The following is a 55,227-nucleotide window of genomic DNA, read 5'->3' on the forward strand; positions in this document are numbered from 1 at the left end:
TTCTCAGCCATTTCCCTATCATCCTTCACTACTCCTTTTACCCCTTGGTCATCCAAGGGCCCCACTGCCTACCTGGCTGGTTTCCTGCTTCTAATGTATTTGAAGAAAGTTTTATTGTTGGTCTTTATGTTTTTTGCTATATGCTCCTCATATTCCCTTTTTGCCTGCGTGATCACAGACTTGCATTTTATTTGCTACAGCCTGTGTTCCCTTTTATCAATCTCACTGAGACTAGCTTTCCACCACTTAAAGGAATCCTTCTTACCTTTTACAGCTTCCATTACTTTGTTCGCTAACCATGCAGACTTTTTTCTATACATATTTGTACCTTTCCTAACCTGTGGTATATATTTTTTCTGAGCTTCTAGGATTGTAGTTTTAAATAGTCTCCAAGCTTCCCCAATGGTTTTGACCCTTTCTACTTTTCCTTTGTTTCCTCCTCACATGTCCCCTCATATCAGAGAAGTTACCCCTTTTAAAGATAAAAGTGGTTGTCAGTCTTTTTGGGCAACTCCCTATTTATACAAATGTTATACTCAGTAATGTTATAGTCACTGTTCCCAAGTGGTGCAATCACTTTTACATCTCTCACCAGGTCTTGGGCGTTACTTAGGACCAAATCCAAGATCACCTCTCCCCTGGTAGGTTCTGTGACCATCTGCTCCATAGCACAGTCATTGAGAGTGTCTAGAAACTCAATCTCTTTTTCCCAACTTGAACACATATTGACCCAATCAATGTGTGGGTAGTTAAAATCACCTGTTACGACACAGTTATTTCATCTAGCCACTATCCTTAATTCATTCATCATTTTATAATCCTCCTCTATCTTTTGATCTGGTTGTCGATAACAAACTCCCAGTGTTAAGTTTCCTTTTGGGCCCACTATTTCAACCCATAGCATTTCCAGAAGCAAATCCAATTCACTTAACCTCTCAATGGACTGTATACCCTCTGACATACAGAGCCACTCCACCTCCAACACTTCCCCCCATCCTTCCGATATAATTTATAACCAGGAATCACCGTATCCCACTGATTTTCCTCATCCCACCAAGTTTCTGAAATACCCACAATGTCTATTCCCCTCCGCAACACCAAGCATTCCAATTCCCCGATTGTACCTTGGACACTTCTAGCATTTGTGTATAAACACCTATAGTATCCCATGCATGTTAAGCCCACAACCTTCCTCTTGCTGCCTTGAGACCTTGCCAGGCAGTCCATATCGTTAGCCACAGTCTCAGTGGACAATTCTAATCCATTTCCTTGTAGAAAAGTAACAGCTACGCCTTTATCTCTTTGATATGAGCCATCCCAAACCAGAGACTTTTCATATCCTGTTGGCTTTCCCGCAATATTCAATTTAAAAACTGCTCTGCCACCTTTCCGATTTTAAGCGCCAGCAGCCTGGTTCCTTCTCGGGACAAGTGGAGACTATCTCTTTTATACAGCTCCCTCTTGTTCCAAAAAGCATCCCAGTGCCTAACAAACTTGAACCCTTCCCCCTTACACCATCGTCTCATCCACGCATTGAGACTCCTGATCTGTGCCTGTCTCTCTGACCCTGTGCATGGAACAGGTAGCACTTCTGAGAAGGCTACCTTGGAGGTCCTGGCCTTGAATTTCCTGTCTAGCAGCCTAAACCTTTCCTCCAGGACCTCACGACTGCATTTCCCGACATCATTGGTGCCAACATGTACCACGGCCACTGGCTCCTCCCCAGCACTATCTACCAGCCTATCTTGAACACGTGTAACATCCGCTACCTTCGCACCAGGCAGGCAAGTCACCATACGCTCAGTATGCAGGTTCACCACCCAACTGTCTACCTGCCTAACGATTGAATCACCAACTACTAAGAGCCCCCCTCCCTCTCCTTATCCACAGCATGGTGCCCTGTTTCCCCTTGACCCTCACGCTCCCTGACAGCGGCAGGGCTGCCATATTCAGAGTGGGACATATCTAACAAGTCCCCAAGAATCTTCTCCATATGCCTAACTGTCTCTGCTTCTCCAGGTCAGCCACCTTGGCCTCAAGGGAGCAAACTTGTTCCCTGAGAACCAGAAGCTCCTTGCACCGGGCACACACCGAAGACTTCTGTCCAATGGGCAGATAGTCATACATGTGACACTCCATACAAAACACTTCTGGCAGGAGACTAGGGCCCTGGCTTTCTGGCTCTTCCTGGGCTACTTACAGAGTCCCTAGCCTAAGAGCCACAGGCCAAGGCCCGTGCCTCTGGCAAGGTGCTGTCTTAAATAGAAGCTTCCCCCAGCAGAGGGTATGGCCAGCAGCTATTCAGATTCACCCAGGCACTCAATTACAGTCAAACAATGGCCCTTTCACACCCTATCTCAAGCAGCCAGGACTCTGCAACAACTCACAACTCACCCACACACTCCCACAGTCCCCTCACACAGTTCCCTTTCAGCTAAATCACCTCAGCTTGGAGTAACTCTTCTTAGAATTGCACTGTTAATGTGTGGAAATTGGCACCTGGAAGCTTTTCATAGCACAGAGGTAAATAACATCCCTATTAAACTTCTTTTAAAGGGGTAGGCTATTTTTTTCTCCAGGTTGTTGGAAACCCTGTATCTAATCCAATTATGTCTGTAATACATCCAGTATTCTATTTCAAGACTACCAGCTGAAGCTTTTCCATCATGCCCTGAAAAAAACCCTGTTTTCTGTGTCCCCCACTCCTACCTCCAACCTGTTTAAGTGTTCTGAAGAACTCAAAAGACTGTACTGGGGGACTGGATGGGGGAGATACCCAGTAGAACAGTGTCCTATGGCACAGCAACATCAGTTTCAGCTGCACAACTGGATTTGATATCACTGCTTCATGGGATGCTGTAGCATTCTCCAAAAACTTTACCACAGCTTCAAGAAAATGTTATAGCGTGATCTCACTTGTGATTATGCAGCTGAAATTGACATTGTGGTCATTGCCAGACACTGCCACTGAGTGTTGGTGGGGGACAGGGATGTTTCAGCAGGGGTTTATCCACTGAAACCAGGCAAATGGGCACCCCTATGTGCACCATTTGGCGACACTTTTTGTTGGTTCTAACAAAATGTATTAGGCAGCTTTTGGGGGGGGGGGATCTTTAGATCAATAGTTACCTACATTGTTTGACCTGGGAAGTATTGAATGTAGTTGTTAAAGAAAGTGATGCTTCAACTTAAAAAAATATGATCTTCAAATGGGTCTTTGCTTATCGGTTCCTTCCCCCCCCCAACTGATTGTTTTCTATTCTTGTTCAGCACCTAAAGCTCCACCTTCCTTTAATGTATGGAAGGGGGATATAAAATAATCCCCTACCCCCGGTACATAGAACTTTATTTCCTTCTTTCAGAGTATAATACCTACCTCATTACTGTCATCGAATTAGGGTTCTGTTTCAAATTCCCATCAATACACATTGCTTCTTGTGTCTTTACTGAGGCCTATTTCAGTCTACTGCAGCCTACACCAGCTGTGGAAGCAATCTAATAAATTCTTCTCTAACACTGAAGTGCATTTTCCTTATCATTCTCTCTGCTTCACTATGCAATATGCAGACAGCAAAATAAACACGCTGTTCAGTTATGTAATTTAAGCACTTCAAAGGATAGAGGGAGAGAAAATTATTTGTTAAAGCAAAAAATTATCTGTTAAAGCCTTTCCTCATGGCCCTGTAAAATGGGGACCTCTTTGTATGTAATGTTGGCAAAGGATGCAGTCCCTGAGAATTTCATCTTAACTGGAGAAACAAGGGGATTCACAGAAGCACTGGGCCTCTCATTGCCTTTCAGATGGCAATATTTTCTCCTACCTGCCTGAAATTTGGAGGGAAGATCCCTCATGGGAATGGTAGAAAAACAAATGAAAAGGACTATCAATGGATATGCAGACCATAGTATGTGAACTAATGATATTTAAGAATCCAAACAAAATGCCCTAATGAGTAAAATTAGCTGAACTCAAATTATCTGATCACATCCTCAGTATCTTTGATCAAGACATAAATGAACTGCAGTATACTATACAAAATGATGCTCCTTTCAAGTAAGTTGGAGAAAGGAAGAAAATGACCTATATGTTTATTTGATTCTGTGAAAGATGTAGCTTTTATGCAAGTACATTTATCCCCTAGACACACTAATTGAAAACAGATCTAAAATTTATTTTCTCCATTTATCTGGGGCAGTACTTATACTAAATTATTTTCAAGATTAATTATGTTTAGATTTTCTTCTGTGTTTATTTTAAACTTCCCAACAAAAGCACAGTGGTGAATACATAACATACTGCAATATGTTCTCATAGATATTAAATTTTAGATAAAAGATTATGGAACATTTGATGCATTGAAAACAGAAGCATTTTAAGGTTTGGGTTTCAGTGCTTCAAACGTCTGTGCTTCTTTTGAAACACAGCAAACAACAGAAATGTTCAGGGCTGCATTTTTATGAAGAGATTAGAGCTGTAGAATAACGGAACAGCTCAGAAGGATGCTTTATAAAGGAAAAGATTATAGTCTGTTGTGGTGTTTACTGTATGTACCACCTTCCTTTTACTGCATTATGTTCTACCTTTGTCATGCCTAGACAGTTTCCCCCCCTTTCCACGGTTGGTGTTGCTATTGTGATTTGCACTCATCTTCCAGTTTTGTTTATTGAAGGTCCTTGCTACTGATTGAACTGGTTTTAAATTTTGTGATTGTTCTTGACTCTCTGTGAGAAAGGTGAGCTAGAACAACACAAGTCAGCACCACCCAGGGCTTTTGATGGTGGTGCCCTTGTGGTGCTTTACCTCAAGTGAGAAAGCAGTGTGGCATATACTAAGATACCTAGTGTAAGGGGTGGATGGGACAGGCCTGAGGAGAAAGGGAGGCCCAAATCAGTGGTCTTATGTTACTCAGCACACCTCCTCCTTAGTTCAAATGAAGAGGTTAGGAGGGAGAGATGCTTACTGCTGAGGTCATAAATCTGGCTCCCCCCTCTTGTCATGTGACTGTGATGTCACCTGGTTGCAGTGTAGTGTGTCTCATGTTGCTGTCTATTTTACAGAATTTATTCCCCCACCTTTCTGCCCTCATAAGGGACACCAAGGTGGCTAAAGTCAGTTCCAGGTCTGCAAGAATGCGCCCTTCATATTTATTTATTTATTTATTATATTTATACCCCACCCATCCTACGAACAGGCTCAGGGTGGCTCCTGATTACCCAGGTTTGATCATGGTACTATAATTTATATGGCTCGCCGCCATGTGTAAATTGTATTGTTGTTGTAAATTTGTAATTTTATTGTTCTTGCTATAGACTGTTTTAGATGGATTGTATCAATTTTAATGGTTTTAATGGTTGTAAGCCGCCCTGAGCCGCTTCGGCGGGAGGGCAGGATAAAAATCTAATAAATAAATAAATATGCTGCTCTTGCAACCAGTGGGAGAAAAACAGTGTAAAAAAATCATGATGGGTGAGAGAGTGACATCACTTCCAGGGAAATCTGGAAATGACATCAGTCTGCTTTTTTACTAGAGTTTTCAGCAAGACCTAGAGAGATGTGATGTCATTTCCATGTTTCCCGTGGAAGTGATTCATGCCATTGCTGATGGTGCCCCCCGTCCCCACCCAGATTCCCACTAGTTGTCAGACCATGCTTTGCAACCCTAATCTCCATTGATATGGAGACTCAGCAGTGCAAGTCAAAGAAACACAGGACTAACTTGCCCAATGAAGTGTGGGTTTGCACCATATACAGGTATTTCCTGTTGTGCTTTTATAAATGAGCTGCATGGATCAAGTTTAATAATTTCATTTAGCCAATGGAACACTGGATTAAAACAGTGATCAAGCTAAATAAAGATGGCCAAACCTCTAGGAATTCAGCTCTTTGTGGGAACATTTTGCATCCACATTAATTCAAAGAATCCATTTGTTTGCAAAAACCAAAGCAATTTTATGTAAGTGAAAACATTTCCTATATAGATGTCACTTGGACATAGGCTGTTGAATCCGTCCCACATATAGTTGAATCTGTCCCACATATAGACAAGAGCATCTTTTTCCTGTACTGGGAAACCCTATACAGTTGTGACTTCCTGCTGTATATAGATATGACCAAAAACACTCCTGTTCATTTGTCATTGACGACAGGCTACTTTTATCTTGCGGCAAGAAGTCCTCAGAGTGAACATTAGAAATACTTGTTACTTTAATCCTAGTATACAAGGATTAAAAGTGCAAATAGGAATGAATGAAACAAATGCAGATCCACAGGTTTGCATTCCAATACATTTTTAGGCCACCAATGCTTTTGAAAACTTGCGCAGACTACAGAACTAAATACTAGCCAGACACAGTGTTGCATTAGTTCCACCAAAGCCAAAAGAATTAGTGAGACCAATTAGGCGTGTTGCACTTTTCCATTCTTGAGGTACAAGTGGGACATAGTTGAGGTCAAATGGTGGCTCTGTCTGATCCAGATTTAGAGTAGGTGGTAAAACTTTATGGTTACAAACCAAAGCTGTAAATGCTGCCTCAATCGCCCCTGCGGCACCTAACAGGTGCCCTGTTGCTCCCTTTGTGGAAGAAACTGCAAGAGAGTATGCATGCTCCTTAAAGAGTCTCTTAATAGCTTGATTCTCTGCAGCATCTCCTAGTGGAGTGGAGGTGGCGTGAGCATTGATATATGCTACATCTTCAGGGCAAATTCCAGAATCCTTTAATGCTGCAGCCATACATCTAAGAGGAAAGAAGAAAAAGAAAGAGATCAAGGCTATATCCTGCACACCTTCACTGGGGGGGAGGGGGGATTGCATTCCATTGAACTCAGAAGGGCTTACTTCTGTGTAAACATGTTTAGTGGGAAGGGTTCATATAGTGGCTTGGATCCCTTGGTCTCTGTTGATGAAAGGATTTTCCAACAGTGGAGTGGGACTCACTTGCCTCCTACTATATCCCCAAACGCCTATCATTTATTTATTTATATAATTTACAAGAAGGGGACCCGCGATACTCATGGGGGGGGAGCGCCACGCGGAGGAGGAGGAAGAAGCAGTCGCAGGTAAGCCTCCCCCCCTTCCCCGGGCACCTGTGGAACAGGAGACTCCCAGGAACAGCATGAAGGGGGACTTCAGAGGTTTTCAGTTGGAGGAGGAAAATGGCAAAAAACATCTCCTTTTGTCAGCTGAACTTTTCTACAGGATCCAATGCCCAGTGAAAGAACAGGGCTAAGCATTAAAATTGGAATACCCGCATAACATATTAATTTTGAACAGTTCACACAACTTCACTAGACACAGTGTGAATAAGAACATAGTCCTTAGGCTTCGTCTTTAAGGCAGGAAGAAATGCATCTGACTTGAAGGCTGATCATGCTAATAAAAACAGCCTATGGAATCTATTGCTGTGCTAAGACTGAAGCGGAAAATTCAGTCCTAATGAGCAGAAGATATTAATTACTTGAAGGTTCCACTTCGTTAGTACTTAAAACTGAACAAATCCCTCCTCAAACACTTCTTTTACCATATCTAATGAACGGTGCAATCCTAAAATTTTCCTAGGAGTAAGTGCCACTGAATAGAGCTCAGTAGGATTCTGAGTAGAACCTTCTTAGGATTGCTCTCTGATATAATTAGAAACTCTCCTCCTGAAGCTTGATAACCTACATTGCCATTAAAATTGGGAGAGGTGAATAATTTCCCACAGAATTATTAATCACTTCCGTAACGTTCTAAAGGGTGCCTCATAATTGTCATCTGACAGATCCCACAACAGCCCTCAAGTGAGGTAAGAATGAGAAACAGTGATTTACTCATCGCTAACCAGAGAGCTGAGTGACAATTTGAAGTTTGTTCTTCCACATTTAAACCCGAAACTGCATCAGCTGCACTACATTGGTCCCCATACTAGCATGTCTCAAAATCCAAAATAATCTGATTTTCAAAGTTGCTTGGGACTTTAAAAACAATTATGAATCTAAAACATTAGAAAAGTATGATTTATAGGTGTATTAGCAATTGAGAAAAATCACTTCATAATTGTTCCTAGTTTTTACCTGAAGGCACCATCCCCGTCTGGATCAGGTGCTGTTATGTGACAAGCATCACCTGAGAGTCCATAGCCCAAAATTTCTGCATACACTTTGGCTCCCCTTTGTACAGCATGCTCATATTCTTCCAAAACCAAAACTGCGGCACCTTCTCCCATGACAAAGCCGTCTCTCTGTGAATGAAATGGCCGGCAGGACAGTTTGGGGCTCGAGTTAAAGCTTGTACTCAGAGCCCGAGCTCTAGCAAACCCAGCCAGAGACAATGGGTTAATGCAAGCCTCTGTTCCTCCAGCCAGCATCACATCGGCATCCCCATAGGCTACAAATCGAAAGGCGTCTCCAACAGCATGGGCCCCCGTAGTACAAGCAGTCGATACGGCATGGTTGGGACCTTTCAAGTGGTATTTAATACTAACATGACCTGCAGCCATATTGATTAAGATCTTTGGGACAAAGAATGGGCTGACTTTGTTGTACCCCTTTGTCTTGAACATCAAGGCTGTATTGGAAATCTCTTCCAGGGGAACCATTCCCATTCCTATTGCCACACCAGTACTTAAATGGTCCAGTTCAGACTGTGGGTACCAGCCAGAGTCTTTTAATGCTAGATCGGCAGCACCTATGGCCATGACGGTGGCAGCGGACATGGCTTTGCTCTCCGCTTTTGACACGAAGTTTTCTGCGAGGAACTGACCTTCACCAACTCCGTCTGGAACACAAGCAGCCACTTTACATGGAACACTGGAATATTCCTCTCCCTCAAGAGCAACAATCCCACAATTCCCTTGGAGAAGGTTGTTCCACACAAACTGAGTTCCAACACCGAGAGGAGATACCAGTCCTATACCTGTGATAACCACTCTCCTTCGGGCTTGAGAGACCACACTAGTACTCATGTGCTTAATGATTCTTAAATGGTGATGTGCTTGGGAACTTCGAACATTGAGGCGTCCCATTCTAAATAAATCTCTCAAGCACTGGAGACGCATGATTGCACTGCAGATCCTGCAACAGATAAAATAAAAATTTATATTATTATGAACTGTCACAGTCAGATAGTTGACTAGTATATGGTGTTCTGCAATTTGAGATCTAACCAAGTTCTTGGGAATTGCAGATGTATCTTTGCAGGATTCGTGCTGTTCCAAGCAACACTCTCTTTGGAGCTGAGCTGGTGTTATTTGCCCAGAATGTCCAGGTGTTTTTTGAGACTTCTAGGCACTGCTCCAAGGGTTCCAATGTCAACTGGCACGATGGTAAACTTCTTCTCCCAGAGGTGCCCTAACTCTATTTGTAGGTCTTGGTATTTCGAATTCTATTTGTAACTCTTGATATTTCATCTATGGACCTGGCATGATAGAAATACCCTTGAAAGTGCCTAAATAGTCGGAGGGGGGGGAATCAGTGTTTGGCACCAATATTATTTTTTTAAACACATGAGTAACCAGGTAGCTGGGAGTTTTCCCTACTCTTGAGAATAGGGTTGCCAAATCCGAAGTTCTTACCGGCGGGGGATCGTCCGGCTGTTCCTGGAGCTGCTGGGGGATGCGTGCGCGCGCGCCGCCAGGACGTCACCGGAAGTGACGTCACACGCTGGGCAGGGCCACGCCGTTTGAGGGGAAAACAAAGAGTTTTCCCCTCAAATGGCGTGGCTCCGCCCCCAGCGTGCGACGTCACTTCCGGGTGACGCGCACGCGGGGGTGGGGTTTCCCCCGGGCCCCGATTCCGGCGCGCCGGGAATCGGGGCTCCGAAACGGGGGATTCCCTGCCCCCCGGCTGCATTTGGCAGCCCTACTTGAGAAGGCTATTCAAAATCTCTAAAAAAGGAGGGAGGGGTAAGGAAAAAACTGGTAATAATAAAAATAATAAAGAGCCTATTTGCCCAAGCTTCATACTAATCCACAAGGCATACTGCCAAACAAGGGGTTTGTGGCTTATTTCTGTACTGTATCCATGTGTCTTGTGCTCTGCCAACTATGGTATCTTCTACAAAGGCTATGAAGTGAAGAATTATATTAGAAGTAACATACCTCTGGCCTACCAGCCATTTTAGTTCAGAGCCTTTGTAAGTCTCAGGGTCCCTATATTTTAGTTTGCTTTGTTTCTTCATGCTCCATCTCCATAGGCCTTATCATCTATAGAAGTGTGCAGGACTGGTTTTTCCTCCAAAGAGTTCAGGAGAGACAGCATGGTGGTGGAAGCCTTTTTTCTTCTTCAAAACTTGGGCTGGATCAGCAATGTGACAACAAGCTGCACAATGTCGTGTGCTGTCATTCTTGAAAACTGCCATAGTAATGGTGTGTCCTCTTTGGGCCAAATTCAAGCTATTACTGGAATAAGCAGGCATTGTGGACACCAGATTCTTAAAAGTTCCTGATTTCTACTATAAAATTGCATGCAAGTGTTTCTTGTAATGAAAATTGACACGGATTTCAAAGTAAGGATCATATTTGCTCTTGCTTCATGTATTAGGCTTCCCAAGTCCCCCCGGGGGGCGAGAGGCCCATTCCCCGCCGCCGGATCGGGCCCTGGGGGGAGCTCCTCCCTGACGTGCGCGTCACCCAGACGTGACGCGACCACGCCGGGGGCGGGGCCACGGCCGTCCAAGGGAAAACTCTATGGTTTTCCCTTGTATGGCCATGGCCCCGCCCCCAGCGTGCCTGGCGTCGTCACGTCACTTCTGGGTGACGTGCATGTGGTGCGCGCGCACAAAGCGCACGTGCGCAACTGACACCGGCTGGGAGCCCCCCGTTCCCAGCGAAAATCAACTTGGCAACCCTATCATGCATACCCGTTTTGCAGATACTCCACTGGCTGCCCATTTGTTACCTGGCTCAATTTATGGAATTGGCTATCACATACAAAGCCCTTTACAACTTTGTTCTCTCTTATCTTCAGGACCACCTCTCCCCCTATGCTCTGCCACACCAGCTTCAGTCATCTGAGCAGGACCTTCTGCAGGTGCCAACCTGCAAATGGGCAAACTCAACTACTGCCCGTCCATGTGCTTTCTCCGTTGTGGCTCCTCCCACCTTATGGGATGGCCTGCCCACAGAGGTCAGGGAGGCTCCCGCTCTCCTGGTAGGGCTGCCAGGTCCCCTGGGAGGGCGGAGGTTCCCCCGCTAAAAGGGTCCCCAATCTGCCGGTCCGGAAAAGGCCAGCGGGGGGAACCCCGCCCCCAAAGTGCCCGGTTTGGTACCATAGAGTTTCCAGGCTGATTGCAGGAGCGTTAGCCAGCTATGTGCCCAACATGATGACTTCACTTCCGGGAGACATCATCGCGGTGTGCATGTGTGAAGCATGTCTGTGAATGTCCCGGGCAGGGACCAACTCTATCCCACTATTAGCGGTAGGTGACTTGGCAACCCTATGTACAAAGCGGTTTACAAACCTACTTGGATAAATGATTAGGGACTGTGGCCTATAGCTTATCGTAAGTAGGATCCTACTACGTAATTTTTGCATCACTTAATCAGCCATGTTAATAGTTACATTAGGCTTTGGTTTTGTCTTTTAGATTTCTGGTTGGCTCATGACTTCTGCAGTCCTAGTGCATTATTGAATGTCCCATGCCTTGTGAGAAAGGCAGACTATCAGTAAATAAATACCTAAGAGCTAGGTCATGTCCAGTGGAATGTTTTGCCTTTCCCCTCCTTCTCTACAGCAGACCTCCCAGACATATCATTTTGAGAAGTTTTGGCAGCAGATTGTCATGTGGTATTAGGGGCTGCTGTTGGAGAAACAGAACTCCAAAGACCCCTTGAGTGGTAGGGACCCAGCCCATTTCTTCCATATTTAGGCAGTAAGGCACACAACATAAGAAGACCCACCCTCCAGAAGAAAATCAGAGGAGCCCTGACCAGGAAAGCCCAGGCAAGCCCGATCTCGTCAGATCTCGGAAGCTAGACAAGGTTGACTCTGGCAAGTACTTGGATGGGAGACCTCCTTGAAATACCAGCAGTTGTGAGGACAGGCAGGCCTTACTCAGTCACCTTTCTGAATATCCTCCAGGCCCTCAGTAGGGGTCAGTCACCAGAGGTCGCCATGACTGCCAGGTGCATGCAGAGTCACACACGTGCGCACACCTGCACATATGAAAAGAAAATCAGGAGTGCAAGGCTCAGATCTGTGTGTGTGAGAGAGAGGGAGGGAGGGGGAGAGAGAGTTAATCTAGCTATAATTAAAGTTAAAATATTTTCCAAGTAATTTTCAGCTATATAGACGACCGTATAAGAAATCAATATCCTGCATAAAAATGTATCCTGCAGCTGTAACTGTCAGAATGCCAGCGTTTTTGCTTTGGAATTAGATCTAGTGACATTTAGGCCCTGAATCAGGAAAGTTGTAACCATGTTCATTGAAAGCACAGAGAACTGTTAAGATGCAATACACTTTGTTCCCTTGGTTTCCACGGGACATACAGCTCGATCCTATTCACATTTTCTCAGATTTAACTCCTTTTAGCAGCGTTTGTCATAAATCGATTAGAGCTTTTGAACACATTCAGGAGTTTTTATTTTGAAGAGTATTTTCATGACACATCCCTGCAAATTTGCTGGGGCGTCTAAATGTTTCAAAAATGTAATATGTGCTTTCTAGGTAGTAGGAAAGTATTTCGCATAAAATCCTTTCTGGAAATGTGCGAGCTCCCAGCCAATTTCCCCCTCATTCTACTATGAGGAACTACACTGTAAAATAAGGAAATATAATATGTGTACATGATAAATATTGGGCTTTTTTTTGGGGGGGGGGTCTTTCTAATATTATTCTAATGTCCGCCTGCAGACCAGGGTGACGAGGACCCAGTCAAAAGCTGCTTTAATGCTTTAGATTTAATGTTCAGAGCTTCTCGTGACAGCAGGACGTCATTGTCGCTACTGCGCATGCCCATAGACTGACAAAAATGGAGCACGCTTGTCACTAATTCGTCGCCACCACGCCTTTCCGGAGCACAGAAGGCCGCTTCTAAAAGGAAAGGGGGGAGGAACCCTTCTCGCTCACCCTACTTTGCTGGAGTCACTTCCTGATACAAATTTCCCCAGAATTGAACGCGGGCGGGCGCACGGTAAAGTAGAAGTTTCTTGCTCACCGGCAAGGACACCCCGGGCGAGAGAACGCCGCTAATGAAGGATGGCGGCCGCAATGGGACCGCCCTCTCTGATGCATTCGCGAGCCGTGCGCGAGCTCTGCCAGAATTCCAGAGAAACGTTTTTAGAGGCCTCCCGCTTGCTGCTTACCTATGCGGACAATATCATCAGGTGAGAGAGGCAGACGGGCCAGCTAGCGATAGTTGTAGGGAGGCTGTGCACAGCTTGCATCTACTTGGTGGTAGAGGCGGGTCGGGATGCGCGATCGACTGGGCGTAAAAAGCTTCTAGATCACAGTTTTGACGGTTGCTAAAAGTGTTGCGGGCGGGCAGGTATTGGTTTTATGGGAGAAATGTTGAATATCTTCGTTGCTGTTAAAGAACAGTGTTTGGCGACTGCCTGGCTTGTAGTACTAGATACATTTTTTGCTGGGTTTAAGCACGGGAGACGCTTCCAAAGCTCCAGCACTGTGTGCACTGTTTATTGTGGCGGCCTCCCTTTCGATCGTTGCTTCTCAATGTTACCTGGAGAAGCAGCCTCTCTAAGCTGCTGAATTAAATTGCGAAACACGTGCGTCTCTTAGGGTGTGATTTTCAGTTGAGCATGTGCAGAGTGCCGTTTCCTCTTCGCTAAGTACCGTATTTGCTGGAACAAGGGGAACAAGAGAAAGGTTTTAGCCAGGAAGTGTGGGTCTTGTAGTGGGGTTGGAGCTACAATATTAACTACTAGAAAGGCTGGTGTGTCCGCAATTGAACAGAACAGGGCTGGAATTTATATTTTGTAGATAAAATTGTTGGGAGAAAACAGCTTTAGTGATTTGGGCAGACTTTCCTGCCGGGACGGCAGCGACTAGAGGGTGGGAAAGAGGAAATCGGGGGAGGGGGGTGGAATACAGGGGAAAATGGGATCCTGGCCCTGCAAGTCCTTGTGCATCCTTCTCTTCATTTGTTTAAAATTCTGTGAGATAATGTGCCAGCTACTTGAATCCCCCCCCCCCAAAAAAATTCGGCTATGAGCAGGGCTTTTTTTGTAGAAAAAGCCCAGCAGGAACTCATTAGCATGATAGGCCACACCCAACTTCAGAAACTCATTAGCATATTAGGCCCCACCCCCATGCCTTCCCTTGGCTTGCCCGGGTGCCCCGTGGCAAGCCAGCCCTTGGACAGGACGGGAGAGGCATTTAAATGTATCCCCGATCCTTGCAGGGGTCCCCCTGGCCCGCCTGCCTTGGAGTTGCCGGGGGGTGGGGTGGAGTCACTCTCCAGGCCTTCCCTCTGTAGCCATGCACACAGAGGTTTTGGCTGTAGTGGGCATGGCCAACTCTGATGCCAGCCGGAACTCCGTTCCTGTGCGTTCCTGCACAAAATTTTTTTCTTCAGTGTTTAGGCAAATAAGGACATGCATGAGTACAATGATAAATACTGGGCTTTATTGTCATTCTGATATTATTCCAAAGGCTGTCTGCAGACTAGGATGACAAGTGGAATTGGTGAGAAACTGGTTGAGATTTAGTGTTTACAGACTCTGATAGCCTGGTCATCATTGTTGCTGTTGTGCATGACCAGAGATGGCCAAAAAAATGGAGCATGCTTGTCACAAATGTCTCACGGCCACCTCTTTCTGAGCATAAATGTTTCTTAAAGGAAGTGAGAAGAATCTTGCTTATTTGCCCCAGTTCTGTGGAGTCACTTCCTGATGCAGGTTTATCCAGAACTGCAGTGCGCCAGCATGTCTTCAAGTATTAGTCTCCTGCCACCAGCAAGAACATCCTAGGCCAAGGATGGATTAGAAAGGCAAAGCTCAAGACCACCAGGGAAGAAGGTCATGTCCCCTCCATGGCTACCAAAGGTGAAAGGGCTGGCCAGTCGCAAGACTGCTCTGAGGTCAATACAGGCAAGGAGATGCTTGCCTCACACTCAGCTGGTACATACAAGGACACTGCACTGGACTGGTCCAGGCGAGGTGAGTATTGCATGGGGCTGGCCTGGGGGAAGTAGCCCTTGTGCAGGGGGCAGCCCCCCAGGCGGTCAGACCACTAGGAGTTTCCAAATGGCCTTAATGGCCAGTCAGCCCCTGCCCTAGGTGGACAAAGTCCAGTAAAGAAGGATGATGGCCACCAGGGGCAGACTGGTTATTAAGAACACTGGGGGAAATCCTGGTGGGCTGATGGCCTGGGGGTCGCCCACTTGCACAGGGGCCACCTGACCTGGGCCAGCTCTGTGCAAGCCTTGCCTCATCCACCCTTCTTTCAAGGAACCTGGGACCGCAATATGGTTCTCCCTTCTTCATTTTATTCTCACCATAACCTGGTGAAGTAAGTTAGGCTGAGAAAAAGAGAGGCTGCCCCCCATATCACCCAGAAAGTTTCATAGTAAAGAGGGGCTTTAAACCTGGGTCTTCCAGATCCTAGATCAATGCTCTAACTGCTAGAGGATACAGACATCTTATTTAGTCCAATATCTAACCAGGGGTAAGTGGCTGGTAGCTCCTTCTTGATGGAGTTAGTTGTGAGACTATTAATTGAGAAATCTTCAATGGACCCAGGTGATTGAAACAGCAGGTAACCTTGGGGAAAAGATGATTGAGCAAGAGGTGGTGGTTCAACTTCATACACTATAGGACAGTGGTGGCGAACCTATGGCACAGGTGCCATAGGTGGCACTCAGAGCCCTCTCTGTGGGCACGCGTGCCATCGCCCCAGCCAGGCCCAGCCCATCATTAAAGTGTTGAATTCTCTGCCAAATAATTTTAAGTAAATGAAAGCATTTGGGATCGCTTTCCTTATGTTGTTTGGATCATCTTAAGTTAATGTATGAGTTGTTTTTTCTAAAGTAAATTCAGGTTAAATTGCCATGTTGGCACTTTGCAATAAATAAATAAGTGGGTTTTGGGTTGCAGTTTGGGCACTTGGTCTCTAAAAGGTTCGCCATCACTGCTATAGGATGACACTCATTCTCTTGACCCATTTCAGTCCTGTTTTCAGTCTGGGTTTGACCCTAAAAATGTGTAGCTGCCCCTGATGGGTTGTAGAGGGGGAATGTAACTGAATTAATTTTCCTGGACCACTCAGTGGCTTTCACTACACCACTGATTATGGGCCACCTATCTGAGTTAGGGGAGGTAGTAAGCCCTGGTCAACTGACAGAGACCAAAAAAAGCTTAATGCAGATAAGATGGAGGCAGTGGTAGTTGGAAAGGCTCATTTATCAGAAGGGAAGAGTCCACCCATTTTGGATGGAGTAAGGTCATGCTTTGCAGATCATGCCAAGAGATTAGGGTTACACTTGGTACAGCTTTGTTGGAGAAACAGGTTGGTGCTGTTATTAAAAGTACCCCCCCCAAAAGTACATCCAGTATGTGTAGTGAGGAGGGAGGAGGATGTTTGCAGCAGTCCATATTTGAGGCAAGGAGTGTCTCTCCCTTGCTTACTTGGGGCGCATTGTCCTTGCATCCCCAGTTGGAGGAGTGAAGGATCCAGTTTCATGTTTCTGTTTTGAGGTATCTGGAAAGCACAGTGTAACCAATATGCTATGCTTCTTTCTCTGCAGACAATCTTGCCCTGATATATATGGCTGGCTTTAGCAGCAGGGCCAATGGAGTATTCCCAATGCCCCACATTTTACAAATGTGCTGTGCTCTAGTAGCCATACAGTTAGATGAATGGTCTGCATTGTGCGAGATGTAGGTTCTGTGTTTGCATCTTTCTCCAGTTCCAGATGGATGTAAACACCAAAAGCTGTGTCAGGCTAAATTAATAGGGGCAGGTTTAATACCATTACTGAAATGTGGGAGCTGCAGTCCTGGTTTGTAACTGATGTAACACCTTGATACAAGTTATTTTCTTAGGCAAGCTTGTTTGGTTTTTTTTCCCCCTTTTAATCCCATTAGCCACCCAGATGAAGAAAAATATCGATCTATTCGGATTGGAAACCAAGCATTTTCCACTAGATTGTTGCCTGTCAGAGGAGCTGTTGAATGTTTGTTTGAAATGGGGTTTGAGGAGGTAGGTACATTCAAATAGAATGTAGTTCTGAGCAACAATGTTCAATACAGCATGTGTTTTCCATTTATTTCATTGTCATCATAGAACTTGATTTCTGTGTTTTTTTCATTCTTACTGAAAGTTGTATTTTGCTTTCTAAGGGAAAGCATAATATCATTTGAATCCACAGAGAGAAATTTTATAAGAAATGTTACCAGTTCTTTAGAAAATTTGTGCATCAGCTTTCTAGTTAGTTCTGTTATTATACAATAAGATGCCTGGAAAATCACCACATACAGGAAGTTTAATCACCACTCGTATCTCCAGTGCTACCAGACATAATCTACACACTTAAGAGGTCTATAGCCTAACACAATTCCATTCAGAATGAAATTGGTGTCAAGAACTATACATTTCTGTAATTGTGTTCAAAATCAAGATTCTTTGTTCAAAGTGCCATTGGTTTGTACACTTCATGTAGCAACACAGTTACCTATGTAACTGTATAAATTAATCATCTGGCCTAACCTCTTACTCAAAAGAAATCCCTGCTCACAAGTTACAGTGAACACATGGACAATGCATTTGTAGTGTACACTTGATTTTTATTTTTACATGTGTTGATTAATTCTCAGGTTACATTCAATGTGTGTACAGCTGACCATGTGAATGAAACCACACATTTATCCAGGTACTGATCTCTGAATTCATTTGTAAAGTGAACAATTGTTGGATATTTTTTAGAAACAGACAAGTGTTTGTAAAATGCAAGAAGTATGTGTAAGAGGTACATGCAAGATGTACATGTGTCTACTGTAACATGTGCAAAGCTAAAGATATCCACCTTTCATCAGTGCCCTCTTCCTGGGATCATCCTAAACAAGGCAGCTCACAGAATACTATGATCATACTATGGGTGCAAAGGAAAGCGATCCAGATGATTCAAGCCAGTGTGCCAAACCACTTACTTCAGGGGAAGGCAAATGTACTTTATTTATTTATGAAACCATTTCTGTCCTCCTTTTCCCTCCATTTAGAATTTTCAAGGTGGCTAATAGACAATCATTAAACAATAAAGGAGTAAAAAAGACAAGTAAAAAGTGTAACATATCCTTAATCACACAGCCCAGTCATAAAAAACAGCAATGAATGAACAGCACAAATTCAGTGGTGTGCAGACCTTAAAGAACGTTGAAACAATAAAGTTTTATCTGGCAGGGAGCCAGAGATAAACAGAGATGGTTTGCCATTGTCTTCCTCTGCAGAGCAACCCTGGCCTTCCCTGGTGATCTCCCATTCCTGGCTGACCCTACTTGACTTCCAAGGTCTAATGAGCTTGGGTTAATCAGGCTCCTGTGACCCTCTGGTTACCTATCAGAAACTGCAACATGAGAAGTAAGTAGGGTTGGCCCAAGGGATTTTGGTGCCCTAAGTGAACTATTACTTTGGCATCCCTCCTCCCACATTTAATATGCAGAGATATAAGGAGGACAGTATTTGATAATTCTGTAACATATTACTATTTTTAAAAAGAGAAAAAGAAATTAACTTATAATTTGGGGCTCCTTAAAGCCTGGCACCCTAGGCTTTAGGATTTGCCTAAATCGGGTTTCCCAATGTTTTTGAACCTGTGTGCACCTTTGGAATTCTGACACGGTGTGGTGGACGCAGCCACAAAATGGCTGCCACAAAAAAGGCTACCACATGTAAAGATCCTTGTGCTGTGGTGGATGCTACTGCCACAGTGATGTTTTTAAAAATCTGCACAGCCGATCAAATCTTCAGTGGCCTATCAGAATCCTTGCTGGGCAACAGCCCCACCCACTTTCTAAAAACACATGGCAGGCAACAGAAAAAAGTGTCAGTAGGTATCACATTGGGGTCCCCTGGCCTATATCGTCATAGGGCAGGCGGCTGGACAAGAACCACTGTGGTGCAATACATAGAGCATTGTCTTTGAGCTGAGAGAGACTCAGCCATAAGATTTCTAGGTAACCTTTGGATAGTCACTGATTTTCTGCCAAACCAGAGGGGTGGGGGTTGTGAGGGTAAAATGGCTAGTCCAAAGGTCCACAAAGAAGTAGCAGAGTAATTCCTATAGAAATGATAGAAACCTTGTTTAAAGAAGACACAAATAATTCTATGCTAGAGGATAATACAGGTGGCATTAGAGGCTGAATATTTAAATCTTATTAATTCCAAATACTTGACTTTTCTAACTGTAATTTCAGGGAGAAACACACCTTGTTTTTCCAATGGAAGCTTCGATTGATAAGCTGCGCAAAATTCGAGACCTAATTGCTGGGGAAAGAACTAGTCGATTAAATGGATCAAATCAAATTGAAAGGTCAGGATCCTCTGAGGGGGTGACAAACGTGGCGTCTGATGCCCCTCAACCATCAAGAAATGCTGATGCTAATCTAGCCCCCACCGACAAGACACTACAGTCATCAGCTGCTGAGTCTGCTGTCATGGTAACCATTGTAGAACTGTATTATGCTGAACAAGAAATTGCATTCAGAAATGAGAGATGAAATTTAAGAACTAAAGTGGTGGTGGAGTAGAGATTATTCTTCAAGTAGTTACTCTTGGGGATATATCTATTTCTATCTATATCTATATATCTACTAGCAGTAAAGCCCGTTGTGAAAGCAATACAACGAGATCTAGAAAGGCTCTGGGGGAGTGCTCTGGCTTTGGGCAAACAGTGTCAATTTGCTGTGGTGACCTCAGCAGGGTATAATGACAGAGTCCACTGTTTTCTCCAGAGGAACTGATCTCTGCTACCTGAAGAGCAGTTGTAATAGTGAGTGATCTGTAGCCCTCACCTGGAGATTGGCAGCAATTGTTACCCAGGACAAAATGGCTGGTTTGGAGGGTGGAGTTGGCAACCCCATCTCCTTCCCAGCTAACCATCAACCTACCATTATCTGCCCCTTTGACTTCAGTTGACCTCTGCCCTCCCTTCTGCAGAGCAGTTGTAATTCTGAGTGCTCTCCAGCCCTCACCTGGAGATTGGCAACAATGGTTCCCTATGTGGGACTGACTGGTTTGGAGGGTGGAGTCTATGGCAGTGTACCTGTCTGAGGTCCCACCCCTCCTCAAACCTCACCCTCTTCAGGCTCCATCCCTCAAATCTCCAGGAATTTCCCATCTGGAGTTGGCAACCCTATCAGGACTGGCCCCAATGTGTTTTCTCCCAAAGGCCAAAGTAGGTGACAGGACCAAGCTTAGTTGCCTACCAACAGGCACTGAGGGGAATGTAGGGTTGCCAGCTCTAAGGAGGGAAATACCTGGAGGTTTGGGGGGTGGATTCTGTAGAGGGCAGCATTGGGCGGCGGGGGGGGAAGGACTCAGCAGGTATAATGTCATAGGGTCTACCCTCCAAAGCATCCATTTTCTCCAGGGGAACTGATCTCTGTCATCTGGAGATCAATTGTAACAGTGGGAGATCTCCAGGTCCCACCTGGAGATTGGCAACCCTAGGGGAAAGTCAGCTGCACAGCAGGGGGTTGAAGAGAATGGTTTGATGGCTGCTGGGCCAAGATTGGCAACAATAGTTCCCCAGGAGCCCCATCGTAAATGCACCAAACAATTCCTAAAGATTTTCCGAAACACTACTCTGTCGATAAATTGCAACAGTTTGAATGAGCACCAAAGCTTTAAGAGCTCTCCAGCTGTCACCTGGAGACTGGCAACAGCTTGTCTGGAGTGTGGGCAGTATGACATTGTATCTGTCTGAGGTCCCCCTCTTCCTCCTCCTCCTCAGACCCCACCCTCAGCAGGCTTCATCCCTAAAATATCCTGGAAGTTTCCAACCTGGAGTTGGCAACCCTATGTCCTTTCCACGCAACCATCAGCCTACCTTGATCTGCCTGTCTGTCTTCTGGTTTACAAACCCCCCCCCCCAGCCTCTGCCAAGGGAAAGGGCAGTTTTTCCCTGCAGTGGGAACCAAAGCAGCTGACATCCTCCTCAGAATACACCAGGTCCCATATTACAACTGTCTTGGGGGGGGGGGAGTTTGAGGTGTGGAATGGAGTGAGGTCCAATCAGCTTCCATATGCAAAAGACCTTGAAACTCTGGGCGGGACTGCACAAAGCAGCCAGTCAACCCAGCCAGCGTCTTCTGAGTGGCAGTTCTTCCGGCCAAACACTAAAGGAGTGCATTTTGGAATGTTGGACTGCGGCTTTATATATAAGGAGAGATATCTATCTATCTGTGTGTGTCTGTGTATATATATTTTCTTCCTCTCAAATATATATATGAGAAGAAAAAAATGAAGCCTGTATCTAGAAAAAGACTGGCATGTGTGATGATGGAGGATATTTCTGTCTTGCTGAGTGTACACATACTAGCGCAATTTCTGACTGTTCCATCTCACATGGAATATAGCTAAGAAGAGGTGTGGGAGCTGTGTTCTAGCAACTGAACTTACAGGACTTACAGAAGTAGCTCCCTCACTCTTCTTACCAATATCTTGTCCTCTATCTCCTGCCATTGATCTCAAGGCAGGAAGATTTATTATGAGAGTGGGGAGAGGAAGATGTTCCAGTAAGGATGGTTCCACACCAGTAAAATGTAGCAAATAAGTTGTTCATTCCCCCCCCCCAGACTCAAGAGCAGGAAGCTGTGAGTGACTTGCTTCCAGATCCCCAAGGGCCAGTTAGAACTCTCATAATCTCTTTTGAGTTGTGATGGCTCTCTGCTTCAAGCACTCTTGCTCTGAGGTGTGGCTTCCTCATGAAGATATCCAATTCTGTGTGAAAAGGTTCTGGCTTCGTTGCCTTTCTTTCACCATGATGGATTGTTCCAGTAACCCAAGCCAGTGGGGTATTTACAGCCACTTTGCCAAGTGAGACTTTCCTGCTTCCTTATTCTTCTGCAGCTAACTGACCCCTCAAAATCGTGTTCCTGGGAGACAGTGGACCCTCAGGAACAACATAGGGAGCACAATGGTGGTTTGTGTTGGGAGCAGGAAATGCATAGAAATCATTACCCCCCTGTTCTGCAAAATGGAAACACTGGAGGAACTGCATTGGTTGGAGACACCACATTATTTCTTTGATGGTATATAAGACCCATTTGTTAGTCAAGAACCTTTGTCCTCATCCCTATATGAGTCAGAATTTATGCACACAGTTTACCCTTTCATATCACAGCAGACTCCTTTATATACAAGGGCTACATATTGGATCTGCATGTGTACCCAGCACAGAAACTTTATCTTTCTGCACAGACAGTCCCTGAACTGATTTAAAGTTTTGCATAGTCTCTTGATTGAAACTGGAAGCTGACTTACACTTACAGACCACTGGTTCACCTAGCCTGGTATTGTCCATGCTTTCTGGCAGCAGCTTTCCAAAGAATGAGGCAGAGGCTTTCCCAGTTCTACTACCTGAAATCCTTTTAATTTGGGTTAATGTTTGGGACCTTCTGCATGCATAGCCTATGTTCTACCAGTAAGCTATGGCTCCTGTTCATGTCTTCATTTCATAAAGCTTGGACAGGAGATGCTTTCCGTGAACGGTGTGGATTGCATCCATGTGAGCATCTTTCTTTAGATTATGTAAAATGGCCATAAAATTCATCCAACTCTTTGAAAATCTACTTATGAAAACTGAAATGAATAAAATTTCCCCCCATTTTTAGACAGGCGAACCAGTTTTCTTAAAGACGCTTCAATCAAACTTTCAGCATGTGATGATATATGAAAACCCTGCTTTACAAAAGAAAGCATTGGCTTGTATCCCAATCTGGGAACTGAAAAAGAAAGCTCAAGATAGTCTAACACAAGCAAGAAAGGTTGATGGAGGTAATAGTTTAAATACAGTTTAGACACTCGAAGACATTAAGAACATTGTCACATAACGGGCATGTATGCGTCTATTACAAATAGCAACGCTCCCCCCCCCTTATTTTTCCTTATTTGTTTATTTTTATATTTTCCCTTTTTCAAAAGAAAATCTCAAAGCAGCTAGGAGATAAGAACTGGTGAAAGCAGCTCATAGGGAAGGGCCTTGCTGTCTCTCTCTTCCTCTTGCTGTCTCTCTCTTCCTCTCCTGCAGAGTGGCTGGCCAGTGATCTGAGAGACAAGGGGGGGCAGGTGACAGTTACCCACAGGAAGGTGATGGACAGTGTTGTGGTTTCCCTCCTGCAGATGTCTATTACTGTAGTGTATCTGTTTCCAAAAACAAAGGAGGTGGTCTCAGAGTGTTAATGCCATTCTAGTCTACATGATCCCAGCCAGGAAGGTGGCTTTTTGAAAGGGATCAGAGCTGATCTGATGAAGGAAACCGATGTGTATTCACTATAGATAGGGGCTCTGGGGCAAGTGATGCTCTGTCTTCTTGGTGCTTGGGGGGGTCAACAGTGGGAGGGCTTCTAATGTCCTGGCCCCACTGGTGGACCTCCTGATGGCACTGGTATTTCTGGCCACTGTGTGATACAGAATGTTGGACTGGATGGGCCTTTGGCCTGATCCAACATTGGCGTCTCTTATATTCTTATGTTCTTATATTGTGCAGTACAACCAGAATAGGATAAACAGCTTTCACAATGGCATAACACTCAGTTTGCCTGGCATTGCATTACTTCCAGTTCCTCTTCAGGTAGATAAAGGAATTATTTAACGTGGAGAGAAGGGTGTCTAATCTCCCCATCCACTTCTTTAAAGACATTCATTTGAGGCTGATTTAAACATGGTGCAAAAGAAGTCAGCCTCTGGACTCTGCATTTGCACAGCATCTTGTTCAAGCAGGGCTGCCCCCTGTACAGAACAGCTATGTGCACTTAGGATTCTGCAGTTATATTCCGCCGGCTTGCTAACTAATATGCCTAGCTGTTTTGCATGGGTGGCAGCATAGTTTAAACGAGACACTGTGAGAATTGGAGTCCCATAGGAGAACTCCTTTGCCTTGCCACTTTGCATTTAAATCGGGTGTAAAAGGTACAGAGAAAGCATTTTGAGAGCTGTATGGATTTAGATCAGAATTTCTGAGTAGTTTATGTCAAAATAGACTAAGTAAAATAGCTTACTTAGTGAAAACAGAAGAGATCAGGTGTACAAGAAGATAAGCACCAAAAAAGCATGCTGCTTTAGCTGAAACTGTCGTAGCTGGGGTAAGAAGACACGTCTGTTACCAGAAATTCAAATACAAATACACAGATTTTAATTCAGTGTAGCTTATTTTATTCTAGAGAGCTATCGCCTTGGTTACCCAGACACTGCTGGTGTCACAGAAGACAGCTTGCTCAAATCTGTGAAATGTAAGGCAAGAAGTCGCCAAGATACGCTGTATTTATGAACACAGGATTCTTCTTATGCTATTACTCGTGTGGTCTAGAGCCAGCCCCCCTATTAGTAGCTCTGTAGTCTATACAATACACACGTAGAGAACAAAATGAGGTTCAGTAAGTTAAAAATTTTGCCTTTGTAGTTTTCTGGCTACCTGTGGCTTTGGGTAGACAGCATGGCTGCTTCGGAACTGAGAGGAATACTAACATGAATATACAGAATAGCATATTTTAAAAATTTAAGTGGAATCAGTTGCATCGTACAGATGCGAGCTGCTTTGGGCACTTTCCTTAATACGCAGAACTTGAATCTGCTAAATATTTTATCCTCATTACAACTTTGGATTCAATCTGTGTAGAATATGTAATGTTTGCTGAGTAATTAACAAGACACATTACAAGTTTTTTTGCTACTTGAGGTTAAGAGTGTTGGACTAGTATCTGGAAGACTCGAGTTCAAATCCCCACATGCCATGGCAGCTCATTGGATGACCCTTAAGCCAGTCACATTCTTTCAGCCTAACCTGCCTCACAGGGCTGTTGTGAGGATAAAATGGAGGAGAGGACAATAATATAAGCCATTTTCGGTCCCCATTGGGGAGAAAGGTGGGATATAAATGAATTAAATAATGTGCTTTTGATTTGACTCTGAGCAGCTGAATTGGGCTTCAGAAAGAACCTCATGAAGCTTGATAGTTTGCTTTTTTTTTTTAATCTGTATTGTGACTCTCTCATTTTATGGGGACCAACTTCATTGCAACACCTTATTTATTTACACAGAAAACTGCAAGCTTGGTTTCCAGGTTAGCTAGAGAACAAAAGGCACTCTCAGATACCATAGTCTGCATATCTTTAACTGAAGCAATACTTTTGTTCTTGCTGTGAATATCATTAAAGCTATGTATGATGTGTTTACCATATGATATTTAGGGTGTGTTCAGTTTCTCCAAACCTTTTTTTAATTATCACTACTGGTTTTTGAAAGACATGAGGAATATGGACCATGATGTTCTCCTTATTGGTAATGTAGGCCTGTCAGTGTCAGGGGGTGATGGTAGCTTCTAGGCTTTCATCAGCAATTGAGGCAAAGATTTCTTGTTTACTCACTGGGGGACCACAGATTGATGAAGAAGACTGGACAGGCTACCTTGCAGAGATCTCAAGAACCAGTTCGGCCTTTAGCTGCTGTTGTGCTGAAATACCGCAGGCTTTATACTCTGGCTTACCCAGCCATCTTTATTAAACCCAGAGAGCTTCCTGGTAAGCACTCAAGGCCTCCCTGCCCCTTTTTCATTCCATATTGGTGATGGGAGCCTGTCACTGTCTCAACAGTCGTAAGTGCCACCTCTCTGTAGTTCAGAAACCCAGGCTGTGGCCATGAAGAGTTCATTCCTGGTGTAGGCAAGAGCAGCCTGCGTCTGTGGATCCAAGCTTCTGTGGGTTCATTTGGCTAGTAAGGGATCTGTGCCGTGGCATGTGAGAGTGGGAACAGATTGCTGTAGCCATGACATGAGAGTGAGAAGCAACATCACTGTCCAGTACAGTAGCCTACATCTCTCCTAGCAGCACTGCAACTTTATTTATTTATTTAATTTATTTAGGCATTTTTACCCCACCCTCCCCGCAAGCGGGCTCAGAGAGGCTTACAAGGGGCGACAGCCCATGCATAAAATCCAATAAAACAATAGAATCATAATAACAATAATACATAACAACAATAATAAAGTGCTTCAATAACAAGATGGTCCTGAGTGATTATGATGGCATCTTCAGGTCAGCCCCGTTGACTTAGCACTGTCCAGCAGATTGTTCATGCGTTGTCAATATCACACAATATATGGCTGAGCTTCCCAGGGCGATCTCAAATGCTGTTGGCGTTGCCTGGCAGCGGCGGCCCCTATGTGAAAGCCTGGCGGAAGAGCTCCGTCTTGCAGGCCCTGCGGAACTGCATAAACTTTGCTCTAATCCAGCCCATCTTCCTGTAATGTTAAATCCTGTAGCCTCTCAGTTTCCAGACACTGTGATCAGTGTTTATGCTTCTAAAGTCAACCAGTTGCTTCCCATTAGCAACCTCTTGGGGACTGACACCCTCAGAACTGCAAGTCTCTTAGAGACCAAATGGGGCTTAACCAAGTAAAGCTTAGCCTCAGCCTCAGGTGTCTAATTTATACATTTAGAAAAATGAAAGCATACTGCAGCTTCCATTCCAGATTTGATATAAAATATTAAATGAAGTACAATTATTATTTCAAAGTAAATCTGTGATTCTTTTTGAAAGTGCTTTCACTCCAGTTATGCATAGTTTCTGCAGATAACATATTCAAATTCATTTAATTAGATACCTGAAGATCTGGTCTTAATTGCTGTATGTTTTATTTTTCAGGCACCCTTGTGAATGAGCAGGACTTTCTGTTGCTGGAGCTTTTGAACTGGTTTAAATGTGATTTTTTCCAGTGGGTAAACAACCTTCCTTGCAGCAAGTGTGAGGGCCAGACAGAATCTAAAGATAACTTGACACCTAGCGAGGATGATCTGAGATGGGATGCAAGTCGAGTTGAAAATCACTTCTGTAACCAATGCCAATTGAGCAACAGGTTTCCAAGGTGAGTGTGATATGTAGATGGTTTCATGGTTTGGTCTGTGTCTGAAATGTTTGCGCTTGGTACATTTGGGAGCTAATAACCATTCTTTGCAGTACAATGAAAATACTGGGCTGTAACCAAAGTTCCATGGGTGGAGCTTCATTTTGATTGCTGCAATCCCCCCCCACCACCACTCCTGAAGGTCAAAGGATCCTTGGGGAAAGTGTGGGAAGTACACTCAGGAGCTGCAGCTCCAAGGCCAAATCTGTGAAAATCATGGACAACTTGCATGAATGATTTTTGCTTACATAAGGACTGCTTTAAATCCAACCCATTTTGGATTCAAGCCAGTTTGGTGTAGTGGTTAAGAATGGCGGACTCTAATCTGGAGAACTGGGTTTGATTCCCATTCTTTCACATGCAGCCAGCTGAGTGACCTTGGTCCAGTCACAGTTCTCTCAGTGCTCTCTCAGCCCCACCTACCTCACAGGGTGTCTGTTGTGGGGAGAGGAAGGGAAGGCAACTGTAAGCCGCTCTGAGATTCCTTTGGGTAGTGATGAGTGGGGTATAAAAACCAACTCTTCTTCTTCTTCTTCATCTTCTTTGCTGTATTTGTATGTTTTGCTGTGAAATAGCTTAGAGTAATTTCTCACTTTATCACATTTACAGTAGTGAAAGGAAGGAGTCTGCACACATTTAGAGGTACTGTCTTCAGTGACATCATACGAGGGATGAGGACTGGTATAGGAAACAGGTTTCAGAGCTGAACCTTGGTAGTCTGAATGAATGCAAAATATTGAAATGCTTATGTTAGTTCAGTTGACTATTCTCAAAGAGTCAGATATACTTGAAACTGTGTTTAGTGAATCAGAGTACTGGTCCATCAGGGTCAGTATTGTTGACTCAGGTTGGCAGCAGCTGTCCGGGGTCTCAGATAGAAGTCTTTTGCATCACCTACTACCTGATCCTTTTAGCTGAAAATGCCAGTGATTGAACCTGGGACCTTCTGCATGCCAAACAGATTGTCTACCATTGAGCAAAGATTTCATAGGGCAGGTGAGCATGACAGCATGCAGAGATTTTTTGCAGCTGTCACACTTGCAGAAGAATGAAGTGATAAACTTTAGAGGTGCTAGAATGGACTAGATTGCAGGTGTGTGCCATTTTTAATGGGATATGGAAACTACTGGGATAAGACCCTTGCCAGTGAGAAGTAGCATATTGGAGAGAGCAGCTGCAGCCCAGCTTACTTTGTTTTGTGCTCGTTTTCTACTTCCATAAAAGTTGGAAAGCAGTGCAAAAGTGTGATCCCTCACCTGCTGCTTTAAGAGAGCTGCACCACCTGCTGCTACAGTCCATTCCTTTACCTCACCATTCTGTGACCTCGTTCCACTAGATGTGTAGACCAGGACTTAGGTTTAATGGTTTTAGGTTTCCTTGATAATGGCTGCAAAAAACAAAATAAACCCACAAGTTTTAACCTATTTGCACAGGTACAATAATCCCGAAAAGCTGCTGGAAACTAGACGTGGGCGCTGTGGAGAGTGGGCCAACTGTTTTACCCTCTGTTGCAGAGCTATAGGTTTTGAAGCAAGATACGTTTGGGATGCAACAGGTATCATATCACCTTATAGTATTACTAGGGATGTAAGATGTTCTCTGGTGTATCCTGAATTAGTACTAGTGGAAGTTCACTTAAATTACTGGAATTATTCTAAGATAGCCGTTCGTGGCTAAGAAAGGGCTGCAGTGGAAAGGGGTAGTGGGATTCTGAGGTGGCAAAACCAGGGCTATTTTTGGGCAGGAACGCACAGGAACGGAGTTCCAGCTGGCTCCCAAGTTGGCCACACCCAGCAGGAACTCATTAGCATAATAGGCCACACCCAGCAGCAGGAACTCATTAGAATCGGCTACATTAGGGGTGTGTGGCCTAACATGCAAAGGAGTTCCTGCTACAAAAAAGGCCCTGGGTTTTGACAACAAACAAGGTAAACAGAATAAGAAGCAAAAGGTGGGTGTGGCTGGATGACCACACTTTTGGTAACATGGGAATGCGGCCTAATATGCTAATGAGTGGTGCAGTCAGGGGGTGTGGCCTAATATGTTAATGAGTTTCTGCTGCTGTGTGTGGCCTATTATGCTAATGAGTTCCTGCTGGACCTTTTCTACAAAAAAAGTCCTGGGCAAAACAGATGGTTCCGTTTCAAACAGCAGGTGAAGAAACTCCTTTTTAATAGTCTGTCATGGGGGGGGGGAGAATGCTTTTAAAGATTGTTTTCACGTATAAGGAATTAATAATATAGGGGAACCCAGAAAAAATGAAATCCCTCTTCAGCAGTCTGAAGTGATGCCGCGTATTCTGCTAGCTCAGCACTTAGCCATTCTATACCAACTCGTTCTGCCAAAGATAAAGATAGCAAAATATTTTTACGATAATTAGGGGTCCCGGACATTGCTATGTGTCAAAGAAGAAAACTGTATTTCAGTTTCATCTGATTCATTTGCCAAAAGTATGTATTGTGGCCAATACTGAGACATTTCCTTGGACCTACCAGAAGATTTCTGCATGAAATAGGGTCCTTGACAAGTGTAAGTATGAGGGAAAAGAAAAAAAACCCCTAACACTAGCTCCTTGTCCCAAGTGAAACATAGCATATCTTGAGCCATTTTTATGCTTGCATGTCAACTTGTACAAGCAATTCCTGGGCACTGTAAGATATAGAAAAGACTGCTATGTGTTAGAGAAGATTTTGCGTGAGTAGAACTGCAGTAAGTCTGTGTTTATGCTCACTGGATCCAAACAGCTTATTAAGTGAGGGAAGCTTTTTGTTTTCTTGATTGGTATCAAGTGCTATGTCAGAACTGTATGATAAACTAGAGCTGCTGCTGCCTGACATCTTTTACTCACTTCTAGTATTCATAAAGTTATTAGTATGAACATCAGAGCACTGCTATAGGATTGCTCGACATTTTTGTTAATTTTATGCATTTTTCATGTGATGTTAGAAGTGGCACTTAATAAGGTCTTCTTGGAATAAGTGTATTTAAATGTTCTCCGAAAATCATGGCCTTCATGGGAAATTCACTAATACGCTTTTGACCAGGGCTATTTTTGGGCAGGAACGCACAGAAGCGGAGTTCTGACTGGCTCCCGAGCTGGCCACGCCCAGCAGGAACTCATTAGCATAATAGGCCACACCCAACAGCAGAAACTCATTAGGATTGGTTACATTAGGGGTGTGTGGCCTAACATGCAAAGCAGTTCCTGCTACAAAAAAAGCCCTGGGTTTTGACCACAAACGAGGTAAACAGAATAAAAAGCAAAAGTTGGGTGTGGCTGGATGACCACACTTCTGGTAACATGGGGGTGCGGCCTAATGTGCTAATGAGCTGTGCTGTCAGGGTTGTGGCCTAATATGCTAATGAGTTTCTGCTGTTGGGTGTGGCATATTATGCTAATGAGTTCCTGCTGGGCTTTTTCTACAAAAAGAGCCCTACTTTTGACGTTCTTATTGTAGTTTGCTTCTCGTTGCATATATTTTCACACAGATCTCATCTTTATACTCCCCCTCTAGGATAGTTGACTTGTTGTAATCGTGCTGGATAAGGGCAATTATGTATTTGTACTGATGCGCCTGTAGAAATACCAGTAATTATAATAAGGGGGGGGGGGAGAAGGGAGAGGACCTTAAGGTAAATCTGGTCTCTGTGGACCTATGAAATAACCAGGCCTGTGAAATAGCAAGAAATCACCTTTTGCATCCCTCCATAATAGCAGAAGTTGTTACAATATACATAATGCAGGGGTGTTTATAGTGCATAAAATTTAGTGAAAAACCAGCCTTAGCTCAGTTTTTCTGATTTAAATTAAAAAATAGGCTCTGCTACTGAAAGAAGGAGAGATGAGAGAGTAGCTGGCAATGAGGGACAATAATTTATCAAAACTGATTATGTAGTACCTGTTTAATGAGGCACTGACTTTCATGGCAGCTCTCCTAGCAAAGGGGGCACTAATCAGAGGGAGAAAACGAGGTGAGCTTTAGATTATGTCATCTCCTTTTAGTATTTCCAGTAATGAGTTGCTCAAAGGCAGATGGCATAGGTAAACCCACACACCTTAGAATAGTGGCAATCACAACTATATCTTGTGCAGACCATTTAATGGGTCTTACAATGCTCAAGTGAAAGGAAGATGTGTAGAAAAAACATTTGGTTGAGATTATTTTGTGTTGAAAATATCTTTAAAGTATGTATCAAAAATTATATTTTAGTTCTTCAGAAGGTTAAGTGGAGGGTTTGGGATTAAAGATAAAAACTAATGTTATGTATTTTTTTTAAAAAAAACATTTGCATTCCACCTTCTGACTAGAAACAAAGCAAAGGCAGGTAACGAAAATCCAATCAGTAACAGTTATAATAATAATAATAACAACAAATTATAACATGCAAATAACTAAAAGTATCAGGGGAGTGGCAGGGAGCACAATGAATAGGCTAACACTGCACTTTTTTTTTAACTTGATGGTAAAATGCTGCGGTGGCTCAAGTGGTTAAGATGCTGAACTGCAAGCTGTGGAAGGTCGGTAGTTCAGCAGTTCGAGACCCGGGTGCCGCAAGACGGATTGAGCTCCCGTCTCTAGTTCCAGCTCCTGCCAACCTAGCAGTTCGAAAGCAAGAAATTGCAAGTAGATAAATAGGTACCACTTCAGTGGGAAGGTAACAGTGTTCCGTGCGCCTTGGTGTTTAGTCATGCTGGCCACATGACCACGGAAATGTCTTCAGACAGCACTGGCTCTTCGGCTTGGAGATGAGAACTGCAACCCTAGAGTCGTATTCGACTGGCTTTCGAGCAAGGGAACCTTTACCTTTAAAATGCTATTAGGGATTGTGCAAGGTGGATGTCCAGAGACAAGGCACTCTGTAATATTGGCATGACTGTCTAAAATCCCAGGCCACTTCAGCCATACTGCGTAATTCTGCTTGAAGTGGTACATGGAACAGGTTCTCAGAGGCAGAACTCGTAATCTGATAGGCTCATGGACAGTAAAAGGTCCTTTAGGTATCTTGGTTCCAAATTATTTAGGGATTTTAAGGCCAGAACTTTAAATTGGGCCTAGAAATAAACTGGCATCCAGTGATGCTGATATGAAGTAGGTATGCCCCATCCAGGGAATTCAGTTAGCAACTGGATTTCTACAGTTTGCACCAATGGAAGTTTCCAGCCAATTTCCAAAGAGAGCACCATATATAGCAAGTTAAAATAGTCACTTTGCTACTTTTGTGATACTTTTAGTTAGTTTATTCAGTTAAAATATAACTAAAGTTTGACCTATTGTACCTAGAAAAAGTCCTTTAGGTATCTTGGTTCCAAATTATTTAGGGATTTTAAGGCCAGAACTTTAAATTGGGCCTAGAAATAAACTGGCATCCAGTGATGCTGATATGAAGTAGGTATGCCCCATCCAGGGAATTCAGTTAGCAACTGGATTTCTACAGTTTGCACCAATGGAAGTTTCCAGCCAATTTCCAAAGAGAGCACCATATATAGCAAGTTAAAATAGTCACTTTGCTACTGTTGTGATACTTTAGTTATAAAGTTTGACCTATTGTACCTAGAAAAAGGTGCAGCAGGTAAACATATTCCTGTCCATTGCCCCTGCCAGAACATCCCGTTGCAGCATCAGAACAATTTCCATTCAAGAGTACCTTTGCCGTTTTAAAATAAAGCTTTGACTGTGTTCCCTTACACAGACCTGACTGATTTAGAGTTTCCTCTGCTTCTTAAAGATCAGATGGAACACAGAGAGAGTGGGGGTAGTCCAGATACTGGTGATATCAAATTCCAGATCCCTGGGTAGCCTTCCCCAGCAAACACGTGGACTATAAGAACCTTGTGAAATTCTCTAGGTCATACGACAGATAATCTCCTAGATCCACATTTTGGGATCTACCTGCCAAGAAAGACTGGAACCACCTCAACACTGTACTCCCATCCCAGCAAGCAAACATAAAGTCAGCGGCATCCACAAAAATGAACAGGGATGCACTCCTCCCATGACTGCTTCCCAGCACAGGGCACTCAGTAGGAAGGCCAAAGCAATCTGAATCCCAAAGCAAGACTGACTAATAAGTCTGGTGCAAGAAACTGGGGAGCTGGGTACTCATAACCCATTTTAATACTTGGAATGGTAGAAACCAGGGGTCATTTCGTAGAAAAAGAGATGCAGGAGCTCATTAGCATGACTTATTTGCATATGCCACATCCCCTGATATCACCGGAAGTGTGTCAGAAGGCAACACCCACCTAGAGATGTAAAATTTTCGGAAATTTTGAAGCTCGGAAAAAACCCCGGGTTTTTTTCGGGGGGAAACGGAAATTTTCAATCTGATACCATATATATATATTTTAGAAATGATTTGGAAAATATTTGAACACCTTGTCTTAAAATATTTTGTTCATCATGTTAAAATAAAACGTTCCATAATCAATTTTTTTCTTTTCTTTTTTCAATTTTTCAGAAAAAATCAAAAAAGGCTTCAGGAAAAAAATGGGGGAAAATGGTTTTTTTCCGAATTTTCCCGGGTTTTTTCCAGGCTTTCACATCTCTACACCCACCACTCAGGCTCCACTGGACTGTTTTGGATTGCAAGCTATTGGGGGGGGGGCATGCAGATCTGTCCTTGCAGAGGAGGGAGACCTTGTACCTGAATAAAACTTGGTCTTAAAGGTGCCACTAGAGTGTTTTGGACTGGGGGGGGGGCTTTGCAACTTACCTGGCTGCTTCTCGCTCTGACTGAGGGCTGCTGGGAGCAGGGGGTGGGGCTTGTTGCATGTGCCCGCCCCCTGGGCTCTTTACTGCCGAAGGTCCTGTGCGCTCCTGCAGGAAATGACCCCTGGTAGAAACAGCAGAAGTTGTTCAAATGGTCTTGCCATGGAGGACTATTCCTTCCCTTAAAGAAACAGTTAGAATCTTGATAACCCAGCTTTCCAAACTTCTGTGACCAAACCATGGAAGGTATGGTTCATGGCGAGATACTGACATTAGGTCTCACAATTCCAAGGATCTTGTACACATACGCAGGTTGCATAGACTGAAAGCATCCATCAAAATAGGACAAACTGAAGTTGTACATGGGTACAACCAGAACGAAGTTGAATGCTTTGGATTTTGAAGAGCTCCGTTAGCTAAGATAGAAAAAATTCCTTTCTGAGATGAATGGTTTTCCTTTGGGTTTTTTCTTCCATAGATCACGTGTGGACAGAAGTTTATTCTTCATCACAGCAGAGGTGGCTTCACTGTGACCCTTGTGAAAATGTCTGTGATAAACCCCTTCTGTATGAGATTGGATGGGGGAAAAAACTCTCCTACATTATTGCGTTCTCTAAAGATGAGGTAGGAGGAGCAATAACCCTTTGAAATAAAGACAATGCTCCCTGTTCCAGAAACAGCATTGTCTTTAAAAATTGATTGCTTGTTTATCTTTTAAAAGCAGTCTGATAGGTTCAGAGCAAAGAGATCTTCTCTTGACTGGAATACATCTAATATTCCAGTGTTTGAAATTCTGGTTGCTAAATTATGTTTTCTTTTGCAATTCACATTTCAGGTTGTTGATGTAACCTGGCGATATTCTTGTAAACATGATGAACTACTTTCTAGAAGGACACAGGTCGAAGAAGCAGCACTACGTGAAACCATTAATAACCTTAACAAAATGGTATCTTGGTTGATTAGACAAAATTAAAAAGTACTTGGGGGGGACAATATTTGAATTGGGAACTACATATTTACTGTGTTGCAGTTTGCAGATATCATAAAAGCAACAATTTTTATAATGTTGAATGTATACATTATTAAAGACCATTAAAGGAAAAAATACAACATTTCACCTTTTATTTTATGCAAATATTTTAAAACACCAGTGAACACATGACAGCATATGGCACAGGAGAAAGGCAAGAGGACTCACTCCATCACCATGCTCTGTAAGGGGAAGATGTGTTCTGTTCTTTATACAGAGAGCAGAGGTTATTACAAGAGGTCTCTCTCTTCTGTGGCCCAGTAGTACTGCTAGCTAAATTAGAACGAAGTATACCCATTGAAGCCCTGTGGAAGTGAATGAGACGTCAGTGAGCACATAATAACATACATGTGGATTCAACCCTGATTAAATTCAGCAAATATCAATGCTGTACTTTGATACCTGGAATGTAGCTGAGTTCACAGCTGTTTTTAGTATTATCAATAGCAAAGTCATACATAGTTTAAATGCAACATGAAAACAACATTTTTCCTTTTCTAAATTCTTAACTTTTAATCGTTCAACAGAAACTAAGTTCTGTATACTGACAGATTTATTGAAAACTCATGCCATTTAATCTGAACTGTAGCTGATTCGGTTCTTTCAGTTAAAAAGGTGGAACTTATCTTGTAGAGACAAAAGCATCCATAACTTTCCAGTTCCAAATGATTGGGTTCATCAGGACTGATACTAACAGGACAGTTAACTTAGATCAGTTAACTAACATCAGCCTGTGTGGCCAAAGGCAACCTGCCTCCTAATTCCTCAGACTATGGTGGTGGCAAATGAGTCTTCGGGAGTGGGAAGGAGAGAGAGTAAACCACTGGCCTGTTTTCACCAATTTCAATCTGTATTTGTTAACTGCATTAAGTTCTTCTTTTGAGTAAACAAAGGCAGGATTTAAATATAAAACAAATATATTTTCCAATTCTGTGTTGATTCAGATTAATTAAAATATATTAAATGTTGATGATTTATTTAATTCTTTTTCTCTTCTTGTAATACAGTCAGCTGAGACTAGAAATATAGTTGAAGTTGAACTTATTTTTACCATGATTATTTTAACTCTTAGAGACAACAATCTGTAACTGAAGGCAGAAGAAGGGAGCTGTTAGAGAGGATCATTGTGGAGCTTGTTGAATTTATTTCTCCAAAGATTCCAAAGCCAGGAGAACTTGGTGGCAGGACATCAGGATCCATTGCATGGAGAGTAGCCAGAGGTGAAATTGCCTTACAGGTATTTAGTACACTTGTTGATAATTCTTTACTACTACACCACTGTAATCAGGAGAACAGTAAAGTTCAATTTGCATTAGCAGTTACCCAAAACAAAGAAGTATCATACCAAAGTAACAGCAATCATGGAACAAAAAACTAGCAGACAAAATATGTAGCAGTGATTCACTCAAATCAGTTGACAGCAACTATCCTAAGTACAATCCTGCCCACATGCCAATGGAAAAAAAAATGTTCCATGGCTGCAAATGTAAATGCTGCCACAAATTGAATAATCAATGAAATGTTTTCTGTTGGTTTGACTAGTGCTCGTTTCAGTAACTGGTCCCTTCTCCTACAGATAGTATTAGCTAAAATACACATTTCTATTCTGCTCACCTAAGATTGCAAACGGTATTTGAACTCTCCTTAAAACCAGTTAAATCAAATAGATTTTGTTAAAGATCACATTTCTAAGATAAAGAATCTGATCCTTTGATATTTTTGATGTCGGAGGGGAAAAGCTGTGAGATAAAAGACCTATAGATCTGTGAGAACTGTGACTGACCCAAGGTCACCCAACTGGCTTCATGTGGAGGAGTGGGGAATCAAACCCAGTTCTCCAGATAAGTGTCCGCCACTTACTTTTAACCACTGCACCAAACTGGCTCTCAAACAAAGATGATTAAGGGGTTGTGGCATGTTTCCTATTGTCAGATATGGAATATAGAGTGTATATGTAACACTGGTTGCTTAATGCATTATGCTTTATGAAATGCTTCATTAAATGCTTATATATCTGCATCTAAGTCTGCAGGATCAAAGATTTACATTTGCAATTGTTCTTAAAACTTTCTGTATATTCAGCAACTTTAGCTCAGGCAGCCTGCACAGCAATGCTTGCATGCAACAAACAGGTTTGGCCAAGCTTGGGCGAACGAGAAGTGTGAATGAGATTAGTTTAGGATACATAAATGTTTTCATTAAAGCTTTATTTCATTTTAAAAGGATCCTTCCCTGAGAATCTGTCTGTTCGCTGCTGGTTTCGATCCCATGAAGGCTGGAGCCCTGCTCCTGGGTCTGAACAGCCCAAAGACCTGTTAGCCTAAAAGGCTAAAGAGTCTGAGGCTTTTCATTTTAGAAAAAAGAAAGCTGGGTGGGGCAAAGTGAAGTTTTATAAAATTATGAGTGGATAGAGAGCACTCCCCCCCCAATAATACTAAAGGTCACCCAATAAACCTGATAGACAAAAGAAAATAATAGCTTCACTCTATGAGTAATTGTTTTTGTGTGTGTTTATTTTATGTTTGCTTTTACTTCATTGATATCACACATTTTTCCACAGTGGAGACCCAAAGTGGCTTACAACATTTTTCCTTTCTCCATTTTATTCTCTTAACAAAGCTATGAGATAGGCATGGCTGGGAATGTGTGACTAGCCCAAGGTCCCCCAACAAGCTTCCATTGCAGAGTTGGAATTCGAACCTGGGACTCCCAGATGCTAGTATGACACTCAGTGTGGATATAGCGATGGCCTCAAGCACAGATGGCTTTAGAAGGGGATTAGGCAGATTCATGGAGGATAGATCCCTTAGTGGCTAGTAGCCATGGTGACTACAGGGAACTTCCACATTCAGAGACTGAAAACTAGTGCTATGAGGCAACATTGGGAAAGGTCCACCTTTATGCTCTGTTAGTTGGCCTTCCAGGGTAACTACTTGGTTACTGTATGAAACAGGATGCTGGATTAGATGGATCACTGGTATGATGCAGCAGGGCTTTTCTTATGCCTTTCCCAGAAACTAGTGAGGAATAATTAGAGTCCTCCTGCATCAGATCATGAATAAAGTTTTCACAGTAGCCACAGAGTAAAATGTAGTCCTTGAAGTTATTGGAAAGGATGGGAAACTTGGCAATATTTTGAATGCAAGATAAAAAAGCAAGAATTTTAGACAGCATCATATTTGCACGTTTGCAAGACGAGACATGAAAGGTGAGTGTGGAGAGAGGAAAAATCTTTAGTGAAAAGAACTGAAGTTCCACCTTCATGCTTCTGACCAGTTGCTCCCCCTCCCCCCCCAGGCATTTTCAATGAACTGTCTGATTTGTTTCCTATTAGAGTCCTCATAACAATTTTCACACACACATATATAGTAGACATGATAAATCAGTCATAAAACTAATATTTAATGCAATCCTGACTTGCAGTTTTCATTTCTGTTAATTAGAACAAGGAAGTTGTTTTTATTCCAACCGGAAAAGAGAAGACATCTAAGTTTCTCCACCTCAGATATAATATAGTGAAAGATTGTTATGTGCGAATATCCAATAACAATGAAAGGATTAGTGGTTGGGAGAATGGCATATGGAAGATGGAATCTGTATGGAGAAAGGCTGAATCAGACTGGAAAATGGTGAGTATCATGCCAAGGAAAATTATTCTATTCTAATTGCCTTCAACCTTTCCAGGCCTAGGACAGAGTGAATGATAAGCACATAACATCAAGGTCATGTGATATTGAAGTCACACGACAGGAAGAGGGAGAGCTACAATTATGACTGCACCAGCACCAAGGCTTGGATCGTGGGCAATGGACCAAGAGAGCTTGAGAGAGGAAACTCAAGCTAAGCACTGTAGTGTTCCATAGTGAGGAACAAGCCACGCCTAAAAGCCATGGAAGGATCCTCTGCACCACTGAGTGATATCACCATCCTGTTGCTCCTTTCAAAGTGTGGGTGAAGAGAGTCACAAGGTGTGGTGCCCATGCTGTCTGTGTTTCTAGCACACCCTTCCAAAAGGCAGCAAAAATATGGAAGCCCTGTAGGGGCTTTGTGACCTCTTCCTGTGAGTTCTGACCCATGAGTTGAAGACTGCTGTTTTAGAGCACTTTTTCACTATAAACATAGGTATAACTATCAAATCATAGTGTGCAAAGTTTATTTTTGCACCAGCCCTTCTGTGCATATTTCTGTATTCAACAATAGTTGGTAACATCCAGTTTCAGATAAGATTATTGGCTGACAGAAAACTGGGAATGGAAGCTGCTTGTTTTTTGGAACAGGATGGTGGAATTGGCCACAGATAACAAATCTTTTTATATTTAACCTTAAATCTGACATATTCCATCCAGAGGTAGATTAATACAGAAGATGTATTCAATAAAAATGATGCCTTTCCAAAGAATTTATTTTTTGGCTGCACAGAATGGGCTTTATATCTTCTCTTTCCATTGCACACCAGTAGGTAGAATTTCTGTATTCTAAATGTTACTTTCCTACCTGCAGAAAGCCAAAATGTCAGTCACCTTGCATTAATGAAGGTCTCAGCTAAGTTTATTTCTATTCATTGCAAAACTTATGTATTGATTGAACACACACTTCAAACCTACCAAAATAGGCAGATAGCTATATGGGAAAGAAAGCATTTCCAGCAGTCAGTATGAATGGAACAAGACAAGTGAAATGCATGTCCTAACATAGCACTGGATCCTGTACCTGCAGTACCCTGAGAAAGATCACCACATCTAATTCCAAAGGCTGTATTTGTAGATCTCTGTGCTGGATGAAGTCCAAGCATACAGCCCCTGACAGACACATGTGTTAGTTTCAGTAATTTGTTTGAAGAGGGGACCAGAATTCTGCCCCTCTTCTTCATCCCTGCAACAAGAAACATCGTTGAAACTGTGCTAATAGCTGGTCGGATCCTAACCACACACAGACTTCCACTTATGGAACAAGGGTTTCCCATCTACCCTTTCCAGCTGCATCCCATGATATCCCCCTAAAAGCTTCTCTTGAATGACTGGGACACTTGGGAACAGTTTGAGATTTGGCCTTGGTGTGTGTTTGGGGAGGAGGTGCTGCTAGAGAAAAGTACCTGCAAAAATTGTGAAGCTCCTTTTGCATGAGCAGAAATGCCCTTTGGAGCCAACTCTCTCTCTATGGTCTTGTTCCATCCACACTGGCTTCCAATTTGCTTCCAGGCTCAATTCAAGATGCTGGTATTGACCTTTAAAGCCCTGTATGGCCTGGGACCACATACCTTAAGGACTGACTTCTCCCATATGAACCTGCCTGTTCACTCCAGTCATCTTCAGAGAACATGGTTCTGTTGTCCCCCCCTCCCTCATCTGAGGCTAGATGGGAGTAGAGATGTAAAATTTCCGGAAATTTTGAAGCTCGGAAAAAAACCCGGGTTTTTTCCGTTTTTTCCGGGAAAAAACGGAAATTTTCGGAAAAAATGAAAAAAATGCTACATTAGCATTTCTTTTGTCCTTTCTAGATTGAAAGTCATTCTGTTACTTTAGGAACATAAAATATGACTATGGACATTTTTATTTGGCATGAAATTATCACAACTAGCATATTAAAAATATAGTGTATCCAAACAATTATTACAAACAGAATACCCACCCACATGCAAAAACAAAACTGAAACCTTTTTATTGTCTTCTGACAATAGCACCTCCTAAAGGAAGAAATGCATCTTGCATTGGAGAGTTCAGTTTGTAACCTAGGACTTGCTTGTCCTCAGTGCACAGAAATTAGATCAATCTGATACCATATATATATATTTTAGAAATGATTTGGAAAATATTTGGAAGCAGGAACAAGAAAGGGAAAAAAACTAAACCTAACAAAGAACTCCAAAACCAAACAAAGGTTAGTGGAAAGGAGGGCCAATATTAAAACCTTTTCATAAAAAGAGGTATATAAAACATATATAGGGGCCCAATTACAACCAATATATATAAAACTTTTTTAGCCCTGGTTATGGTTATGTTTTATATATATTGGTTGTAATTGGGCCCCTATATATGTTTTAATTTGTTATTATTAATAAATACATGTACCTCTTTTTATGAAAAGGTTTTAATATTGGCCCTCCTTTCCACTAACCTTTGTTTGGTTTTGGAAAATATTTGAACACCTTGTCTTAAAATATTTTATTCATCATGTTAAAATAAAACGTTCCATAATCATTTTTTCTTTTCTTTTCTTTTTTCAATTTTTCCAATTTTTCGGAAAAAAACAAAAAATCTTCAGGGGAAAAAACGGAAAAAAAACGTTTTTTTCCCGAATTTTTCCGGTTTTTTTCTGGGCCTTCATATCTCTAGATGGGAGGCAACTCGAGAAAGGGCTTTCTTGGTCGTGGCTCCAAAACTTTGACACTCCCTCCCCAGGGAGATTCATCTGCCTCTCTCTAATGGTGTCTTCACCTGTTTTTTTTCATTTGGCATATCCCCAATAATGGATATTGTCTCTCCTCCCTGATTCTGGTGGTGTTTGTTTATGGGTTTTATTGAATTACTTTATAACTTTTAATATTGTTTTGAATTCTTTTAATGTTTAATTTTATGCCTTGGGGACCGTGATTGGGGGGAAGGCCAGGATAAAAATGTGTTAAATATGGTGATAAGCACATGCAGGTTTGGGTATGTGTAGCCTATTGCTGCATTGTTGGACCTCCAGGTCAGGGCTAGAGCACAATGTTTTGTATTTGCAGCTTTATGCGTAATCCATTACCTAGATGTGTAGGGTTTTTCAAAACTAGTTTCACAAAATACACGCACAATATAGATTTGTTAACTGGTTCAATGGCACTGAAAATTTCAGCAACTCAAGTTCACTATAAAATCAGGACAAAATATATGATCTGTATGCATTAATTACTATGTATCAAATTTTTTTCAATAAGGTATGAAATTATTAAAATTATCTGCACATTGACTCAGTTGTAGTAAGGACTGTAAATTGAATGGGGAAATACTTTGAAGTTGTATACATATGATGGCATCTTTAAGTGGTAATACAGTATACAGAATTGTAGCCTTAATATATGTAACTTGATTTAGGATTTCTGAGGCACCTTTTGTGTCTACATAGGTTTATTTAGCCCGAAAAGAAGGATCAATTTCTGGTTACATCAGCTGGAAGTTTGAGTGTGGTTCTGTTGGTCTAAAAATAGAAAACATTTCTGTCAGAACGAGCAGTCAGACATTTCAGAGTGGACGGGTGAGGTGGATGCTGTGCTCTGGAAACACAGAAGTTGATGTAAATGGAGGCAAGTATGAAACTTTTTAAAAATGCTGCTCCAAACAAAGCCAAAACATTATCCTGCTAAGATTTAATGAACAGTCATTTTTTAAAATGTCCTCAGTGTTTTCCAATAATTACCATTTTTACCCCTACATCACTACTGAGAGGTAGGCCACTAGGGTTGCCAAGTCGATCTTTGCCGGGAGCAGGGGGCTCCCGACCGGCGTCTGGTGTGCGCGCACGCGCCGCATGCACGTCACCCGGAAGTGATGTGATGACGCTCCGAAGTTGGCTCAATTTCATGTTCGTTGCATCGATGACACTGTCTAACCATCTCATCCTTTGCCGTCCCCGTCTTCTTTGACCTTCAATCTTTCCCAGCATCAGGGTCTTCTCTAGTGAGTGCTCCCTTCTCATTTGGTGGCCAAAGTATTTGAGCTTCATTTTCATTATCTGGCCTTCCAGGGAACAGTCAGGGTTGATTTCTTTTAGGATTGACTGATTTGATCTTTTTGCAGTCCAAGGGACTCTCAAGAGTCTTCTCCAGCACCATAGTTCAAAAGAATCTATTCTTCGGCGCTCGGCCTTCCTTATAGTCCAGCTCTCGCAGCCATACATGACTACTGGGAATACCATTGCTTTGACCATGCGGACTTTTGTTGGCAGGGTGATGTCTCTACTTTTTATCATGCTGTTTAGGTTCGCCATCGCTTTCCTCCCAAGGAGCAGGCGTCTTTTAATTTCATGGCTGCTGTCACAGTTCCTTATGTAAAGGGGACTGATCTGAGATCACACAAAAAGTCAGCAGTTAACCTTGCGCCTGAGTTGGTCTGCAGTTTATGGCGAAGAAGCAGAAGAGTTGGTTTTTACATCCCAGTTTTCTCTACCCTAAGGAGTCTCATAGTGGCTTATGGTCACCTTCCCTTCCAGTCACCTTAAAAGTGGGGATTGAGGCTACTCTGAACTGCCAGTTTTGTTTTTGTATGACAGTTATATCAAATAATCTTATCTGCTATCCATTCAAGTGAAACTCCTAACATTTAAGCCGATTTAGGCCATTGACTGCAGATGATATTTAGAGCGTGTTTCTTCTACAGGCTGCTGTGCTCCTCTTGCTTCAGCAGCTTTGTTGCTTATGTTTGAAACTGGTCATGTGCTCCCTTTCTTAGAAATGCATCTTTTGTGCCAGGCTGCAGGCATTGGCCAGTTTTGAAGGAAATGTGTACTAAGAGAGCGAGTGTTCCTGCTTTGCTGGCTTGTCATTGGCAGAGCATCACAGATGACTCTGGCTGGAACTGGAGCTGCTGAAAGTGTCAGTGAGCTCTCTGCATTGTTCTCAGACTCAGGCATGTGAAATGAACCTCTCCCTTGAGAACTCTCTTTGCTCTTCTCCCCACGCCCTACCCCATGTGTTTTGCAGTGCAGCAACTGGATTGCCCTTGGAGCTATGTTAGCACGATTTGGTTTTCCAATCCTCCCTTTAAAAATATCTTGTATAATTGCATATGGATGTATTATAGTCCTCTTATTTTAAATATGTTTTGCATTTTCTAAATTATTTCCTCTCATGGAGACAGTGGGCACTAATCCAACCCATCTTCAATTTGGAACCACTTTCAACTCTGTAACACTGTATATACAACAATGTCCAGATGTTTTGCAATGCATATCAGATGTACATTATGGGTGCCTGTAACCTACAGGAAAACTCAACAGCAAAGAAGGCCCAAATCAGCTTAAATCCCAATACTCCAGAAGCTTGTGGGTTGGGGTGTAAATTAGAACAGTCCTCACAAATTACTAATTGATTCTTAAACGTTTCTAGAACTGTAGCAATTTCAGAAGATAGTCCTGTTGTAGTAAAAATAAACATGAGTCTTGTGGCACTTAAAGACTAGTGCATTTTTATTCTAGCATAAGCTTTCCTTGATTAAAGGATCTTTCATTAAACTTATGTGGTTGATCCTCTCTCTCACTCACACACAAGAAATTGTAAATAGCAGAGTCAAAAGCTATGAAATTCAGGAAATTGGGTAGTGAATTAAAATATATCAAGAGAAGTACAGAGACCCTTCACATTACCGGTTATTGTTGATTATTGTTGATAATGTAATCACCCTGTATGTGTGTGTATGTCTTGCAACTGAGGAACCACCTCATGCATCTGTTGAGCTGTCTACACAAGCTTACAGTAGAATAAAAATGTGTTAATTTTTACACTGACACAAGACGCCTTTTTAGAATTTCTGGGCACTATAACATATAGGGAGGAAAGCACTAGGTATTGCACAAGATCTTCCACAAGTGGAACTCTGCTAAGTCTGTTTTATGTTTCCACTTGTGCACTGCTAGATCCAAGCCAATGGGTTTAGAATGGAGTAGCTCTGGACGGGATTTCACTGTGTTTTCTACTAAACATCAAGAGCAACTGTTTTAACAGGATTACTTTTCCTCTCTCTAGATAAAAACCTTCACTCTTACCCTGATATTTCCAACGTAACAGATGTTCTTTTGAAAGCAGAACTAAGTGGAGGGGATGGTGATATTGCATGGCAACACACACAGCTGTTTAGACAAAGTTTAAATGATGGAGAAGATTGTTTTGAGATCATCATAAAATTCAATGAACTTTGAATATCTAAAAAAAGACACCTGTATGAAGTAAGGACTGCTGGTACAAAATATTTGAAAGCATTTTTCATTGGACAATTGTGAAGAAATGGATTTTGTAAGATGGCATACAAAGAAATCCTGGTATCTTGTAAGTGTGCCCTACGACTAATGCCTAATCATCCAAAAATGTAGCATTTTGTATTCAAAGAGAGGGGAAAACCTTATTAACCCAATACTACACACATTTACTTGGTAGTCAGTCTCATTGGACATAATGGAATTTATTTCTGAGTAAATATGGACAGGATTGGGCTGCATGTCATTTAAGGCTGGGACTCCTGCTTCTAACCAGTCTATACTGGGAAGTAAAGGGTTTTTTTAAAAAAAATGAAAATTGAATAAAGGTTTCTGTTTAAACTTTGGAGCTAGAAATTTGATTAATAAAATAGGCACCTGTAATGCTTGAACCTTCTGTTTGCTCGTAATTTTATAATAGGCAGTTTATTGCATTCATAAAGAAACATTATGAATCTTTGGAATAATTAGCAGCTTCAGATGTCATTTTTGGTTGAATTCAAATTCTGTTTAGACTTTAAACAAAACTTTGTTGACAGATAGCTAATTTGGATGTCTATTAAGTCCTCCTTAAATATTCCAAGTTAAATATGTACTGTAATTTAAGAATTAAATATTTTGGACCTTGGTCATATAAAAAAGAATAAATTGGCTGTGTCTCTAAAATACTGTCATGGACTGTTATGCAAAAATGGATCTTTGTGTAAAATTATAAAGTTTTGATATGTAAGATTGGTTGTTATGCATATTTTTGTACTTTATAAATATGGATTGTCTGCTTTTTCTATGAAGCTGCTGCTTCTGTTAAAACACTTGTAGGCAGTGGGTTATATTCAGCTAGTTTTTCATTTGCTCATACTCAGTTCCTCTCTGTCTTATAGCCTGCATTCCACATGGGCTTTGTATATGCAACTTGGGTCAGCTTGACACCCTTGCTCCTGTGAAGCTCCTGCTCATTTCAGATACCAATGCCTACACTCAAGAGTTGTGTTCATTATTTAATTTTCCTTCCCTAATGTCAATTGCTGTTTTGTTCTGGTCTCTGTGTAGCCTTGTGTATAGGTTGGAGGGTGTGTGTATAGGTTGGAGGGTGTGTAAATAAATGCAATGGCCCCAATTCTGTGAGAGAAAGTCATGCATATCTTATTCTCCCTCTGAGGTGGAGGACATCCACTGTGGGTGATTCCCATCCATCATTCAGGGAGGCAGGACTTACAAAAGAACTTCCTGTTTCCAGTGGTGGGAGTCACCCTTTCCTCAGTTCTTTTCCTGCCTCAAGAGGGAGAGCAGCGTGTTAGGCTTTGCCAAACCTTTTTATCTTTATCTTCTACTAAGCTAATCAAAACGTATTAACCTCTCTTTCTTAACCTTTTCTTTCAGGCTTTCTCCTAGCACTCGGTTTCTGCTTTAAAAAAAAAAAAAAGCAAAAACAAAAGGGGGAATCCCCCCCTCCTCTCCTCCTCTAACTCGGCTTCCTCTGCCTCCGATATTCTCCTCCAGCCTATCCTCTTCCCTGCTCCGTTTCCCCCCCCCAACATTGGGGCGATCGGAGACCGAGCTCCGCTGCAGTGCTCTGCCCCTGGCCGCGAGCGCCGCGAGCCAGTGATACACGTGGTCCGACTGAACAAAGGATGGACCGGGAAGAGGACAACGGCTTTCTAACCTTCCAGAGCGGCTGCACTAGGTCCGGGAAGGGGAAGCACGCGGCGCAGCACAGCGCCGGGAAGCCTCCGACGACCCGGAGCACGAAGGGGGCAGCACGGAGATCGCCGCCGCAGAAGTCGCGGGGGCCATTTCGAAGCCGCCTGCGGGCGCTCACGATTCGGGGGGCACCGCTGGCTGCCTTTCCCCGCCGAAATCGCCCGGCAAGGCTAATGGGCGCTCACGATTCGGGGGGCACCGCTGGCTGCCTTTCCCCGCCGAAATCGCCCGGCAAGGCTAATGGGCGCTCTACAAGCTCCACAGCGGCACGGGAGCTATACGGGGGGCAGTTCCATCTGCCAATCCCCACCAAATTCGCCCGCTAACGCAAAATGGGCGCCCCTTTCGCTCGGCTACGGCCCATGAGCGCCTGTATGGCTCGGCATCAGCAGCGAGCCCCCGGGACGCCAGCACCACCATATTCTTCCATTGTTTTCTCAAATGTTTGAGTTTTGCCCTTGGTATTCTTCATGGGACTGGGACGTCTGCATAGACTTGTCCCTCCCACCCCTTTCTCCAAGGATTTTTTCTTGCCTTACAGGCTGAGTTATCTGGAAAGAGCTCCCCCTTTCAAACATGCTTCATTTCGGTTTTTGGCCAATCGTCAGGTGAAGTCGTGTCTCCGATGGTGGACGAAGGGAGCCCTGTCGGTGCGTTCGGTCCTATGCGTCTTTCATAAGGACAAGGTAGTACTTAGAACAGATCCCACCTTCAGTGCCAAAGTTAATTCTGTCTTCCACAACTCCCAGGAGATATATCTCCCTTCTTCTTCTTCTTCTGCCCGGACCCAGTCCACGCCAAGGGGAAGATTGGACACACACTAGATGTGCGTAGGGCACTCAAGAGTTACATTCATCGGACCGTTTTCTTCCGCAAAACAGAGGCTCTCTTCGTCAACGTCTCTGTCCCTAACAAAGGACAAAATGTCCAAATCAGCCCTGAGCGCTGCAGTGAAGGCCTGTATTGCGGGGGCGTATAAAAGCTGCGGTCAGCAAGTACCCCCCGGTATCATGGCCCATTCTCTCCGTAGCGCAGCCACTAACGCGGCACTCTGCAACAGAGCATCGATTGAGGAAATCTGCAGGGCAGCAACCTGGTCGTCTCTGTCTACATTCATCAGACACTATGATATTAATATATACGATTCGGCAGAGGCGGCCTCTGGCAGAAGGGTTCTGCAATTTGTGTTTTTTTTCACAGGCGGACGACCTCCCATCCCAACATTAGGGACACTGCTCGGGAAGGTCCCACAGTGGATGTCCTCCACCTCAGAGGGAGAACGACCATTGGTACTCACCGTGAGGGGTCATTCTCCTCTGAGGATTGGAGGACATCCCGGCCCCCCCAGGTCGCCGTCATGCGTAAGTATTGGAGACTAAGTTTCTACATTGCCTACGTTCTGACTGTACTACTATCTTATGTGTATAACCCTATTGTAGAAAGAGAGAAGTTAAGAATTTCCTGTACGTAGTTATGTTCTTTTAAAAGGATGTCGTTAATAGGTTATCAACCTTTACTGCTTTTCGGAGTACCCGAACTGAGGAAAGGGTGACTCCCACCACAGGAAACAGGAAGTTCTTTTGTAAGTCCTGCCTCCCTGAATGATGGATGGGAATCACCCACACAGGATGTCCTCCAAATGCAATGGCCCCAATTCTGTGAGAGAAAGTCATGCATATCTTAATTTCCATTGCAGTCAATGAGGTTAAATGACCTGTGCCGTTGATTTTAGTTGATCTTAAATGAGTTGTGAGGCCAGTTTATATAGCTCAAGTAGAATGTATGTTTGGTAGCAGCCATTCCAGCAAAAAAGAGTATTTGCTGAATTATACACCATCTACATCCAGTCCTGGAGTTAAAAAAAACCCTGGCACATGTATACTCAGCTGCTTCTGCAAATATGGAATATTTTACATAGATTAGAAATAGTATTCACGTATACTTAGCTTTAAAAGCTTACAGTTTGCTCTTTAGAGTTATGAATCTTCTATTAAACATAAGCCTACTAGAGGTAGTCTTGATGGGTAGGGTTGCCAAGTCGCTCAGACTTACCGGCGGGGGAGCGTCACTTGGGTCCGGGAGCTGCTGATGGATGCGCGTGCGCGCCGCCAGAACGTCACAGGAAGTGACGCACAACGTAGAGCACGTTGGGACGTGGCCCCAATCGTTGGAGGGAAAACCATAGAGTTTTCCCTCCAACGATTGGGGCCACGACCCCAACGTGATCTACGTGGTTGCGTCACTTCCTGTGACGCACCCACGCTGCGCTTTGGGCGGGGTTCCCCCTGGGGCCCAATTCCGCGGCGGTGGAAATCGGGCCTCCAAAGCAGGGGTTTACCCGCCACCCGCCCCCACTTGGCAGCCCTATTGATGGGGGAAAGACTGTTAGAAAAAATAAAGAACTGGATTCTGATGGAAGATGTATACTCATACCAAGCACTCCAAAATCCACCCTTTGGACTGAACATAGTGTTCTGTAATGTGAATGGCAGAAGGTTCAGTCAATAATTTGATCCCAATGTTAGTCTGAAGTGATAATCTTACTCTGAGCAAAGTTTCTTGTATTTGGCTCTACTGCCCACAGACATGAAAAGACCATCCTAAGGCAAGTCATAAGCCATATTTTGAAAAATAACTGACAAATGTATTGTGGTCTGAGCTTCATAGGATATGGTTTACTTCAGCAGATGATAAAAGGGATCAGGGACTTAACTAGGGTTATAAACAATAGGTGAGAAACACAGCTATCAGTGTAAACAGTTATATCCTTCTAAGTCTATTGGTGTTACTGTTTAGGGCTGCACTGTAAATCAAATAGTAAAGCTACTAGCCCATGTTAATGTGCTAATCACCTACAGGTCTCTGCTGTGGGCATCAAGCATCCATTTTGTTGAATTTTTTCTCTCTCCTTCCATCTTAGTGACTATGATCAGCTCTCTTCTACCAGTCACATTAAATCCTCAAGCAAGTTTTGGGCAACCTACAGCGAAAGGCTGAGATCCAGCAGAAAAGGGGCATAATCAAGCATAATTCCACATAATTATATCATGTTCACTGAAAACAATAGCAACCTCAGAGAGTATGGAAGATTTGTCCTCACTTACCATGACGCTTCCTTCTTGGTGGTCCAGAAGTGGGGCAGTCCTCACTTGTGGGGTATGGCTCCTCCTCTTGTGCAGGGTCAGTCTTTCTAAATTGATTCAGTAGGGGGAAGGGCCTGACCCCTTGGGAGCTCCCCAGTCATCACCAAGCTGTGATTTCCCCCTAGTCAAACTGAAAAACAAACAAAACTTCCTTCCTGCTGGGTGAGAGTGAGCCTGCCCTCGAAGGAAACTATTTGAACAAGTTGTCCACAGTCTAAGGGAGCTTTCCTTTCCCAACTTCTGTTGTGTTATCTTCCTGTGTCATCTCCAAGGTGGGACACTTATGATTGATCTTCCTGTCCCCGGTACACCACTGTCGTCCTTGAAGAGCCTCCCTTTCCCTAAGACTGAGTGGGTAGTACTGCACCACTCCTGGACCACCAAGAAGGAAGCTTGACAGTAAGTGGAGATTAATCTTCCATTCTCCGGTGGTCCTAGGAGTGGGGCAGCCCTCACTTGTGGGACATACAAAAGCAGTGTGCCCCAGGGTGGGATTTTTAGCTTTGTGGACTAGATGATGTGCTGCAGAACCCTGCGGCCGAAGGCTGTCTGTCTATGCAGTAGTGTCTAGTGAATGAATACACCAATTTCCAGGTTGCTCCTTTACATACCATTTCTATAGATGGGAAGGCTCTATACACAGCCAAGGTGGCTCCCTCTCTCGGAATGTGCCATAATCCAACCCTTTTGCCTTGTAGGCCACTATAATGCAGCCCTTAATCCACCTACTCAAAGTTGACATTGACCCTGGGATGACTTCCTAAAGGACACAAATAGGGCATCCGCTTTTTGCCATTGTTTTGTTCTGTCAGTGTAAAAACTAAGGGCTCTACAGACATCCAGACAATGCCACTCTCTTTCCCTGTCATGTCTGGGGATTGGGCAAAAGGAGGGCAACATGATTTCCTCTGATCTATGGAATAAGGAATTGACCTTTGGTATGAATGTTGGGTCTGGGCTCAGGACCACTCTATCATTGTGGAAGACACATAGCTCCTTATCAATGGAGAGCACCCTTAATTGGGACACCCTCCTGGCCAATGTAATTCTCACCAGAAACAGGGTTTTAAAGGTTAGCTCTTTCAGTGGACGAGACACCATTGGCTTGAAAGGGGGCTTGCACAGCACCCTTAGGACTGTGTTAAGGTTCCAGGCAGGAAACCTGTGGGCCTGAGCTGAATTTAACAATGTGGTCCCCCTCAGGAAGTGTCTGATATGGGGGTGCTGAACTAAGGATTTCCCCTTTCTGGCCCCCTTACCGCTGAGATGGCTGCTACCTGTCTCTTCAACCTACTGGTGCTGAACCCTCTATCTAGCCCTGTCAAAAGTCCCTGTCCCAACCCCAGGTAAGGACTTTTGGTTACAAGGGGGGTGCGACAAAACAAAGTTACAAAATACCAGAGAGAGACTAAATCTCACCCTAGTCTTCGTACGTGCCACCAGTCTTTTCTATCTATCTCAACAGCCCAGGAGGGAAAGGACAAGTCTCCCGGTTTCTCAAGGAATTAACAAGAAAAGTCAGCCCTGCAGAGTGGGACTACAGACTGAGTTTCCAAACACAAAACAGCTGGTAGGTGGCCAAAGGCCAAGGCTCTGGATAAAGGCTTTGAGGTCAATGAAGGCAAAAACCATGACAGAATAAAAATATAGTTATTTATTTAAGATGCAAAAATATTTAAACAAGACTAGACAGTGAAGAAAATAAAACAACTAAACTTGATTTTTTTCCAGCATAGCTAAAATATAGAATCAAAGTACCATTTACCATTCAGGTTCATCACAGGCAGTTAGTTCCAACAAGACAAGATGATCAGGCTTTTGCCCTTTCAAGCAGCAATCGTATAGGATGTCATGTCTGGAGCTGTACAACCACTGACATACTTCTGTGCCAAGTGGTCACCCAGCTCTGCACAAGAGTGCCACAGTGCAAAGACTAACCAGATTTATGGAAAAGGTCTCTGATTGACCCCAGGCCTGTTGGATCAATCAGACATTCAAAAGATGATGTTGCTTTTGGTTGCTAGGCACATGACATCCAAGGATGGACTAGAGGGGGGAGAGAAACGAAACCATACTGCAGATAGGCCACGCCCATTCCCACACAGGTGCCCATAGCTTCAGTTGTTTGGAATATGCTAATTAGAAGGACAGGGAAGATGGTATTCCCTAGCACTTCAGCTGCAAACAATTTGACTAGCAAGGTCACTGTGTTCTAAGTATCTCTGACTATCTCTGGGAAGATTTCTGTAGGCATCTCTGCAGCCTGAACCAAAGACTTTATTTCTCAGAGCAAAGCAAGGAACCATTTTTCTTTACAAGCCCATCCTGAAGAAAAGATAGGATCTCTGTGACTGGTACCTTTAGGGGTTCCCATCCGCGCTACGAGCACCAGGTGTGAAAAACCTGCCAGGCTGTATACCCTATTGATGGATCCTTTCCTAGAGGCTAGCATTGTTTTGATAACCCCCTCTGCATACCCCAGGTCTACTAGTTGTTTCTGTTCAACCTCCAGACTGTGAGGTTTAGTAGGGTCAGTCGAGGGTGCCGCATTGACCCCTGTGTCTTCCCTTTGAGGCAGATGCCATGGCTCCGCTATGGACAATCTCTTCAGGTCCTGTAACCAGGGCCGTCTTGGCCAGAGGGGCATGATCAGGACCACTTCTGCTCTTTGTTGTAACAGCTTCTGGATTAATAGCAACCTCAGGGAAATATAGCCATCTCCCTTTACCTCAGCCCTCGGACCATTAATCAGGATCTCTTGGTAAGTAATCAGAGTACCTTTGCACAAGGAATCTGGCTTCCTGAGCAATCACACTGGCTCTCAAATGATAATCCACTAAATTGAAAGGTACAGAGGAAAGAAAGCAGACCTTTAGATACCATGATCCCAGGCTGTTTATTGCTTTTTTAAAATTTTAAAAATAATTTTAAAAAAGCACTTTGGATTGTATTTAGAAATTGACTAGAAAGAAGAGACTACTACATATAAAGACTTGCAGCAACCCTATTAGTCCAGTTCTACCTTTTCTTCCTGGAAGTGCTACAAAACATTGCTTTGGTGATGGTGTTATAGTGGAGCAGCAGCAGCCTCCAATATATCACCAGCTAAAACAACACAAGCTGAGGGACAACTTGGACAACTCTTCCCCCACCCCCCACTGCTGCTGCTCTAGGAGGGAGTTGAACACATGTTCTAGACAATCTCCTGATATGATGATCTGCCTCTAAGACTCAACAATCCAGCTGTTAGGTCACAAGTGTAGCAGACCACTTCTGGGGAAAGGCTATTTTCTTCATGCCTGCCACAGCCCTAGTACCAGCAGGAGAAGCGGTAACGGCAGCTGAAACAACAGTGGTTGGGGACGGGGCAGGGCGTAACTTTGACATCTTGCTACCAAATCTTGTCTATTGTGGCTGTCCAAGGGCATTCCTAATTTTGTTACTTTTATAGTAGAAGGTTCAGGTTGATTCAGTTGTTACCTTTTGACATAAGGGAATGAGAAGCTTCCCACATAAGAGTTCAGAGAGTATCCTGTGTCAAATGAAAACTGCACAGCTAATGGGAGTCACTTGAGTTTTGGGCTGCATGGAAATGAGTGTTGTATCCTTTTGGAAGTTCTTATTTTGAGTTGGGCGTTCTTCTGCTCTGCATCAATTCTCTATGTTTCTGTCACAAAATAATAATAATAATAATAATAATAATAATAATAATAATAATAATAATAATAATAATAATAACAACAATATTGTCCTATATCTTCTACCCGAAGGCAGCAGTTCAAACAGGGAGTGTTCAGGGTGTGACAAATCCTGCAAAATGTTCTTTGCTTTTTTCAAGCATCGAGAACTATACAATTCCTCCATGAGTGGGAGAGGACAGCCAATAATCTTCTGGGCTGTGATGATAACTCTCTGGAGTGCTTTCCTCTCCACAGCCGTACAGCTGGCAAACCAGGCACAGACGCAGTATGTTAAAATGCTCTCTATTGAGCAACGATAGAAAGACATCAGTATTTTCTCACTCAAGTTATTTTTCTTTAAAAGTCTGAGAAAAAAGAGCCTCTGCTGGGCCTTCTTCACCAGAGCAGTGGTGTTAGCGCTCCAGGTCAAGTTTTGCTCAATAATCACTCCCAAAAACTTAAAAGTAGCCACCCTCTCCACACGTTCTCCACCAATAAACAGTGGCTGGATGTCCGTTTTGTTCCTCCTATAGTCCACTACCAATTCCTTGGTTTTGGTGGTGTTGAGGATCAAATTATTTTCCCTGCACCAAACACAAAGCCGTTCCACCTCGTCCCGATAAGCAGACTCATCATTCCCAGAGATGAGCCCCACCACAGTGGTGTCATCAGCAAACTTGATGATGGTGTTACTGGGGTGGGTGGGGGTACAATCCTGTGTGTAGAGGGTATAGAGCAAGGGGCTCAATACACAGCCTTGTGGAGAACCGGTATTAAGGGTAAGGGCTGTGGACATATAGGACCCTACTCTAACCCTCTGGGGGCGGGCTGTCAAAAAGTTCAAAATCCAGAAACATATGGAGCTGGAGAGTCCAAGGCCCTCCAATTTGGACACTAATCTATCTGGGAGGATGGTATTAAAGGCAGAACTGAAATCCACAAACAACAGCCTCACATAACTCCCCGGCTGCTCCAGATGTGACAGAGCAGTATGCAGAGTAGTGTTGATGGCATCCTCTGTGGATCTGTTTGCCTTATATGCAAACTGGTGACTATCCAGTGTAGATGGAATACATGAGACGATGTGACTACGTACCAATTTCTCAAAACACTTCATCACAATTGGAGTGAGTGCAACTGGTCTATAATCCTTTAGACTGCTGATTGTGGATTTTTTGGGCAGGGGAACAATAATTGAGGACTTTAGGCAAGACGGAACAATAGACTGGTGTAAGGACCGGTTGAAGATCTTAGTAAAGACCCCTGTCAACTGGTCAGCACCCTCTTTCAACACCCATCCCGTAATGCCATCAGGTCCAGCCGCTTTCCTCGGATTTACAGCCCTCAGCGTACGCCTCACCTCATGCATAGTGTTATAACAGAAGTAGTGACAAGCAGTGGAAGGTTTGGTAGGTGAGAAACCCAAGCCAGCTAAGCAAAGAGAAGTTAGATCTCTGAGTTATCCCCTCTTTAGACCTCTCTCCTAACCAAGGATTTCCTGATCAACTTGTCAATGGCCCATTAAGTGTATAGATGCTGTTGCAACAAGTTAGTCCATGAGAATATAGTTTCATCCTGGATGAGAGTGCTGACCTGCCTTGCATTACCAAGCCCTAGCTGGACAAGAAATACTTTTCTAAATCATATCCTCCTGGATTGTTGATATGGCATAGGCATGGCTGTGATACTGGGAGAGAAGTTGCCATGGTATATATGTGTCCCATCTCTTTCCAAGACCACTGTTTGTCAGAGTTGTGTTTTTGAGAGTTTGTACCCATTGATACGTGCATTGGACAGAATAGGGTCTACTGGGCAGTGGAGTGGTCAGTAACTAACTGGCTTTCTGCATGAGCTGGTGGAAGTGGTCTTGGCTTTGATGTTAGTGACTACAAGGGGCGGACCCGCGATACTCGTGGGGGGGGGAGGGACCTTCACACATGAGGCAGAGGAGGAAGCAGCAGGAGGAGGTAA

The 55,227-nt window shown here is 43.3% G+C and overlaps 2 protein-coding genes across 6 annotated transcripts; one reads left to right on the forward strand and one right to left on the reverse strand.

Moving 5' to 3' along the window:
- Window positions 1-6,111: 6,111 nt before the first annotated feature.
- Window positions 6,112-13,387, reverse strand: OXSM (3-oxoacyl-ACP synthase, mitochondrial). 4 transcript variants are annotated; one of them, XM_015408239.1, is made up of 3 exons: window positions 13,282-13,387; window positions 8,051-9,049; window positions 6,112-6,735 (listed from the first exon to the last, which is right to left on the reverse strand). In XM_015408239.1, the coding sequence occupies exons 2-3, from the start codon at window positions 9,031-9,033 to the stop codon at window positions 6,333-6,335; spliced, it is 1,386 nt and encodes a 461-aa protein (XP_015263725.1). In that variant the 5' UTR covers window positions 9,034-9,049; window positions 13,282-13,387; the 3' UTR covers window positions 6,112-6,332. The 4 variants fall into 4 exon arrangements, with proteins under 4 accessions (XP_015263725.1, XP_015263726.1, XP_015263727.1 ...); XM_015408240.1 differs by lacking the exon at window positions 13,282-13,387 and adding an exon at window positions 11,875-11,943; XM_015408241.1 differs by lacking the exon at window positions 13,282-13,387 and adding an exon at window positions 11,905-11,929.
- NGLY1 (N-glycanase 1) lies at window positions 12,950-45,105 on the forward strand. Of its 2 annotated transcripts, XM_015408237.1 has the most exons (12): window positions 12,950-13,302; window positions 17,020-17,134; window positions 19,345-19,587; window positions 22,765-22,927; window positions 26,792-27,011; window positions 28,484-28,605; window positions 34,239-34,384; window positions 34,596-34,706; window positions 35,863-36,027; window positions 38,234-38,419; window positions 41,892-42,069; window positions 44,506-45,105. In XM_015408237.1, exons 1-12 carry the CDS (start codon window positions 13,175-13,177, stop codon window positions 44,676-44,678), a joined length of 1,950 nt encoding a protein of 649 aa, XP_015263723.1. In that variant the 5' UTR covers window positions 12,950-13,174; the 3' UTR covers window positions 44,679-45,105. The 2 variants fall into 2 exon arrangements, with proteins under 2 accessions (XP_015263723.1, XP_015263724.1); XM_015408238.1 differs by lacking the exon at window positions 17,020-17,134.
- Window positions 45,106-55,227: the final 10,122 nt, after the last annotated feature.

Source organism: Gekko japonicus, unplaced genomic scaffold (assembly GCF_001447785.1).
Source record: "Gekko japonicus isolate JY-2015 unplaced genomic scaffold, Gekko_japonicus_V1.1 scaffold217, whole genome shotgun sequence".
Taxonomy (NCBI): Eukaryota; Metazoa; Chordata; class Lepidosauria; order Squamata; family Gekkonidae; genus Gekko; species Gekko japonicus.

What these genes read in the sequence shown, in the direction of transcription:
- OXSM (XM_015408239.1), bottom strand. Translation starts at nt 9,033, where the DNA reads ATGCGTCTCCAGTGCTTGAGAGATTTATTTAGAATGGGACGCCTCAAT. An exon ending in GACGGGGATGGTGCCTTCAG is followed by an intron (nt 6,736 to 8,050) that starts GTAAAAACTAGG and finishes CTTTCCTCTTAG; the next exon opens with ATGTATGGCTGCAGCATTAA.
- NGLY1 (XM_015408237.1), top strand. Translation starts at nt 13,175, where the DNA reads ATGGCGGCCGCAATGGGACCGCCCTCTCTGATGCATTCGCGAGCCGTG. An exon ending in TTGAAATGGGGTTTGAGGAG is followed by an intron (nt 17,135 to 19,344) that starts GTAGGTACATTC and finishes CTGTAATTTCAG; the next exon opens with GGAGAAACACACCTTGTTTT. An exon ending in CTGCTGAGTCTGCTGTCATG is followed by an intron (nt 19,588 to 22,764) that starts GTAACCATTGTA and finishes CCCCATTTTTAG; the next exon opens with ACAGGCGAACCAGTTTTCTT.